Source organism: Salmo trutta, chromosome 3 (assembly GCF_901001165.1).
Source record: "Salmo trutta chromosome 3, fSalTru1.1, whole genome shotgun sequence".
NCBI lineage: Eukaryota > Metazoa > Chordata > Actinopteri > Salmoniformes > Salmonidae > Salmo > Salmo trutta.
The window spans coordinates 56,588,036-56,659,575 of record NC_042959.1 but is presented as its reverse complement, the minus strand read 5'-3'; the positions used below and the strand labels follow the sequence as shown (position 1 = coordinate 56,659,575).

At 43.4% G+C, this 71,540-nt stretch overlaps 3 protein-coding genes, 2 long non-coding RNA genes and 2 pseudogenes across 9 annotated transcripts in view; 4 read left to right on the top strand and 3 right to left on the bottom strand.

Annotated features, from left to right (window-relative positions):
* LOC115180101 (disintegrin and metalloproteinase domain-containing protein 15) overlaps nt 1-4,765 on the bottom strand; it is a 35,872-nt gene extending 31,107 nt beyond the window's left edge. For all 3 annotated transcript variants that reach the window (XM_029742007.1, XM_029742009.1, XM_029742016.1), the window contains exon 1: nt 3,995-4,765. In XM_029742007.1, the coding sequence (XP_029597867.1) occupies nt 3,995-4,259 (265 nt within the window). In that variant the 5' untranslated portion in view covers nt 4,260-4,765. The remainder of the gene's footprint in view (nt 1-3,994) is intronic.
* A 9,173-nt stretch (nt 4,766-13,938) lies between these two features.
* Nucleotides 13,939-15,555, bottom strand: LOC115165000 (uncharacterized). The gene is made up of 3 exons (XR_003870043.1): nt 15,446-15,555; nt 15,190-15,319; nt 13,939-14,061 (listed from the first exon to the last, which is right to left on the bottom strand). It is a non-coding gene; the product is annotated as an uncharacterized LOC115165000 (long non-coding RNA).
* Nucleotides 15,556-16,339: 784 nt separating this feature from the next.
* Nucleotides 16,340-33,619, top strand: LOC115165632 (DC-STAMP domain-containing protein 2-like; annotated as a pseudogene).
* Nucleotides 33,620-33,625: 6 nt separating this feature from the next.
* LOC115180092 (uncharacterized) lies at nt 33,626-35,529 on the top strand. The gene is made up of 2 exons (XR_003873034.1): nt 33,626-34,493; nt 34,610-35,529. It is a non-coding gene; the product is annotated as an uncharacterized LOC115180092 (long non-coding RNA).
* A 5,078-nt stretch (nt 35,530-40,607) lies between these two features.
* Nucleotides 40,608-50,520, top strand: LOC115180068 (transcription intermediary factor 1-alpha). Of its 3 annotated transcripts, XM_029741986.1 has the most exons (16): nt 40,608-40,867; nt 40,973-41,162; nt 42,263-42,378; nt 42,490-42,625; nt 42,997-43,117; nt 43,360-43,476; nt 45,641-45,755; nt 45,906-46,052; nt 46,935-47,046; nt 47,339-48,582; nt 48,622-48,918; nt 49,055-49,254; nt 49,387-49,489; nt 49,630-49,698; nt 49,869-50,003; nt 50,148-50,520. In XM_029741986.1, exons 2-16 carry the CDS (start codon nt 40,973-40,975, stop codon nt 50,424-50,426), a joined length of 3,381 nt encoding a protein of 1,126 aa, XP_029597846.1. In that variant the 5' UTR covers nt 40,608-40,867; the 3' UTR covers nt 50,427-50,520. The 3 variants fall into 3 exon arrangements, with proteins under 3 accessions (XP_029597846.1, XP_029597836.1, XP_029597830.1); XM_029741976.1 differs by having other exon boundaries at nt 40,608-40,804; nt 47,339-48,918; XM_029741970.1 differs by having other exon boundaries at nt 47,339-48,918.
* A 769-nt stretch (nt 50,521-51,289) lies between these two features.
* LOC115180061 (ras-related and estrogen-regulated growth inhibitor-like protein) lies at nt 51,290-53,567 on the top strand (annotated as a pseudogene).
* Nucleotides 53,568-53,654: 87 nt separating this feature from the next.
* Nucleotides 53,655-64,219, bottom strand: LOC115180052 (uncharacterized). Its single transcript, XM_029741948.1, has 8 exons — nt 64,064-64,219; nt 63,260-63,305; nt 62,980-63,178; nt 62,712-62,794; nt 61,986-62,223; nt 60,856-61,037; nt 56,371-56,637; nt 53,655-56,113 (listed from the first exon to the last, which is right to left on the bottom strand). The coding sequence occupies exons 2-8, from the start codon at nt 63,287-63,289 to the stop codon at nt 54,302-54,304; spliced, it is 2,811 nt and encodes a 936-aa protein (XP_029597808.1). The 5' UTR covers nt 63,290-63,305; nt 64,064-64,219; the 3' UTR covers nt 53,655-54,301.
* Nucleotides 64,220-71,540: the final 7,321 nt, after the last annotated feature.

Here is a 71,540-nt window from a genome sequence, read left to right as displayed (position 1 = left end):
AGGTTATGTCAATATAGGACTCGTTTTACTGTGGATATAGATACTTTTGTACCTGTGTCCTCCAGCATCTTCACAAGGTCCTTTGCTGTTGTTCTGGGATTGATTTGCACTTTTCGCACCAAAGTACGTTCATCTCTAGGAGACAGAACGCGTTTCCTGCCTGAGCGGTATGACGGCTGCGTGGTCCCATGGTGTTTATATTTGTGTACTATTGTTTGTACAGATGAACGTGGTACCTTCAGGCGTTTGGAAATTGCTCCCAAGGATGAACCAGACTTGTGGAGGTCTACAATTTCTTTTCTGAGGTCTTGGCTGATATATTTTGATTTTCACCTGATGTCAAGCACAGAGGCACTGAGTTTGAAGGTAGGCCTTGAAATACATCCACAGGTACACCTTCAACTGACTCAAATGATGTCAATTAGCATATCAGAAGCTTCTAAAGCCATGACATAATTTTCTGGAATTTTTCAAGCAGTTTCAAGGCACAGCCAACTTAATGTATGTAAACTTCTGACCCACTGGAATTGTGATAGAGTGAAATATAAATGAAATAATCTGTCTGTAAACAATTGTTGGAAAAATTACTTGTGCCTTGCACAAAGTAGATGTCCTAACAAGACTTGCCCAAACTGTAGTTTGTTAACTTCTTATGGATGGTGGCAGTATTGAGTAGCTTGGATGACTGACGTGCCCAGAGTAAACTGCCTGCTACTCACGCCCAGAAGCTAAGATATGCATATTATTAGTAGATTTGGATAGAAAACACTCTGAAGTTTCTAAAACTGTTTGAATTATGTCTGTGAGTATACCAGAACTCATATGGCAGGCAAAAACCTGAGACAAAATCCAAACAGGAAGTGGTTTGTAGTTTTTCAAGTGATTGCCTATCCAAACTACAGTGTCATTTTGCACTTCCTAAGGCTTCCACTAGATGTCAACAGTCTTTGGAACCTTGTTTGAGGCTTCTACTGTGAAGTGGGGGAGAATAAGAGCTCATTGATTGAGAGGACTGCCAGCAGGGCATGAGCCTCAGCCATGCGTGCTCACATGAAAGGTAGCTCAGTTCCATTGCATTTCTGAAGACAAAGGATTTCTCCGGTTGAAACTTTATTGCAGATTTATGATAAAAACATCCTAAAGATTGATTCTATACATCGTTTGACATGTTTCTACGAACTGTAATGGAATTTTTTGAGTTTTCGTCTGACCTGCGCGTTGTGAATTTGGATTTGTGAACTGAAGGCGCGAACAAAAAGGAGGTATTTGGACATAAAGGATGGACTTTATCGAACAAAACAAACATTTATTGTGGAACTGGGATTCCTGGGAGTGCATTCTGATGAAGATCATCAAAGGTAAGTGAATATTTATAATGCTATTTCTGACTATTGTTGACTCCAACATGGCGGATATATTGTATGGCATGTTTTTGTGTCTGAGCGCCGTACTCAGATTATTGCATGGTGTGCTTTTTCGGTAAAGCTTTTATGAAATCTGACACAGCGGTTGCATTAAGGAGAAGTTTATCTAAAGTTCCATGCATAATACTTGTATTTTCATCAACATTTATGATGACTATTTCTGTAAATTGATGTGGCTCTCTGCAAAATCATCAGGAGTTTTGGAGGCAAAACATTACTGAACATAACACGTCAATGTAAACTGAGATTTTTGGATATAAATATGAACTTTATCGAACAAAACATACATGTATTGTGTAACATGAAGTCCTATGAGTGTCATCTGATGAAGATCATCAAAGGTTAGTGATTAATTTTCTCTCTATTTCTGCTTTTTGTGACTCCTCTCTTTGGCTGGAAAATGGCTGTGCTTTTTTTGTGTATAGGCGCTGACCTAACATAATCATATGGTTTGCTTTCGCCATAAAGCCTTTTTGAAATCAGACACTGTGGCTGGATTAACAAGAAGTAAAGCTTTAAAATGGTGTATAATACTTGTATGTTTGAGAAATTGTAATTGAGATCTTGTTGTTTTGAATTTGGGGTCCTGCACTTTCACTGGCTGTTGTCATATCGATCCCGCTAACGGGATTCCAGCCATAAGAAATTTGTGGAGTGATTGAAAAACAAGTTTTAATGAGTCCAACCTAAGTGTATGTAAACCTCCGACTTCAACTGTACACTGAACAAAAATATAAACGCAACATGTTTTCATGAGCTGAACTAAAAGACTGCAGACATTTTCCATATGTACAAAAAGCTTATTTCTCTAAAATGATGTGCACAAATTTGTTTACATCCTTGTTAGTGAGCATTTCTCCTTTGCCAAGACATGATACAGTCTTATACGCTGGCCCCTCCCCGGATTTTGTGTTAAATGCTCTACAACAAAGATTTCTTAGTGTCCAACAAGATTTCTCTACCCTTAACCTTGATCTGAACACCTCCAAAACAAAGGTCATGTGGTTTGGTAAGAAGAATGCCCCTCTTCCCACAGGTGTGATTACTACCTCTGAGGGTTTAGAGCTTGAGGTAGCCACCTCATACAAGTACTTGGGAGTATGGCTCAGCACATTTCAAAGCTGCAGGCTAAAGTTAAATCTAGACTTGGTTTCCTCTATCGTAATCGCTCCCCTTTCACCCCAGCTGCCAAACTAACCCTGATTCAGATGGCCATCCTACCCATGCTAGATTACGGAGACATAATTTATAGATCAGCAGGTAAGGGTGCTCTCGAGCAGCTAGATGTTCTTTACCATTCGGCCATCAGATTTGCCACCAATGCCCCTTATAGGACACATCACTGCACTCTATACTCCTCTGTAAACTGGGCATCTCTGTATACCCATCGCAAGACCCACTGGTTGATGCTTATTTATAAAACCCTCAGACCTCACTCCCCCCTATCTGAGATATCTACTGCAGCCCTCATCCTCCACATACAACACCCTTTCTGCCAGTCACATTCTGTTAAAGGTCCCCAAAGCACACACATCCCTGGGTCGCTCTCTTTTCAGTTCGCTGCAGCTAGCGACTTGAACGAGCTGCAACAAACACTCAAACTGGACAGTTTTATCTCAATCTCTTCATTCAAAGACTCAATCATGGACACTCTTACTGACAGTTGTGGCTGCTTTGCGTGATGTATTGTTGTCTCTACCTTCTTGCCCTTTGTGCTGTTGTCTGTGCCCAATAATGTTTGTACCATGTTGTTTTGCTACCATGTTGTTTTGCTACCATGCTATGTTGTTGTCTTAGGTCTCTCTTATATATATATATATATATATATATGACACACACACACTTTTTTTTAATCCCTGCTCCCATCCTCACAGGAGGTATTTGGCCTTTTGGTAGGCCGTCATAGTAAATTAGAATTTGTTCTTAACTGACTTGCCAAGTTAAATAAATAAAATAATATCAAGAAGCTGATTTAAACAGCATGATCATTACACAGGTGCACCTTGTGCTGGGGACAATAAAAGGCCACGCTAAAATGTGCTGGTTTGTCACACAACACAATGCAACAGAGGTCTCAAGTTGAGGGAGCGTGCAATTGGCATGCTGACTGCAGGAATGTCCACCAGAGCTGTTGCCAGAGAATTTCATGTTTATTTCTCTACCATAAACCACCTCCAACATATTTTTGGAGAATTTGCCCCAACTGGGATTTGAATGCGTGTCCAGCGACTGTCAAGCCAATATCTTAACAATTAAGTGAAAAGGTCTGAACCTCTTCACCAGGTCGCTAGGTGTTGGGCTTGACAGTCACTGGGCCAGGGTCAGAGTCCGGCCAACTAGAAACGTGTTATTATAAGTGTTTAGAAAGTAAAGGTATCAGATAAATATTAATTGTAATTAGCATGTATGCTAGGCTCCAGTATAGAGGTTTAACTGACTGTAGGATAGGCCTAAAATGTAATGTCATTTTGGGTGAATTTGAGAGTGCCCAGGCAAGGACTGCAATTAAATTTTAATGACAGTTCCTTTGAAGTTGCCTAGGCTAAACTAGGGTTAATACAAATACCTACTTGTAAGTGAGGAGTGAGACGATACTGTTGTTGCGTTCAAAGGAGACAGCTTCTCTTGTGGCTTCTCCATCTCTGTTTTATTTGAGTTCATATGACTTTCCGCAAGCAGATATTCCTGCAAATCGGCATCGTCCGGTAATCCTAAACGGTTACTAGGTAACGTATTTGATTCAGTGCCGCGAAATGTTACAGTCTCGAGTAGCACCAACGTTACCAGAGCTCGAGATAGAAACATTGTTGCGCAGTGACATTGGCTCGTGTCCATCAACTAATCCATGTAAAAGGTGTAAAACAAGGCATTCAGAAACGGAGAAAGGTCACAGATTCTATTGGAGGCAACTATACGGCTACCTCAATTTGCCTACAGGGGCAAATGTCAAGCGAAAGTCCATGATAGCCATCCACAAATGCACGCGCAGAGCAGAAGTGTTGCATATGCCAGTCAATCGAACGCGTAACTTTATTTCAAGAGGCTTCATTCACCTGCGCCATTAGCCCACACCATAAAGTCCTGTAACAAACCTCTAACCAAGCCCGGCCCGCTGTCCGTAGCCTCTGGCTGCAGTTATCGCAGGGGGATATTTCCAGTACCGTTACCTTCACTCACAGAGCTACCCCAACATGTCCATTCCGTAGCGGAGATGAGCCCACTGATCTCGTTAAACTCCCAAAGTATTATTCAGAATATCTTAATTCCTGAAAGACAGACAGCTTCGCACATGCAAGACATTCGGGCACAAGACTGAGTGTGTGTATACAGCGATGGTGTAATCGCATTTCAACCCCCGTACAGGGCGGGATTTTCTCTTGTGCTTTAACTCTTTACTGCCCGAATCTTTCTGCGGTCTCATTCTAGACAGCAGCGTATTCTAACCTTACAACATTTCTATATAGAAAATTCTAAAAATACAAAATCGATTTATAAAGTCCTGCATTTTTAAGGTAATTAGGTGTGACTAAATTATGCAATTGTTTACCTTACACACAGACATAGGCTATTTAATCTGATAATATCAAGTTAAAGTATTGTCTGAACATCCCAAAGAATTAGCTGGATCTACAGTTTTGTAAATTGTCAGCATTGTTAAATAACAACTGCAATCTGCTGAAACCTCTGGTGAAACAGATGCTATTGTTGTGTCTAGTTGATTTAACGATTAATTAGTCACAGGAAATACAACTTTGGACAGGGATTCAAGGAATGAAACAATTTCCTTCAGAACAAAACTTGAAAGAAATGAGCCAAGATAAACAATTAACAGTGTGTAATGATCAACTGTTCATTCGGCAAGTTTGTTTTATTGCTATTGAAAAAGACTGAGGACCAAAACCTGTAATGGGCTTAATATGCTAAATATCTTTACTGTGTTTGCATGTGATTTAGGTGGTCGCCCTAACATAGTACATGTCTGAATAGCTCTCTACTGGGTCCCAGTTACGGGTGGGGTCCCAGTTACGGGTGGGGTCCCAGTTACTAGTGGGGACACAGGTGTAACAGATCCTGCCCAGGTCCCTCCAGTACTGGGGCCAGTAGGTCACCTGGGACTGTGCACTTCACGGCCCGGTCACCCCTCTGCCTCTCCCCACACACACAGCACCACCGCAGCCTGCAGCCCAGTCTGGACAACACCTAGGCAGGAGAGAGTGGAGGTGAAGGGGAGGAATAGAGAGTGGGATGGGGAGAGTACCGTAGGTAGAAAGGGCAGTGTTAAATAACAGTACAATTCAATGAAAGGAACATATTTGCCCTAATTAGATTATAGGGGGTCACAGGGCATGGAATGAAAAGCATTAGTGAAGACAGAATAGAGGATAATACAACAGCATGTAAGACCGGATGGAGAGAGAAGGGCCCAGGAAGGAGAGTGTGAGGGAGGCTGCATCCCAAAGAGTTTGTCTGTGTTTGTTTAGATTTGTCTTGGAGATCATTCCCGGAAAAGAGTAAGCCCATTTGACTTCAAAATTAAAGGCACTGTCATTCTGTCATGAGTTCTCAGAGTTCATCCAAGAGCCATTCCATCAACTAAATCAGGAAATAGAAGGGTTCAAAGATCTTTAGGAAAAAAATATGTTTAAACTCTGTTTAATGAGAGAGTAGTTAAATACACACAGTACGCACTGTTTTCTCTCCTGTTCCTAGCTGCATGAGTCGTGTCCGTTGCCTTTTGGTGTATGAGATGCGCCTCTGGATCTGCAGGTTATAAAGGAACAGAGCACGCCTCTTCTCCCGCTAACAGGCAGGCAGCCACAGCAGAGGGTGGACAGACACAGAGAGAAATGGGGCAGTCAGATAAATGACAATGAGCTAATATATAGTGTGTAGAACAGTAGGGCACAGACAGGCAAGATATAGAAAGGTTTCTGTTGAATGAGATATTTGAATCACCCTGAACATGGGTACTAGACTTCACCACTGCTGTATGAACACTTAATACTGCCCACCATGAGGATGCTTCTGGAGCGCTGAACTCCTGAGGCCAGTTGGATTAATCTGTGGGCTGCACACTTTCACCATGTTGCACTTCTCTCCCACATGCTGAATGTGCAGCAGCTTAATTTTGCTTGATTTGTGAAACTAATCCCCTTCAGAGAGCATAAGGGGAGGACTAATAACAGTAATGACACTTCAGCTGATTTAGTGCCAAGTGAAAACACATAGAGGGCAATCCTTCACTCTATCTACTACTAATTCTTAGTTTCTCTGCATACAGTATACACTCCTTCTTCGCCCCTTTGCCCCTCTCTGTGCAGTACTGTAGGTAGGGCTTCAGTATGAGCAGAATACGTAGTGTCTAATGCTATTACAATAAGCTGCTCTCGGGGAAGCACTGCTTTACTCGACACACACGAGCCAGTGCATTTCTTACAGGATTGGGGAAAAAGGGCCACATTCACTCTGTGTACACATTGTGCTAAAGCCTATTGAATACATTGAATTATAAACTGGGTGGTTCGAGCCCTGAATGCTGATTGGCTGACAAACTCGTATACCACGGGTATGACAAAACATTTATTTTTACTGCTCCAATTACGTTGGTAACCGGTTTATAATAGCAATAAGGCACCTCAGGCGTTTGTGATATATTGCCAAAATACCATGGCTAAGGGTTGTGCCTAAGAACAGCCCTTAGCCGTGGTATATTGGCCATATACCACACCCTCTCATGCGTTATTGCTTAAATATACCTCAACCAGCAATGGTGCACAAGTTTGCATGAACAGTTATATCCATTACGTCTGGATTAGGCTAGGTTTCTTCTTTTAGTCACGTTCCTATATGCATGTTATGGAGAACGTGCATTTTATAAGCCTAGAGATTCCTGGACTTAATTTTGGTGTTCATCTGGAACAATTAAGGGATATTAGAACCAAATAAAATGTGCACAACTGGCCTTAATGAGGTAGCTCAGCTTAGCTGTTGAATTTCACACAAATACTGTATGATGTAAATGAAGGCCAAGCTTTCTCCTGAACAATATTTTTTTTATTTCCATTTATACTCAGCAGTCGACCCAGTAGCTGCTCCAATTTCCGGGGAGATATCCGTAAAACATCTATAAGAACTCTGGGGAAATCCACCCTTTGTAATATCCAGATCGACTGCAAATACTAACACTATAAGGAGCACTTTTACTTTGTGCGACATTGTATTCTTTGTTTATTTGCAGGTCAACCGGCAGGACCCTACTGTTTGTTCAAACCTTCCCTGTGCCAATTCCACAAGGGATAAAAAAGGAGAGGAATAATAAATGTTAGTCTGCCTATTTAAAACGTTACATAGGCTGGGCCCAATGTCACCATGTCTATGTACATGTTGTGTAGAGGCTCCCAGAGTTTTAATATAGCTACTACTGATGTTTTGATCATAGTTGGTGTCGTCACTGTGATCAAATGTCTTGATACATTATAATGATAATGTCTTGATACATATATTTTTTATTACTATACCGAACAAAAATATAAATGCAACATGTAAAGTGTTGGTCCCATGTTTCATGAGCTGAAATAAAAGATCCCTGACATTTTCCATACACACTAAAAGGTGATTTCTCTCAAATTAAGCACAAATTTGTTTACATCCCTGTTAGTGAGCATTTCTCCTTTGCCAAGATAATATGCCAGACCTGTCAGGTGGATGGATTAAGAAGCTGATTGAACAGCATGATCATTACACATGTGCACCTTGTGCTGGGGACAATAAAAGGCCACTCTAAAATATGCAGCTTTGTCACAATACAATACCTCAGATGTCTCAGGTTGAGGAAGCGTACAATTGAAATGGTAACTGCACGAATGTCCCCCAGAGCTGTTGCTAGAAAATTTAATGTTTATTTCTCTACCATAAGCCGTCTCCAACGTCGTTTTAGAGAATTTGACAGTACGTCCAACTGGCCTCACAACCGCAGACCACATGTAACCACGCCAGCCCAGGACAACCACATCCAGCGTTATCCGGGTTAGGGGAGGGTTTGTCCCATCGCGCACTAGCGACTCCTGTGGCAGGCCGGGCGCAGTGCACGCTGACACGGTTGCCAGGTGCACAGTGGTGCGACTGGCTTCCGGGTTAAGTGGGCATTGTGTAAAGAAGCAGTGCGGTTGGGTTGTGTTTCGGAGGACGCGCGGCTCTCGACCTTCGCCTCTCCTGAGTCCGGCCAAAGAAGAGCCCGGATCTCAATCCCATTGAGCACGTCGGGGACCTGTTGGATCGGAGGGTGAGAGCTAGGACCATTCCCCCCAGAAATGTCTGGGAACTTGCAGGTGCCTTGGTGGAAGAGCGGGGTAACATCTCACAGCAAGAACTGGCAAATCTGGGGCAGTCCATGAGGAGGAGATGCACTGCAGTACTTAATGCAGCTGGTGGCCACACCAGATACTGACTGTTACTTTTGATTTTGACCCCCCCCCCTGTCCAGGGACACATTTTTCCATTTCTATTAGTCACATGTCTGTGGACCTTATTCAGTTCACATCTCAGTTGTTGAATCTTGTTATGTTCATACAAAAATTCACACATGTTAAGTTTGCTTAAAATAAACGCAGTTGACAGTGAGAATATGTTGGTTTTTTTTTTGCAAAGTTTTATATATATAATATATATTTATATATATAATTGCCTACAGTCTTGTGTGTGTATATATATATATATATATAGTTGAAGTCGGAAGTTTACATACACTTAGGTTGGAGTCATTAAAACTCGTTTTTCAACCACTCCACAAATGTCTTGTTAACAAACTATAGTTTTGGCAAGTCGGTTAGAACATCTACTTCGTGCATGACACAAGTAATTTTTCCAACAACTGTTAACAGACAGATTATTTCACTTATAATTCACTGTATCACAATTCCAGTGGTCAGACGTTTACATGCACTAATTTGACTGTGCCTTTAAACAACTTGGAATATACAGAGAAAATATATATACAGAGAAAAGAGTCAGGCCGAGAAATGAACCCTGTGGAACCCCCACAGAGACTGCAAGAGGTCCGGACAACAGACCCTTCGATTTGACACACTGAACTCTATCTGAGAAGTAGTTGTCATTGGCAGTCATTTGAGAAGCCAAGGCTATTGAGTCTGCCGATAAGAATGCGGTTATTGACAGAGTCGAAAGCCTTGGCCAGGTAGATGAAGACGGCTGCACAGTACTGCCTCTTATCGATGGCGGTTATGATATCGTTTAGGACCTTGAGAGTGGCTGAGGTGCACCCGTGACCAGCTCGGAAACCAGATTGCATAGTGGAGAAGGTACGGTGGGATTCGAAATGGTCGGTGATCTGCTTATTAACTTGGCTTTTGAAGATTTTAGAAAGGCATGGCAGGATGGATATAGGTCTATAACAGTTTGGGTCTAGAGTGTCTCCCCCTTTGAATAGGGGGATGACCGAGGCAGCTTTCCAATCTTTGGGGATCTGAGACGATACGAAAGAGAGGATAGTAATAGGGGTTGCAACAATTTCGGCGGATCATTTTAAAAAGCCCGGCTGATTTGTAGGGATCCAAATTTTGCAGTTCTTTCAGAACATACATTTACATTTACATTTTAGTCATTTAGCAGACGCTCTTATCCAGAACGACTTACAGTAGTGAATGCATACATTTCATTTCATGCATTTTTTTTTTTTTTTTTTTTTTTTTGTACTGGCCCCCGTGGGAATCGAACATGAGTGATAAAGTTAGACGCACAAATATCACATGTTTTGGGGGGCATGATCTTTGTGCAACTTACTCACAATTCATTCATGATTACCCATAATCATGGTAGCATCCACATTAATGTAAAATTGTTAAGAAACGTATTTTATAGTTAAAAGTGACTCCAAAAATGACAATACATTATTTACCTATACTCCAAAATGCTGGAGTATAGAGCCAAATTAAACATTTTAGCGTCACTGACCAAATGAATACGTTAAATTTTGATTGCTTACTGCTCTCTTTCTCCTGGCATCAATCTGTCTGAAGTAGGTGGTGATGTAGATGTTGTCAAAGCAAATGTCTTGGGTATACTGCCTCGCATATCCAAACACCCTTCACATGAAGGCAGAGAGTGAAGAGAGGCACACATGCGCTGATTACATTAGAAACTGTATAAACACTTTATAGAAATAAACGACATCATGGTACTGCAGTGAGTCTAATGCAGGGGTGCATGACTTTAGTCCTCGAGGCCTGCAGTAGGCTGGCTTTCAACCTTGACTGATTCAGATCTGGGAAACTGGATGTAGGGACTCTGCCCAATCACTGACAAAAGAAAAGAAAAGGACACTGCCACTTTGGAGAACTAAAATAGCTAGCTTCTCAAAAAGCAGAACATCTGACACACCCCTACATTAGATAACATAAAGACACATGTCATTCCATCATATCTAACTGAGTTGCTGTGTAGTTGAGTATGCTCACGAGGTGAAGATGGTGATGTATGTGCAGGAGGAGGAGGAGCTGGATGAGGCCCAGAAACTGGTCCAGGATGACCTTGGTCTCCTCGAAGGCTTTACACAGAGCCTCTGTGAAATCCTCCTGTAGGACTGACACACCAAACAGACTGCTGCTGCTCCTCCTCCTCCTCCTCCTCCTCCTCCTCCTACACTCTCTCGCACACACACACACACACACACACACACACACACACACACACACACACACACACACACACACACACACACACACACACACACACACACACACACACACACACACACACACACACACGAGAGGGAAAAGTGCAAGCTTAGGAACTGTAAATAACATCCAATTAAAGTATTGTGCAAGGTGTACCTTCGAAAGAGTAAGGCATCATACATGTATTTCGAGTAGAGAAAACCTCCAAATGACCCAATTATGTGTAAACTACTGTCTTGTATTTCTTTCATTATTTAACTGCCTTGGTTTTAGTGAGAGCAGACAGAGGAGTTGGGCTGTACCTGCAGCACCACATATTAGTACCGAATTCTCTGGACAGTGCGTCAATGGAGAAGTTGAGCTTGTCGAATGTTTGCCCAAAGTTTTGTGGAGGAAGAATCAGAATTAGTTGGTTAACATAGATAATTAAGATGTCTTATCTGCATAATATGCTTATGTGATGTACTTGTTATTAGAATGTATCCCTTCAGACTCTGGTGTTGGAAGTTGCACTTCTTCCCTCAGCTGGGGCTCAGTCACCTGGGGCCCAGAGAGGGGAGAGGTTAGGCTTCTCTTTCACATGTCCCTGGTGCTATGCAGAATATCAGAAAGAGAAGAGGACAGGAGAGAACATTGTCTTCATATGTGAATGTGTCTACCTATTCTTAAACCATGTGAAGGGATGGCGTGATTAATGGGGAATCAATTACTTGTCTCCACAATGTCTGTGCGCCAGTCACTCCCTCCTTTGGCATTGGGGGATGTGTGTGGTAGTGTCTGGAACCATTGCATGTCATCTCTGATGTCGCACTTATCCTGGGTTAGTGTCTGACCTTGAGGCTCACTACCCTCAGTGAGCTTGTCCATGAGTGGGGTCAGGAAGGGGTTTTACTTGAGATGGGAGTATCTGGAGTTGATTTATGCCATTGGATGAGTTGGTGTTTTTGTGCTATGAAGTACCAGGAACGAGATTGGAACCTCGTCTTAGGGTCCAAACTGAAGAATAATTTATAGCGAATACTATTTGGCTACGGGATACTCCTTTCTCATTTAAAAACTCTCACTTTGTGACCCATTCAAAACATCTGTGGTTTGTTATGTCAACTAGGGGGTGGATCTTGGCTATAAAATACCTTTGTACTTTTGTCTCCCGGCTTTTCAACAAATCATCAGAGACGGTGATTTGTCGACCAGCCATTGCTATTGCAAAGCTCTCACTATTAAAGATTTAGTTTAAGTATAACTCTGACTTGTGTGATAAGTTTGTCTCCCCTCATTTGATAATAAAGAAATGAACCACCAGAGTTCCCTTCCACTGGGATCTCCTCTCTGCACCAGGACTTCATGACTGACTTGAAAAGCAACCAAGCAAACATCATTGTAATCAGAAAAGTACAGTCGTGGCCAAAAGTTTTGAGAATGACACAAATATTAATTTTCAAAGTCTGCTGCCTCAGTTTGTATGATGGCAATTTGCATATACTCCACAATGTTATGAAGAGTGATCAGATGAATTACAATTAATTGCAAAGTCCCTCTTTGCCATGCAAATGAACTGAATCCCCCCAAAAAATTTCCACCGCATTTCAGCCCTGCCACAAAAGGACCAGCTGACATCATGTCAGTGATTCTCTCGTTAACACAGGTGTGACACAGGTTGACGAGGACAAGGCTGGAGATCACTCTGTCATGCTGATTGAGTTCGAATAACAGACTGGAAGCTTCAAAAGGAGGGTGGTGCTTGGAATCATTGTTCTTCCTCTGTCAATCATGGTTAACTGCAAGGAAACACGTGCCGTCATCATTGCTTTGCACGAAAAGGGCTTCACAGGCAAGGATATTGCTGCCAGTAAGATTGCACCTAAATCAACCATTTATCGGATCATCAAGAACTTCAAGGAGAGTGGTTCAATTGTTGTGAAGAAGACTTCAGGGGGCCCAAGAAAGTCCAGCAAGCGCCAGGACCGTCTCCTAAAGTTGATTCAGCTGCAGGATCGGGGCACCACCAGTACAGAGCTTGCTCAGGAATGGCAGCAGGCAGGTGTGAGTGCATCTGCAGGCGAAGACTTTTGGAGGATGGCCTGGTGTCAAGAAGGGCAGCAAAGAAGCCCCTTCTCTCCAGGAAAAACATCACGGGCAGACTGATATTCTGCAAAAGGTACAGGGATTGGACTGCTGAGGACTGGGGTAAAGTCATTTTCTCTGATGAATCCCCTTTCCGATTGTTTGGGGCATCTGGAAAAAAAGCTTGTCCGAAGAAGAAAAGGTGAGCGCTACCATCAGTCCTGTGTCATGCCAACAGTAAAGCATCCTGAGACCATTCATGTGTGGGGTTGCTTCTCAGACAAGGGAGTGGGCTCACTCACAATTTTGCCTAAGAACACAGCCATGAATAAAGAATGGTACCAACACATCCTCCGAGAGCAACTTCTCCCAACCATCCAGAAACAGTTTGGTGACGAAAAATGCCTTTTCCAGCATGATGGAGCACCTTGCCATAAGGCAAAAGTGATAACTAAGTGGCTCGGGGAACAAAACATAGATATTTTGGGTCCACGGCCAGGAAACTCCCCAGACCTTAATCCCATTGAGAATTGTGGTCAATCCTCAAGAGGCGGGTAGACAAACAAAAACCCCAAAATTCTGACAAACTCCAAGCATTGATTATGCAAGAATGGGCTGCCATCAGTCAGGATGTGGCCCAGAAGTTAATTGACAGCATGCCAGGGCGTCATTCTCAAAACTTTTGGCCACGACTGTATATCATCCCACTTGACTAAAACACCTGGACTACCAATGAAGTTGAACCCCTACCTCTGATGATGTCACAGAGGAAGTGGAATTTCATGGACACACACAGGATGGGGCTTTGATGGCATCCATGCAGTCCTGCCACTTGACCTCAAACCACTCCCGACAGCACTCTATCCCCTGTTCCACCACATCTGTCCCACAACGCAGAAAAACAGACGGTGAGTAATGTCAGTACATTCACAACTAATTATCGACCAATAACAATAACAACCAACTTCAATCTGCTGAATAGGTTTTTAAACGCAAACCAATACTCAGTCACATCGCATCATCGTCTTTGCTGCATACAAATCCTGGGTGCTGTTGCCGGCAGCAACAGGGTCCTGTTCCATGAAGTCATAGCCATACCTCCCCATGACCTCATATCTGATGTTCTGAAACTTCCTGCTCACACTCTTAGCCTCCTCCTGGAACTCCCCATTATCCTCCTGACCCAGTAATGACATGAAGGAAACATTGGGGCATATCCTTGAAATATCAGTCGATAATGTGAAACAAACCTACTGAACCGATACAATAGTGAACTGTATCGCACTAGTGGATCCTCAGACTGTGTCACGACACCGACGGATGGTGGCGCCCCTCCTCGACCGGGCGGCGCTCGGCGGTCGTCGTCGCCGGCCTACTAGCTGCCATCGATCCTTTGTTTCACTTTCTGTTGGTTAGGTCTAGGTAGACACGCACCTGTTTTGGTTTAGTTATTAGTAGGGGGGCTTATTTAGTCTAGCAAGTTATGTCTGTGTTTGTGCGTGATTATTTTCGTCAGGTTGTACGTCTGGGGAACAGGTGTTTTTTTCCATCTGCCTGTGGGTTTTGTGGCAGTGTGTTTTTGGGCTGCGTCCCTACGCTGTGTTTGGGCTGTTAAATGGGTATTTGTTTTACCTTGCCCTGCCCTACCTGTTTTTGGCAAGTTTGGATTATTTATTAAAGACGAGTGTTCACGGACTTGTGTCTCCTGCGCCTGACTTCAACCCTCCTGCTTCCTTGAGCACTCTGACAGGCTGCTCTCAGGGCAGGTCTGCCGGTTATGACTAGCATTAGTGACCTTTCGTAGCAGGTTTGGAGAACTTACGCAGCAGGCTAGGATAATTAACGTGGCAGGTTAGGATAATTAGGTTTAGGAAAAGGGTTAGGGTTAGCCAAAATTCACACCGCAAATATATCTAGCTAGAACCAGGCCTGCCCTGAGAACAGTCTTGGTTTCCACTAATGCTATTCTGGCAATAGTGATCCACTGAACATGATAATGTGCAACTTACCACAATACCCTGCACCACCTCCATGAAGGGCTCCATCACCACCCTCCACATGACCTTGCTGTGTTTGATCTGGAGTTCGATGTTGCACCCCATAGAGAAGGCCACATCCTGTACATTACGGTGGATGGGCCTGACAGGATGAGAGAACAGGGTATCAGAGGATTGCCGGTTTGCACCACAGCGATGCCATACTGCAAGCAAGCTATTTGGCAAGTATCAAGGCAATACATTTTTTCCAGAGCTATTTTCAGTTTACCTCTATACAGGCCGTAGAGGACAAACAGCATGATGTACGCCCTGCCACGGTAGCTGAGCATGCTGGGAAAGATCAGAGGGACCGAGCAGCGAAAGTAGGAGGAAAATGCCCCACCCAGAATACATACAGCTGAAAAAATACACACAGAGCATGACTAATATGTTTTCAATTTGTTTACTTTACTGATTGACTCCAAACAGTGTTCAATTGCAGTACCACAATCTACTCACCAGCAAAAGCATATCCTGCTAAGAGCCTGTTTACAGTGGTCATTGTGACATTGTGGAAGAGACCCAGAAATAAACCTGGAGGGGAGAATTCACATTGAGTTGGCCAAATTATAAACCGAAACATTGTAGCATTGTGAAATCAATCAACCCTACCTGCACCATATAATGCTCCCAGGAAGAAATGAGCAACTGGGAACTCCTGTGACTGACTAAAGGGAAACCGGTGGGCAAAATCTGGCAGAACCCACCTAATGAACCTCTCCACGGCTGTGACAAAACACACACACACGGTAAGTATAGTACATTGAAGTTGTCTATCAAATTGATCCTCAGTGGCACAAACACCAACTCATTATCTGGAATCTACTAACTGGAATGTGGTGCTTTTTTTTGTCTTCTGAGTTCACTCAATTTAACCATCGTCACTGCCATTAAATCATTTTGAATCCACTCGTTTATAAGCAGGAAAAGGGAATAATTCCAGAAGAAAGAAGAATAACTCCATCTTGGTGACCTCATAATGCAACTTAGTTCTGTGGAGGCCTGAAACAATAACAATTCCCTAGTGACAGAATTAGAAATAAGAAAACAAATCTTATGTCTACGGGGACAGCATAGCATACATGGTCTTCGGCAAAGGTTCGTGCAAAGTGGGCAAGCCGCGATGGAGCGTGGGCTCGTGCATAGTTTGGGTGGGTTTTTGTTTGGCCTATTCCTCGCCCCTGTGTACGGAATGACTGCACTATTCGTACAGAACCAAGGACTGTGGTATTGCGTGTATACCACGATCGCCATAGCTTTCCTCTCAGCATTTGGCACGGGCCTCTCCATCCGCGTGCGAGCGAATGTTGTGCTCATGATGCCAATGCTGTGTTCAAGTGAGTAGCCTACATATGAAGATTGTTTTAACCATACCACAAAAAATTTTATATGTGCTGTGTGTTGAAATGCACCCAGTTACACAGTCAAATCAACACTTTGGCAACATTTAGACAGTCCAATTCTGATCTTTGTACACCCACTATTTTGTCTTTTTACCAATCACATTAGCTCTGGAAAATATCTAATGTGATTTGTCAAAATACCAATTAGTGTGAAAAAATATCAGAATTGGGCTGCCTGTCTAAACGCAGCCTTTCAAACAGAGAGAGACTGTTTCCCAGGCTGGTGTAGGCACTTACAGTAGAAAGGAAAGACCACCATTTTGTACAAAACAGGTGGAGGTGCGTCCTTGTCATAGCCTACTTGCAATCAATTAGAGCACACAAACAATTCATTCAAGTGGACCAATAAGCTCACAGTTCCAAAATCACATGGTTACCATGGTGTTATGCTACTGATGATTTGTCTTCCACAGATTGTTTGTTTACATTTCTTCCATTGTGGCTAGATGGAGTAGGCCTACTGCTCAATCTAGTGGTAGGGACGGGGACAACAATTGTTGACAACTTGCATTGTAGCTAAGCCTAACCCTAATCCTTTTCCTAACCTTTACCTCATTCTCCTAACCTGTTACATTAATTCACCTAACCTGCCATGTTAGTTATCTTAGCCTGCTATGTAAACATACCATCTGTGGCGACAAATCATCAGTATTACCACACCGGGAATGAACCTTTGTTTGGTTGTTGTCCGCCAGAATACCCCACAGAATACCCCTCCAACCTGTTAACATTTTTCCCTGCTTTGAAAAGAAACATTTACTAAAAATAAAACACTATGTATGCTATCTTTCATATAGGAGTCGTGAGCAAGTGGCGATGCCTCCACGTTTACAAGTAGCTCACCCACTGGCTCAATCTCTTTAGGACAGTCAGTTTGGAGATGCCAGAAGGGCTAGTCCATATTCTTTCTAGTGGGCCTGTCTAACTTTTTTTGTGCAAAATTATCATGATCTGGCTTATAATGAGAGCCTCAAAGGGAAAAAATGGGCCGTTGTGGGGGCCTCGAGGGGGGAAAAATGGGCTAGTGTGTTAGAAATGCCAGGACCGATTTCAGGTCCCAGTCCGCCCCTGAGTTGACAAAAGCAGTGCAGAGGTAGAAGATGTGTAGGTAACTGCTGTTTGACTTGACAGGAAAATAAACTCAAGTTTTTAATCTTGGTGCTGAGCTAGTGTGTTAATTAGTGCTATCTAACTGCTGTAGGCTATGGCATGTGTTTGTTCTAGAATGTTATGTATGTCCCTTATCGATGGGTGAATAAAGCTAAAGCAGCCAAGGTGATAATGGAGTTGTTTTTGCTTAGCCAAAGAACCCGACCAGACGTTCATTCAGTGGTTAAAGTTTTCCATTACGTCTAAGAGGTCGTTTTTTGAGATCAGTGTAGATCCTCAAACTTGAATATGGATTCATATGGATCATTTCAAATTCATTTATTTTAATAAATTAGGGCAGATACAAATTAACAGTTGAAACAGTTATTCAATGCAATGCATCGTAGTTAAGCCAATTTTCAATGCTATTTGTGATCCAGTTTGCTGATTTCCCATGGCAAGCCATCATTATTGGTTCTTGGCCCCCCCTTGGCCACCCGAGGAAAAAAAAATCGGAGAAACGCCCCTGAGTGGAAGGAATGACCTACAATGCATTACTCAGTAGACCAACTTGTTCTGGGTACCACTAATAAACCTTCTTATGAATTTCCTCACAGTGAAGGGCAAGAACTTCCTCCTGTTCTTCATCTTCTCCATGTTGGTCCAGGGCCCCATGACCAACACCCTGGAAAACTTTGACCGTGCAGCGGACAGCGTGGTGTGTGGGGCCGAACTTGCCATGAACCAGACCCAGCAGGTACGTCTGTGGGCCATGCTTATTCTAGCGCTGTCATTATTTGAAGACACTGTTAGTACAGTTACTGTATCTAACAATTTAACTCACCAAATGAAGCCTTTCATTGATTTCTGTTCCCTTTGCCCCGTTACAGCTCGTTCCCTGAGAAACTTGTTACACTTCCTGGTCGGCATTGGCGAGGTGTGTAATGACAAACTTGGCACCCCCTGTAAGAAGTGTAACAAGCTGTTTGATGATGCCCGTGATGACTACATGGAGCTCCTGTCTGCGTTCAACTTCCTTTGTCACATTGTGGATGGGTTCCGCCCCCTCTGTGGTCTCGCTCGAGGTTGGTTGACATGTTGTTCCATCATACAGTAGAATCACTATCCTCACTCACCCTTACTTCCATCAGCTGTCAGTAGTAGAGGAAGGGTAGCTGTTTGTCATAGTGTCAGATGAATAAATTATTGTCCACAGAGAAGCAGGTTCAAATCGCAAGAGTAGGAACCTGAGAAGCTTTAGCACATATACAGCTGTATCAATAGAGCAAAGGAAATGTGAAAAGGACATCAATCACGGTGGAAGGTGTCTGTTGTTTAAAAATAAGAAAATCTATGGTAGTGTTATAATTAGGTTGTCATATCTGTATTGTCATTGTCGCAGTCTTCGCTCAATGTTTGTCTTATAGAGCCATTATGAAGGACAACTTTGTTAGGGCCTTGCCTCCTAACCATTACATATTTTATCTGAGATGTTTGTTCTCTGTTTTTAAGTCATTCTCAGTTAGCACATTTGGTTCCTTAGCAGTTCTGGGAATGTACTTTTTTGGTTTCCCATTGGTTGTGGAAATGAAGCCATAAGTTTCCTTACCGTTACGGCTTTTGAAAAAGTTCTGAGAACAGAAGTGAAAATTTCACCTGTTCTGGGAACGTACATTTTCAGGTTGCAGGGAGGTTCTGAGAAAGTTTTCCTATCGTTTCCTGGAAGTTTTCCTGGGAGGTTTTATTTACGAACGGAAATTATAGTTTATTTTAAGGTCATTAAATAACGTTCTGAGAACATGTTTCAATAAGACTTTTAATAACACTGCTAGCTTAGGTTTACTGTTTTGAACTCCAAGCATAGATAGGACACATGGAAATGAATTTGCTTAGGCATTAATCATGCAAACACATTTGTTTTTTATTGTGGCATGGTGTCAGTGAGATTCAAACCTATGATCTTCTGCTCTCTCGGAATTAGTCCACTGCTCCATGAGGATGGAGCTAGCATGCCATGTTTGTACATTTTTGTCAATTCAAAGAGATTCTATTTCAAAGGAAACAAGCACTCATTAAGATCAGGTGTGGCCAACACACCTGAAAACACTTAACAAGATAGAGGATAGAGATAGCTTTGTTGATGCTGAGAATGGAAAGTTTATGTTCTTTAAACTTTGTTTTCTTGTGGTTTTTATGGAAAGTTTTATTAATGTTCTGAGAACATTACTTTAAATAGAACCACGAGGAAACCTGCAAAAAATGTTATGCTGAAGTACTGGAATTCACATAGTAGAACCTCATTTCCTAACATTCTCTGAACAGTCTGAGAAAATGATTTTAAATAGAACCATGAGGAAACCTGCAGAAAACATTATGCTGAAGTTCTTGAATTCACATAGAAGAACGTTGTTTCTTAATGTTCTCTGAACATTCGGAGAACATGACTTTAACTAGAAACATTAGGAAACCTGTAGAAAACCTTATGCTGAGGTATTGGAATTCCCACAGAAGAACATTGTTTCTTAACGTTCTGAGAACATTACTTTAAATAGAACCATGAGGAAAGCTGTAGAAAACATTATACTGAAATTACCACTGAAGAACATTGTTTCTTAACGTTCTCTGAACAATTTGAGAACATTACTTTAAATAGAACCATGAAGAAACCTATAGGAAATGTTATGGGAAGGTTGCACGCAAAATAACCATAGGACAACCACGCTCTCACCAAGCTCTTAACAACATATGGTTCTCAGAACATTATGTGCTAGCTGGGTGGTCAGTAGTTTAAAATCTTTTGAAACTCAGTTAAACTGTTCCCTTTTTTTTCACCCGAGCATGTTTTTTCCAATTTTGTTGAAGAATTGCTGACTACAAATATGTTAGCTCATGGAAAAATAGATCACCCATTGTTGTGAGGTTGACATCAGTGTGGAGGTACAGCACCGCCCTCCTCTCTAGCTCTCTGGTAGCTCTGCGGTACTCTGTGTTATTCTTTAGCCTAGGAGGGCAGGGTAACTTAGGAGCCAAGGCCTAGTTAAAACCCTCCAGCCCCACACCGCCCTCAGGTTTCCTCTCACATTTCCCAGGAGGAGCGCAGCCGTGAGTCACCCTCCATCCATCTGCCTCCCCCTTCCATCCATCTGCCTGCCCTGTTTTCTTTTCAAATGAATTATTGTTTCATATCCACCGCTGCTCTCGGGCCAGCCAGGAGCCAGCCGGGCACTGGTGACTTTTTAATCCAAACATGACCCGAGGGCCAGAGACAGGAGGAAAAGAAAGAAGAGAAAGAAAAGATGAAACACACTTCCTGGTCCTTGGGAGATCTAGAATGCTGCTCTCAGCATAAATTGAATGGTGGCATTTCACTTTCTAAACTATGGGTCATAAATCCTATATAATGCTGTCTTATAAACCTGACATGACACTTGGGTTTACTTTTAATGACCATTCACAATGGTTTTATGAGACAATGAATAGAGCCTGTCATGCAGAGATGCATTTGTCACGCAAATTAGCTAGAGGTTATGTCATTTGTAGGTATGAGGACAGTAATTATCAATACATTCCTCTCATGTCAGTTGGTCAGCTGTTTTGCATCATCCCTTCTTACATTGTTGGCCACATAAAGACAAAGATTGCTGCCCGTAAGTAAAGTGCAGAGGTACAAAAACCTTGCCCTTATAATAGTTTCTACTACTTCTCTATTCCAAGGTAGAACATTCTTCAATTCCATAATTCTACTGTAACTCCTTTTTGATGGCCATTCTAAACAGTCACAAATGCACAGTGGCACATTCTTGAAGTGCCTCTTTGCTCTCTTTTAGCAACCATAGCAGCTTTCGAGAAGATGAAGAAGGAGTTTGAGTTCAACATATCGGCCTCTATGCACTTTGACATGAATGTGAACAGCAGTCAGTCGCTCTAACAGGTGTCACAGGATATGATGGAGGAAGTGTCGGTGGAGCTGGGATGTTTCCAGGAAGTGATGGGGCTAATAGCCTACATAGGCCTCTTCCTTCTGCTGCTAATATACCTACGGTGAGTCTATATTCATTCACATGGGTCATGCAAACAAGGTTTGACAAGGAGCGGTATACTCTATAGCAGGGTTTCCCCTGATTTTGGGAAACCCTGCTCTATTGTGTGTGTGTGTGTGTGTGTGTGTGTGTGTGTGTGTGTGTGTGTGTGTGTGTGTGTGTGTGTGTGTGTGTGTGTGTGTGTGTGTGTGTGTGTGTGTGTGTGTGTGTGTGTGTGTTTGTTTAAAGGGCTGTCCTGTACAAACACAAGTACCTGCACCAGAATGACTTTGACAACACTTACATCACAGAGCAGTTTGAGGAGCCCAACGAGAGATTGGCTAGAGGGAAAACCCCCTGTCTAACCGCTCAGCCAGAGAGAGGCCCGCACCTACATCAGACCATGTGAGTGGAGCAGGAAGAATGCACAGGAAAGAGGAGAAGAAAAGATAAATGGATTGTAGGGGGGGAGCAGTGTGGGTGTTGATAGAAAAGGTAGAAAAGGATATAGAGAAATTCGAAAATGAGAGAGAACAACAACAAAAACATCTAGAAAGGTGAAAAGAGAAAGTCAGTGTAACATTGATGTCATGGCAGTGAAAACACCCACCTAACCTCCCCTCCCACACACCCATCTCTGTCCTCTAATCTCAGTGTACCTGACGGCCAGGGAGCGGTGGACAGCTGCCCTCAGCGCAGTGTCCATTCTCAGGCACATAGCCATGGGATGCCTGGGGTGGCGCTGGACCTGGTGGTCTTCTGGATGTTTGACCTGGTTCACCACCAAGCCCAGGGGGACATCGTGGCCAGAGGTGAGACAGTTGGGCTACAGGGAAATAGATTATGTCCAGTTCAGTTCAGTTCAAGGTTATTTACTGTAATAAATACATTTAAATCTTACTAGCCACCCCACCCATCAGTGTACTCACAGGTGCATGGTTAAAAGCAGGAATAGATGAGCGGTATAATATCTGCATTCGTTATTGCTTCCAAAAAGTATATTTACCTGAATGAAACCAGAAACACTGGTAACAAACCGAGTCTCAAAACATGTTTGTACAGCTATTTTGTTTGTACACATTTTGTTTGGGCTGTTATTTTGGACTTAGTTATTTTAGACATAACAGTTTATTTTATGAGAGAAAGTGGTTGTTCGGTGTGATGAATAACCTTGCCTGAAACCTGAAGTCTATCAGTTTACTCCATTCTATTCAGTCCAATAAAGGAATTAAACTGGACATCAGTTTCCAATTAAATACTATAGTACAGATTATTCTAATGAACTTGTACATCAAACCATATTTGGAACAAACAACATCATCCAAGACATTGTGTTCTCTCTTTGTGCTCTCTTTAGCACCCATCATATTGGCAGTGGAAGTAAATAGCACAGGCAATGCCTCGGACATCTTCAAGGACATAGTAGCTGCCTTTGCCATTCTGCAGAAGGGCAGCATCACTGTTCTCAGCAAGAAGTGTCTGATGAAGCCTTCAGACCCAGACCACTCAGGATACATGCTCATACATAGGTAACACCTAGACTAGTAGTATTTAGTATTTACTAGGATCCCCAAGGCCAAGGCAGCAGCTACTCTACCTGGGGTCCAAACAGGAATAAAACAATTACTTGAAAACAAAACAACAGCCTACATTATAAATACAATAATACAATACATTATTACATTATTACTCGTATTACAAATGTAGAATATAACATTTACAATACTGCATTAAGTAAGGGATAATCAACGAGGGGCTATGCATTCTATGGAAAATAATGAACGACGTGAAAGGTGTGTTCCACCAAGCGTTGGTGGAGTGGAACTGACCGTCCATGGAGTTACATTATTTTCCAGAGAATGCATAGAGCCACAAGTTGACTTCTATACCATGGCTATAATTTAACACATTTGTCTCTAGAAATATGTTCATTTGTTTGTATAAATGTGTTCAACATCCATTAAAGTACCTAGCAAGTTTACTACATAGTGTCCATGGTAACCAAACAAACAGACTTGCTAGTTTATCTAACCAAATCATCAGTCCTAGTTTGCTGTTATGAAAATCAAATTCAACAACACCAATACTGTGTTCAATTCGACTTTTGCTTTTAAAAGCAGCTCAAACAAAACATGTAAAAATTAAATATAGCCAACAGTATGGCTGTCAAATTAAAACCATTCTAACAATATTTCTGATTGTCTTCTCAACTCACCATCACATACTTTTAATGTGGGACAGTCAATTGCAAATTAGTCTGACAATATTGTCTCTTATCTCACCACCACTAATGAGATGGGTGAGTTTGATGCATGTCGCATCGGAGCTTCTCAAAGTCAGGGGGCGTGGTCGACCTGGATCGATATTTAGTTTTAATGCAGAAGAGAGTACTGAATCCAGCTTCACACAGATATAAACTGGCGAAGGGCAGCCTACCATAATTTTTATGGTGCTTTCAAGACAACTGGGAACTCTGAAGATCAAATCATGACAACAGTGATCTTTAGGACGCAAAGTCAAAGCTCTAGAACGAGGCCCGACTTCCTGAGTTGGAATTCCGTGTTGGATGACCGTTCAAAACTATTTTTCCCAGTTGTAGCTAATTTCTTTCCGAGTTTCCAGTTGCCGTGAGCGCACGGAAGTCGGAGATTTCCGAGGTCCCAGTTCCAAGTTCCCAGTTGTTTTGAATGCGGCATTAATGCTCAGAGAGAGACAGCAGGGTATTGCCTTTGAGTTTAAGGACCAAAACTCCTCCGTAGTGACCCGTGAATGCATTGTCTGCAGTATTCGGTCACATGACAGCTAGATCAGCTGTTCAATTTCACTTACCGGCATGTCAACTGAGCCAGGATCACAGTCAAACGGATTGGGAAGTAGGTCCGTCCCAAAGTGCTCATCCAAGCGTTGGAGGTGAGCAGTTATCACTCGTGTGGGACACTTCTGTTATTTACTTTTCATTACACAAAAAGTCAACCAAGTAGGTTTTTTTTTTAGCATCCATTGTGAATGACAACAGTTCCTCTCTCAATGCATTTTTTTTCTCCAACACTCCCCCTTGATAACCACCAATCCTCAATGTGAAACATTGCCATGTTCTGATCACATATCTCCACATAGTTTTGCGAACAGGTGTGTGCGCAGTGGATGTGGTTTGATGTAGTTAACAGTCGAAGTTACCTGCTGCAGTATATCTCAGAATTCTGTGCTCAGCTCTTTTGCCGCCAGTTGTTCTCAGTGTACCATACAATGCGTCCATATTGCAGAGGGAGACACATTCATAACTAGAGTACAGAGGCCTGCCCCCCATCCCGTGATAGATGGAGCCATATCTGTGCAAATGTCCAACATTCGATCCCACATGGAATCTGTTTGTCGTCAATATAGCCACGCAGCACACTCAACATTCCATATGCCGTTTCATACTTGGAAATCGTGAGACAGAACAATATGTCCTTATGAATAGCATCCCCCGACATGTATAGCAAACAAAAATCAATGCATAGGCATCTCGGCCATAACAGCTGTCGTCCATTTGGATAGCATAAGCTTGGAAGTTTTTGAGTCAGTCAGAGTTTCCTCTTGATTGTGAGCAATAGCATAAATTATTTGTTTAACAGTGTTATCTGACAAAGGTATGTGAGTTTCTGTGCCTCTGCCTCCCAACACATTGTTTTCACCATATTAATTGCAGCCGGTAATATCAAAGTCTCTGCAATAGTGTATGGTTTCATAGCGTAGTGGGCCTAGCCATTCACCGTGGGAATGATTCAAGTGCAACGGTCAAGTGTTGCCTTTTCCCATGATCTAAGAGCGCTCTCTGGTTTAATAATTTATATATAAAGGTATATATTTAGATTTTGGGGGGATTTTGGAAATTCTCCCGCAACCCCATTTTCATATCAGGCGACCTCCCACATGGGGTCGCGAACCCTAGTTTGGGAACCACTGGTTTGGCGATGTAACGGCTGTCTTCAGAAATGAACCAAGGCACAGCAGGTATGTGAATACTCATATTTAATTAAAAAAAAAGAGTAAAGCATCCACAGGAAACAATAACACGACAGCAACAGTTTGCAGGCTAACAAACGCAGTGCAAAACAACCACCCACAACCCCAAAGAAAAACACACACCTATATAGGACTTCCAATCAAAGGCAACTCAACACACCTGCCTTCAATTGGAAGTTCCAATCAACAATACAAACATTCCCATACACAAAACTGTCACGTCCTGACCCCAAAACTAAAACAATAGCTCCATCTGCTGGTCAGGACGTGACAGTACCCCCCCCTCAAGGTGCAGACCCCGGAATGCACCTACCAACAGAAAACACCAACAAAAAACCCATAAACAATAACCCCTAAACAATAAGGGAGGGTGGCTGCCGTCACCGACGGCACTGTTCTACACCCTCCCTCCCCAACCCACCTATCCTGGAGGTGGCTCCGGTGCAGGACGTGGACCTCGCTCCACCTTCGGCGTCGCCCACTTTGGTGGCGCCGATAGCTGCGCCGGGCAGACGGGCCACTCGGGCTGACCCTGGCAGACGGACCACTCGGGCTGGGTCGGAAGACATGCGGGCCACTCGGGCTGGGCCGGAGGGCAGGAGGGCCACTCGGGCTGGGCCGGAGGGCAGGAGGGCCACTCGGGCTGGGCAGGAGGGCCACTCGGGCTGGGCCGGCGGGCAGGAGGGCCACTCGGGCTGGGCCGGAGGGCAGGAGGGCCACTCGGGCTGGGCCGGAGGGCAGGAGGGCCACTCGGGCTGGGCCGGAGGGCAGGAGGGCCACTCGGGTTGGGCCGGAGGACAGGAGGGCCACTCGGGCTGGGCCGGAGGGCAGGAGGGCCACTCGGGCCGGAGGGCAGGAGGGCCACTCGGGCTGGGCCGGAGGGCAGGAGGGCCACTCGGGCTGGGCAGGAGGGCCACTCGGGTTGGGCCGGAGGACAGGAGGGCCACTCGGGCTGGGCCGGAGGGTAGGAGGGCCACTCGGGCTGGGCCGGAGGGCAGGAGGGCCACTCGGGCTGGGCCGGAGGGCAGGAGGGCCACTCGGGCTGGGCCGGAGGGCAGGAGGGCCACTCGGGCTGGACCGGAGGACAGGCGGACCACTCTGGCAGATCCTGACAGGCAGGGCACCCTGGCAGATCAGGGCAGGCGGGCACCTCTGGCAGAACCGGGCAGTCTGGCCACCCTGGCAGAACCGGGCAGTCGGGCCACTCTGGCAGAACCGGGAAGTCGGGCCACTCTGGCAGAACCGGGCAGTCGGGCCACTCTGGCAGAACCGGGCAGTCGGGCCACTCTGGCAGAACCGGGCAGTCGGGCCACTCTGGCAGAACCGGGCAGTCGGGCCACTCTGGCAGAACCGGGCAGTCGGGCCACTCTGGCAGTTCCGGGCAGTCGGGCCAATCTGGCAGCTTCTGACTAGCGGGCGGCTCTGGTCGGCTCCTGACTAGCGGGCGGCTCTGGCGACTCCTGACTGGCGGGCGGCTCTGGCGACTCCTGACTGGCGGGCGGCTCTGGCGACTCCTGACTGGCGGGCGGCTCTGGCGACTGTTGACTGGCGGGCGGCTCTGGCGACTGTTGACTGGCGGGCGGCTCTGGCGACTGTTGACTGGCGGGCAGCTCTGGCGACTGTTGACTGGCGGGCAGCTCTGGTGACTGTTGACTGGCGGCCAGCTCTGGTGACTGTTGACTGGCGGGCAGCTCTGGTGACTGTTGACTGGCGGGCAGCTCTGGCGACTTACGCCTGGTGAGGCTCGGCTGACGCACTAGACTCCTGATGCGTGGGGCTGGTACTGGACATGCCAGCCTGGAGACACGCACCTCCATGCTAGTGCGTCTAGCGGGAAACACCGGACCGAAAGGGCGCACTGGCGGTCTTGAGTGCAGGGTTGGCTTCACCCCTTCCGGCTCGATGCTCACCTTGCCCTGGCACCTGCGGGGCGCTGGTACCGGGCGGACTGGGCTGTGCGTCCGTATAGGCGAGATGGTGCGTACCTCAGCGTAACATGGCGCCCTCCACCTCATACGCACCTCCCTGTAGTCACGGGTAGCTGGCTTACGGCTCTTCCCTGGCCTGGCCAAGCTACCCGTGTGCCCCCCCCAAAAAAAATCTTGGGGCTGCCTCTCGGGTTTCCTACCGTGTTCCAGCATAACATTCCCGATGGTTCCTCTGTCCAGCTGCCTCCACTCTCCTGAGTGCCTCCACAAGTTCCCATGGGAGGCGATCCCTTCCGGCCAGGATCTCTTCCCAGGTGTAGGCTCCCTTGCCGTCCAGGACGTCCTCCCATGTCCATTCCTCCCTTTTTTCTCCTGTGGCTTCCTCCTCTTCTGCTGCTTGGTCCTTTGGTGGGTGGTTCTGTAACGGCTGTCTTCAGAAATGAACCAAGGCGCAGCAGGTATGTGAATACTCATATTTAATTCAAAAAAAGAGTAAAGCATCCACAGGAAACGACAGCAACAGTTTGCAGGCTAACAAACGCAGTGCAAAACAACCACCCACAACCCCAAAGAAAAACACACACCTATATAGGACTTCCAATCAAAGGCAACTCAACACACCTGCCTTCAATTGGAAGTCCCAATCAACAATACAAACATTCCCATACACAAAACTGCCACGTCCTGACCCCAAAACTAAAACAATAGCTCCATCTGCTGGTCAGGACGTGACAGGCGAATGATTTGTTCCAAGTACAATGCATTTAGGTTTTGATATATTTAGGACTAGCTTATTACTAGCCACCAATTCTAAAACTAACTTCAGATCTTTATGTGTTGCAGTGATTTCACTTGCTGTGGTAGTTGACGTGTATAATGTTGAGTCATCAGCGTACATGGACGCACTGGCTTTACTAAGGCTAGAGGTAGGATATTAGTAAAAATAGAAAAAAGTAAGGGGCCAAGACAGCTACCTTGAGGTATGCCTAAATCTACTTGGTTTAAGTTAGAGAGGCATCCATTAAATAACACCCTCTGCATTCTGCTAGACAGGTAACTCTCGATCTACAATATGGCAGAGGATGTAAACCCATAAAACATAGTTTTTTTCAGAAGCAGACTATGATCGATAATGTCAATAGCTGCACTGAAGTCTAACAAAACATCTCCCACAATCTTCTTATTATCGATTTCTTTCAGCCAATCATCAGCCATTTGTGTCAGTGGTTGTTGAGTGCCCTTCCCTATAAGCGTGCTGAACGTCAGCTGTTAATTTGTTTACTGTGAAATAGCATTGTATCTGATCAAACACAATTTTTTCCCCAAAGGTTTACTAAGGGTCGGTAGCAGGATTGGTTGGCTGTTTGAAATAGTAAAGGGTGCTTTGCTATTCTTAGGTAGCGGAATGACTTTTGCTTCCCTCCAGGTCTGAGTACACACACTTTCCTGTAGGCTTAGACTGAAGAGATGGCAAATAGGAGTGGCAATATAGTCCACAACCATTTTACTGAGTTACAGTTCATATAAGGAAATCAGTCAATTGAAATAAATTCATTAGGCCCTAATCTATGGATTTCACATGACTGGGCAGGGGTGCAGCCATGGATGGGTCTGGGAGGGCATAGGCCCACCTATTTGGGAGCCAGGCCCACCCACTAGGGATCCAAGCCCAGCCAATCAAAATACGTTTTTCCCCACAAAGGGGATTTATTACAGGCAGAAATACTCCTCAGTTTCATCAGCTGTCCGGGTGACTGATCTCAGAAAATTCCGCAGGTGAAGAAGTCGGATGTGGAAGTCTTAGACTGGCGTGGTTACATGTGGTCTGCGGTTGTGAGGCCGGTTGGATGTACTGCCAAATTCACTAAAACAACGTTGGAGGTGGCTTATGGTAGAGAAATGAACATTAAATTCTCTGGCAACAGCTCTGGGGAACATTCCTGCAGTCAGCATTTCAATTGAATGCTCCCTCAAAACTTGAGACATCTGTGGCATTGTGTTGTGTGACAAAACTGCACATTTTAGAGTGGCCTGTTATTGTGCCCAGCACAAGATGCACCTGTGTAATGATCATGCTGTTTAATCAGCTTCTTGATATGCCACACCTGTCAGGATGGTGGATTATCTTGCAGGAGGAGAAATGCTCACTAGCTGGGATGTAAACACATTTGTGCATAAAATGTGAGAGAAAAAAGCTTTTTGTGTGTGTGGAAAATTTCTGAGATCTTTTGTTTCAGCTCATTAAACATGGCACAAACACTTTACGTATTGCGTTTTTATTTTTGTTCAGTAAATATATTTTGAGTGGACTTTTAACATTAAAATATCTGGTAGAACTTGCCCCTAAGATTAACATACAGGTAACTGCCAAAATAATGGAAACACTTGAGTAAATGGGGGATACAAAGTATATTGAAAGCAGATGCTTCCACACAGGTGTGGTTCCTGAGTTAATTAAGCAATTAACATCCCATCATGCTTAGGGTGATGTATAAAATTATTTGGGCCATTATTTTTGCTACCATGGCTATGCTCCCATAGGATGACAATGCTCCTATCCACAGGGCAATAGTGGTCACTGAATGTTTTGATGATAATGAAAACAATGTTAACCATATGCCATGGACTTCTCAGTCACCAGATCTCAACCCAATTGAACACCTATGGGAGATTCTGGAGCGGTGCCTGAGACCGTGTTTTCTATCATGAACAAAACACCAAATTATGGAATTTCTCGTGGAAGAATGGTGTCTCATCCCTCTGATAGAGCTCCAGACACAACAGTCAATGCCTGGGTGCATTGAAGCTGTTCTGGCTCGTGGTGGCCCAACTCCATATTAAGATGCTTTATGTTGGTGTTTCTTTTATTTTGGCAGTTATCTGTATCTATGCCTTGGCCTAGGGATATGGAGTACATTCTACAGGGCCTCTGTATTTTTTGCTGTTTAACACTGACACCCAGTGGCCAAAATAAGCTGTTTGCTTTGCTTCATCTCTCTTAACACAGGATTCCTCTATGGACTCTCCTTGTTCATTGTGTTCGCTGGAAGCTATGTCGAGCGCTTAAGGAGGCTCGTGTGTGCCAGGTACCACCCGAAACGAGAACGGGTACGTTATGACCCCGTCACAACTCTCTCCTTATCTGTCCAGTTCCAAACCCCCTCCTCTAGCCCTTACCACTTCTGTGTTTGCTGATCTGAGGGAACCAGGTAGGTGTAGTAATAGATAGATACCTTCCCAGTGGACTTAGCTGTTGCTTACACCTATCCATTTCGTTTAGGTCCCGTGTGGCTCAGTTGGTAGAGCATGGTGTTTGCAATATCAGGGTTGTGGGTTCGATTCCCACGGGAGACCAGTACGGAGAAAAAATGTATGAAATGTATGCATTCACTACTGTAAGTCGCTCTGGATAAGAGCGTCTGCTAAATGACGTAAATGTAGATCTGCAAACACTGACGAGTTAGGGGCTGTCAGTTACATAAAAACTACACTGAAATAAAAAGATCCACAGATAGATTTGTTCACAATAGCCACTTCAGGTTGTGGTTTTGGGCAGGCACAATAGAACTTGTTCTGCAGTAGTCTGCTGGTCTGGGAGTCTAGGAGAAAGAGGAATGTGAACCATGCATAGAATTGAAACAATGTCAAGACTTCAGGGGAACAGGCAGGTCAGCACTGCACAGCAATACAGATGTGCTTATCTTGATTCCAGGACAAAAGAACAGACTGAAATGTTGTGCTTAAAAAGTTAATACAGTTTGATCACGTTCTCTTCTTGTCGTGCCAAAGGTAGATAAACTATTAAACCAGATAAAAAAACTATATCCATTTTGTTGTCGATTCTGGTCTTATGTAGTGGCGGTCTTTGTCATTGTTTGTATACTAGTAGTGGCACGGTTAGCATCACACTCAGCCATTATCTATTACAAACTGGTGTGACAGGAAAGGTATTGCATCATTCTAATGGCAGTGTTCATACATGTTGCCAGCAGCTTCAGGTTTAGTGTCACTACATTTTATACTAGACTGTTGGATCAGATGGAATTCCATCCATGTACAGAATGTTGAGCATCAGCACCGGGTCTGTGTACCGTAACGTAGTCTATGTGCACACATAACTCTATGTACAGGTAACTGCCAAAATAAAGGAAACACAAACATAAAGTGTCTTAATAGGGCGTGGGGCCACCACAAGCCACCAGAACAGCTTCAATGCACCTTGGCATAGATTCTACAAGTGTCTGGAACTCTATTGGAGGGATGCAACACCATTCTTCCACGAGAAATTCCATAATTTGGGTTTTTGTTAATGGTGGTGGAAAATGTTGTCTCAAGCCTCGTTCACATTACCCATAAGCACTCCGTTGCGTTGCGCCGGATGTCATGCATTTCAATGGGGACGTCCATAACGGAGTGCAAATGCAATGCCCTCTTGCAGTTGAAGGCTCCGTTGCAGGACGGACGCTGAAAACTTTGACATTTTTCAAACTTTCCGTCATCTTCAGTCCAGCCAGAGTCTGTCGAAGAACAGGAAGTTGCCAGACCACAGAGATAATGTGGTTTTCGGTAATGGCTTTATGGGATAGCTAGCAACTTCCTATAAGTGAATACTATTTTAATAGCAATGTTAAATAATTATATTATATGACTGTTGCCTCCTGTTTTAAGTTTATTGTGATGATAATAACATTTGTTTTTGATGATAATTATTAGGTGGAGGTCGCTAGCCACAATGGTATCTTCAACCTAGCCTAGCTTTTAGCTAGCTGCTCTGCAGTGCCAGCTAGCTTGACTTGCTATAAAGTTGTAGAAACAAGTTGAGGAAAAAGTAACTAAACAAAACATGTTTAATTATCACCTGTAACAATATATTTAACCTGTCTTGAATGAAAAGGTCACATTTGGTAATCTCACAAAATAAATGCAATCTCTGACGAGAAACAAGCTCTCCTCCATCTTGCATTACAAACACTACATTTGTCCGTTCAGTAGTGGGGCAAGACTCCGTGAAGATGACGTACGGTGTAATAAAGTACGTAACAATGTAAACGGGGGGGCGCCGTAACCATGCGCCACTACAGAATCACCCATAAGTGTTCAATTGGTTTGAGAATTGAGATCTGGTGACTGAGACACACACACCCTTTAAACCCCCTATACGGCTTTGAGACCCCTCTTTCATAGTCACTGAGAACTCTTCTTCTAGCCATGGTAGCCAAAATAATGGGCAACTGGGCCTTTTTATACATAACCCTTAGCATGATGGGATGTTAATTGCTTAATTAACTCAGGAACCACACCTGTGTGGAAGCATCTGCTTTCAATATACTTTGTATCCCTAATTTACTCAAGTGTTTCCTTTATTTTGGCAATTACCTGTATATGTCTATTGTCTGCAGATAGGTATTTATTGTCTTGCCCTGGTGACAATCTAATTTCTTTTCTGAGATTGACAATGCATGTTCAGGAAATTCTATAGATTATCTACTGGGCCAGGCTGCAGATGCATTCTATTTGTCCCGCACCTTTTCCATATCCAGACACTTTTAACATAACATAGAGCAGGTAATGGTGTTTCTCGTTCCTCTGTGGGGCAGGAGCGGGTGCAGCTCCTCCACAGGAGGATCCAGTCTCTAGGTAAAGCCCTGATGAGGTCTGTAGCCAGGAATAGGGCAGAAGGAGAGGGACCCAGATTCCTCCAGACACTCACAACCTGGTAAAATGAATGTCAATTTCACCTAAATCTCCCATTCTTGAAGCCATTTCGCATCTTTTCACCATGTTAGTATTTTAACTAGTGCATTTTTTTTGCCCGTGCAAATCCAGAATAGTACATAAAATCTTTCCTTTTTCCTTGTAAAATGAAATGGAGTTTGACCTTACTGTGTGTACAGTGAGGGAGTTGGCCCTGTTAAACTGTTGACTCAGCCTAGAAGGATAAGAATTCAGCTAACACCTTTGGTGAAGCACCACGAGGGGTGTTTCTCAAAGCCAGATTTGCAACTCTTTGAAACCACTTATTACTTGTTACTTGTTGTTTCAGAATGTTAACCCATGTTTGCAGGCCATATCTTTGATACTATTTTGTGAAATAGCCCCTGGTCTTGATGAGTTTTATGTTCCTCTTGGCAATCTGACTTTTCTGTTCCGTTCAACTGCTCCACTGTGGTTTGTTGCACTCTAACCTGTGTGCTGTTCTAACATTACACAGGGGTATACTGTAAGCAGTGCTTCCAGAGTATGGGCCAGGTGTGTGCAGTTTGCATGGGACCCCTGACCTTTCAGGAGGACTGTGAGGAAGAGCTGGGAGTCTTCCACAGGGACACATTACTCATGATGACCACCTGTTAGACTGTTAAACCTGTTAGACTCTAGCTGACCGTTTAACTATCATGTTACACTTTGTTTGGTTACACTTAAAATACAGTAAGTTACTCACTTGCCCCAATTGCATTTTGTCACTAGAAACCACTTGTCACGTAGTAACTAAACATATACCTAATGTGGAATAAAAATAAATGAATGAACTAGAATTTGTCCCTTAGTCATACAGAAAAGCCGTTGTGTGTTGTAACAGTGGTATAACCTGTATGTTCCAGAGACTCCAGTAATGATGAGCAGCTGGGCCTGTGGACCGCCGCGCTAACCTCCCCCCACATCACCCAGAGGGGCACCAGGAGACTGATGAAGAGGAGGATCTCCATGGCAATGTGGCGGCGGCCCTCAGAGAGCAGGGTGCAGCGTGGGGCCTGCAGCAGTATAGGCCTGGTGGAAGGAGACAGTGGGGACAGTAGTGGTCATATCAGTCCCCCCAGTGACTCTGAACACAGGTAATGGAGATGTGACTCTTCATATTTATGATTATGATCACTACTATCATTACCATCAGAATTAACATGATCTGACATTTAATTGAGCATTCATTATCTCTGCCTGTCATCCCCAGTGAGCCAGATATGACTTACCAAGACTACTCACAACAGGACCACTCTGAGCCTAGTGACCATGACTATAACCACAACCCCAACCCAACATTGTCCCTCTCGGCCGTCTGTGTGAGCGGGGGGGCTGGAGACCCAAGGGTGCAAGAGTGACACTTCATACAGTGACGCCTCGTTTCACTCTATCACCTCTGGCCAGATTGACCACTCTCAGTCCCTGAGAACGGTCACAGTCCACAGCCTTGACCACAACTCACAACCGCAACTTTCTCAGGGATGACCACCTTAAAACCAACCAGCTCCACTTACATTCAGAAGGAACTAATTGTGCTCAGCTCAGAACACTGCGGTTTGTGATAAAGAGGCTACAGATGCTAATAGGGATGAGCAAATGACTTTCTAAGTTATATACATTTCATTTAGTATTAAAATACATGTTTTCCATGTTATCAAAGCATTAGCCCATTTATTTTCCATATGTAAGTGCGATAAAAATAGGGGAACTTCATAGTGAAGTATTAGATGCATTTGAAGTGTTCTCCAAATCTAGAATATAAATGAGCTTTGGTTTTGGTTAAATTCCCCCATTTATGATTTGGAACATTGGAACGCACTGTGTGAATCACCTGCACTCCAGCGGTTCATTTATAATCAAACTGATGATAACCTTAGATGCTATAGGGCCAATGACCTTAGAGTTATTTAAAAGATGAATAGTACAAGCTGATGTCATGGATTGTGGATTAACCATTTTAGGACCATTTTAAGAGAATAAATACATGATTTAAGATTTACATTTATAATGTTGGTCAAAGACTGTTTTGTGATATTCATATTTGTGTGTCTCTGTGGAAAGTTGGAAACAGATAAGGCCCACAAAGTTTGAATTAAAAAGTACAATAAATTAGTAAACTGAATAACAACACACACGCACACGTCTCATGTTTCCACCCTCAGTTCATTATACAGTCCCAGTGTTCAATTTCGGTGTTTCTCCTCCCCATTCCTTGTCTGATGACGGGTTGGGGGGGGGGGGGATGCCAGGATGGCAATGGAACGCTGACAAGAAAAGTTTCCTCTTGACTGGACAGACCAAAACGGACTCAATGGCGACCAAGGTATGATATATCACCTTGTAAGAGTTGTTTTCTTGCCATTAATAATCTTTAAGTCATTAATTATCTGTTTATTATTTTGATATTTAGAATTTGTGATTCAAACGCACAGGACACTGTAATCAAGTTATTAGCTAGGGCGCCGGCTCTCACCTATAGGACTTTCGTGCAAACTGACATCAGCGCATGATGTACGATAAAGCGCTAACATGTTAGAGCGTAACAAATCGAAACCAATTTTTCTATTTTACCAGAGTATATCATTAGACTACATTATGCTCACTGGTTTTGTGGATTTCATTTTGAGACGGAATGCGCAATCTGGGTGCCAGTTATTTTGGAGCAGTTGAGTGCCCTGTGCCTCGACAGTCGGCGCAGAGTAATAGAAAGCACGGGGAATCAATTAGGCTCACGCATCCCTTTCTACGGAAACGTTGGAATGGGATCCATTGCATGCACAGTTTCGATACGCTTTTTTGTTAAGGAGGATCGTCTATCAGTTTGCGTGGCAATTTGAATGATATCTGAATTTATTGCATTGAAAATTGGTTTCTAGCCACCATTGATAGTAAACGTTGACGCCTCACACATATAATAGGTGCAGTACAGTGGGATTTAATGAGCCCAAAGTTCAGCTATGGATATGCAATATATTACAAAAGGCTACCCGAGATGAATAGGAATAACGTTCTACAGCTTTGGCCAACACCCAGAAGGTAAATCTGTGAGAGCTGCCAGTGCAGACTGACAGGGGGTGCTACAACGCATGAGTGGGATTGTTAAATGAATGACTGACTGATTCATTCAATCATTAGTTTAATACAATTCTGCTTAAATATACACTAGGTGTACAAAACATTAGGAGCACCCCCTTTTGCCCTCAGAACAGCCACAATTCATCCGGACATGGGCTCTACATGGTGTCGAAATAATTCCACATTGATGCTGGCCCATATTGACTCCAATTCTTCCCTGAGTTGTGTCAAGTTGGCTGGATGTCCTTTTGGGTGGTGGACCATTCTTGATGCACACGGAAACTGTTGAGTGTGAAAAACCCAGCAGCATTGTTGTTCTTGACACACTCAAACCGGTATGCCTGGCACCTACTACATACACTTAAATAATTTGAATTGCCAATTCACCCTCTCAATGGCACACATACACAATCCATGTCTCAATTGTCCCAAGGCTTTAAAATCCTTCTTTAACCTGTCTCCTCCCCTTCATATACACTAATTAAAGTAGATTTAACCTCCGCGGGACAGTTGAGCTAATGTGCTCTAATGTGACTAGCATAAGGTTGTAAGTAACAAGAACATTTCCCAGGGCATAGACATATCTGATATGGGCAGAAAGCTTAAATTCCTGTTAATCTAACTGCACTGTCCAATTTACAGTGGATAAGAGCGTCTGCTAAATGACTTAAATGTAAATTACAGTGAAATAATACCATGCTATTGTTTGAGGAGAGTGCACAGTTGTGAACTTGAAAATGTATTAATAAACCAATTAGGCACATTTGGGCAGACTTGATGCAACATTTTTAACAGAAATGCAATGGTTCATTGGATCAGTCTAAAACTTTGTACATACACTGCTGCCATCTAATGGCCAAAATCTAAATTACGCCTAAACTGGAGTAATACATTGTGGCTTTTCTTTTGCATTTCAAAGATGATGGAAAAAAATAGAAAAAAAATGCATGTTTTTTTCTTTGTATTATCTTTGACCAGATCTAATGTGTTATATTCTCCTACATTAATTTCACATTTCCACAAACTTAAAGGGTTTCCTTTCAAATGGTATCAAGAATATGCATATCCTTGCTATAGGCAGTTAGATTTGGGTATGTCATTTTAGGCGGAAATTGAAAAAAGAGTCCGATCCTTAAGAGGTTTTAACAGGTGACATCAATAACGGACCATAGCTTTCACCTGGTCAGTCTCATGGAAAGAGCATGTGTTCCTAATGTTTTAAACACTCAGTGTATATGTAAACAAATTAAACACTTCAGAATCCTATACAATCCACCCTCAATTGAATTTTGGAATTGTACCAATTCTTTCTGAATCTGAGATTCTGCCATTCATTTTTTCCACATGATGATGCAGATATTGTGGCAGATAAATCAACATTTGCTGAAATATCAAATAAATTAGGAAATGTCACAATCTGTCTGCTCTGTAATAGCGGTTTAACTAATTACAACTGGGGAACTCCATTCAAATGCTTCAAAGTACAGGTCATTTTATCATAAGGGTGTGTCAAGCAACAAGCCCTCAACAATGTTCATGACTAGCCCTGAGGCTTAACACATCGTGGTATTGTTCTTGGGTAAACATTGTCCTAACAGTAGTGTGTGTGACGCATATATGTTTTACTACCAGGTTCCTGATCATAATGTGATTGCAAATGAGTAACTTACACTCATGATTATGTTGTGTTATGCATAGTACAATTTATCTGTCATACACTATTAAAGTGTATTCTTCCTTCAGATCTGCTCTTAATCTTTATGTGTTATTCTCTCTCACACACCACAAGTACTCAGATCTGGAGTTGGCGTTGAACACCCTGGTAAGTCAGTTCCATGGTGCTGCAGCCAACAATGCCCCCACACTAACCACAGAGGAGTTCCAGACCCTGGTCTCCACACAGCTACCCACCCTTGACAAGGTAATATGAACCCACACAGTAAAGTATGACTCCGTTCCAATATGTTCCTTCCTTCCTTGCGGTAATCACTGATCTGACATCACTGAATTCAGGAAATCTGTGTAGTTTAACCCTGGCTTAAACCTATCCAGCCATGTTATATACATTTTTATCCCAAGGAAAGGATGAAGGAAGAATGCATTTGAAGTATTGGGCCAGGGAGAGGTCCCTCATTTTGATTGATAAATTCTTCCCTTCCATGGCAACCTCTGAACAAATAGAAGTGCAATCCCAAAATGATCCCTTAGCAGTCTAATCTCTCCCATCAGGCTGTGTGTTGCCTCCGCCTTGTGGATCTGAGAGGATTGGAATTAGGTTGTGGCTCCACCTAGTTCAACTGGATATATTGCGTAATTACATGCTTACATCAATCCAGCCATTACTAATTCATGGAGGGTGGATTGATGGGGTGTTTGGATGGCTTTATTTAAATATGGACCGTAAATTGTTATATTTTTCAACCCTTTTTTTCAATATATATATATTTTTAAACAAAACATACAAACGACAATATCACACAAACGTCAACTACATCACACCTGCCCAGACCGACATGCTCATGCCCCCATCTCCAGCGCTCGCATCACTCTCTGCCACATGGCCTGAAACTTTACCATTTTATTTCTCTGTCGCCCACACACTTTCAACATTGTGTTAACGATGAAGGATTGGTTGATTTCCAGTTTTTAAGTGTACATTTTTTCAAGATGATTGACAAGAAAAGTATCGTCCAACCCATCCTCATATGCCAAGTCTTGAAATATGCTGCCTGACAGATTAAAAGGACATTTACATTGTAATACTTCTGACAGACGACTTTGTAACTCCACCCATAACTTTTGGACTTTATACCCTTTCTAATAGACAGCAGGAGATGAACAAGGCTTGAGCCAGCTGCTCCAGCAGATTGGAGTGAAGGATGGAAGGGGGGTCTCGTTTGAGAACTTTTGGAGCTTAGTCCAGACACTGGCCACCATTCAATACGGACAGAGGAGCCAGGAGAAGACAATCAAGTGTAACTGTGTTCTACAGTGAGGAGCTGGTCAAACATTATCTTGGGAAACCTACCACTTAAGGGAACAGTTTACATCACCCAGAAAATCACACTTTAACCTGGGCCCCTCCACCCACCCCATCCTAGTATTCTAACTCCCTAACTCCTCCTCCCTGGCTGTTCACACCTGGTTGTTATGTGTCTGCCGCAGAGAGGGTTAATAAAGTTGTAGGCCTATTGTATGGTTAAATGAAAGGTTTACATTATAGTCTTCTATTCCATCGGCAATTACCCAACATTATTATTTCAACTTCATTGTTATGTCCGTTCTTATGGATAATAGCATGCTATTTATGTTTTCATTATTTACATTGTTGTCAGACTTATTAAAACCAACATGTCAAATACAAAAATGACTAGAAATGAAACATAGTATGTGTGTTATGTTCATGATAATTGTATTACTTGTTGAATAAAACTGAATTTTGTTACCGGTTTTGTGTTATTCATGCTTTTTTTCTATCATAAGTATAGGCTATAGGCTAGGCCTATATCATGGAAGCTACCAACTCTAGAATACACAACAACACTATACAGTCTACTCCTTTATGTAGATCTGACTCCACCTACTGACTCTGGATCTGATAATATGTCATTCCTAGAGCTAATGTCAGAATTAGAGGTAGAGTAATCTGATCCTAGATCTGTGGTTATGCAGCAACGTCTCGCTCAAAGCAACCGAACCAGAGAGTTTCTAAACCCAGAGGTGCAACATTGCGAAACTTCCGGGAAGGCTTGCTAAACAGACCAAGCAGACCAGGCCTGGACTTTGGGTTTGAGAAGTCAATGGGCCGTGCTCGATAGGATCAACACTGTAATGTATTTGTGGCTAAATGGACTGATCTAAAAATAAGAAAGAGTAGTTATTTATGATGGAAGGTGATTTGTAGATCAGTCAGTCGGCGGTCGCCTGCACAGTCTGCTGAAACTTCGAACAAGTCCAATGAGAGTAAAACATCCTTCCTTAGTTGTTCATTTTCTCTGAAGGCACACCTAAATTGGAGCCAATGACTTAACCTCGTGAAAGTGACAAACTCACATTTTCGTCAAAAACGAATTTCTATGGAAGCAGTGCCTTTGACGGCCTGCACATGCGCAGTTCGGCGCAATACCAACGTTTACGTGATTCTGCGCATGAGTTTAGCTAGCCAACGTCGCCATGGATCTTGCCTAATGCAACCGTCGTGATCGGGAAAAGCAGTTTCTGCCCAGCTGGAATATCTTTGACCAAACTATGCTCAAACTTCTTCCGTTACAATGTTTTTTTAGTCAAAGAATATCCGGAGTAGCCTGCCCTGGTTTAGAACCTGCGCAAGGTAAATACAAAAACAGTTTAACGGTTTTTATTCTCATTTGCGTGCGAACAATCACCAATAGAGGTAAGTCTCGCCTTAAATATGCATACATTATGTTATGAATAGTAATGCAAGTCTCGTTTTTCTGTCATTAAAAGCTATTTATCCCGGAATGACTCTTCCACACAGATGAACCATGGCGGGCAAAGCGGCGGTGACTCTCCGTTTGGGCCGAACGTAGTAAAAGAATCAGGAACCTATGGAAATTGTGTCCTCTGTGGGTTAACTTTAAACCATGAGCGATATCCCCAACTTCTTCCCTGTTTACACTCTATTTGTCAAGCATGCCTGCCCCCAGACAATCCAGGGTTGCAGAAAGGTATGAAGAACTTTTGTTGAACACATGGGTTTGGTGAATTTACTGTATCGAGCCCTTGGAATAAGGACTGTTCTATCTGACATTTTGGTCAAAAATGAGTTATTCACATAGCTAGTTAGTTGTTCTTGACTTTAGTTGGTGTCCATGCGAGACCTCAGGTTATTGGAAAAAGTACATTTACGACGGAAAAAAATAGGAAGTTTTATTTGCACAAACAGCTTTGCTTTGAACTTGGTTTTATAAGGTTATATTTGCAATTCAATTATACAATGCCGGGTTTCCAATAAAATATATTGTAAAGTGATGTCATGAAAGGGGAAGACGTCACAAAACAGTTATGACATCTGGGACTCTCCATATCTTAAAACTATACATTTTGATAAAATCAATAGTTCCATGTATTTGATTATTCATATCATGGGTTCTGACGCACTTTTGCAATTATTTCGATTTGTTTCACCACTTTTGTAGAATAATGCCTGGCCACAACTTCTGCTCTTTATGGCAAAAATAAGTAAATACAGGTACCTTGGAGCATGTTAAAGGCCCATTGGCGGGGCATCCCTGTTTTTTTAAAATCTTGTTCTATATTGATATTGAAAGAGTATTTCACTGAAAATACAAACTTACCAGATTGCATGGATAACAAGAACAATATACCAGTTTACTCATCCAGAGCTAAGCTTTAGCCAGGTTGCTAGTTATCCATGGTGTATTTGTCATTTTAGTGAACTATTGCTTTAACAAATATATGGTGAACATGAATGAATATATTTATGTGGTTTGAAGGATGGAGGGGATACTCTTTATTTAACGATTACATGGCTTTACTTTTCTTTTGAAATTAAATTAATCTTATAGTTCAGTGCCAGATAGAACCGTTTTACTCAACCCAGATCCACATACGAGAATGCTCAATATCTCATAACTAGACTTTTGGCAGATAGAACCTTATAATTCCAAGGTCACCGTATCATTATCTAGGGGAGAGGCCAAAGACTATTCAGAGAAACCCACAAGACAATCACACAGTGTTTTAGACAGGAAACACTGAGAAGGGAAACATTACAACAATAGTCTATTTCTCTCTCTCTCTCCAGATCTCTCCATCTCTCCAGCATGTCCGTCCTGTGACCTGCCTTTTAATATTCTGGAAGTCAAAGATAATCTCTTAATTAAGAACTCTTCCAACGAACTCTGGACTGGTAATGTCCAGGTGAGACACTTTGTGGGTTAATATGAATAACTTAATAATATTAACTCAGTCAATGATAGTCCTGTTCCCATAGCCTATGAATGCCTTTACAAATTCTGTCTGTGACTGCAGTGTACCTGTTGTGAGGGGTTCGTGGCGAGTGGCTGGTGTGTGGAGTGTGGAGAGGCGCTGTGTTCGGAGTGTGTATCTGCACACAGGAGAGTGAAGGTGACGAAGGACCACACTATCCGGCTCCAACCCCCAACAGGTCTGCCCTAGAAAATCATCATCCGGAATTATATACCCTCAATACCATGCTATTGCGCACTATGGCTCTTCTTTTCAGAGACTTCTACTCATGTAGAATTTGATGAAATTATCCACAGACGTATCTTAACTGCTCAAATAATTTTACAACCATCATACCATCTTATGCAAACACTTTGTAATATTCAAGTTATATTTTATTATCTGGTCACTACACGCACACACACACACACAAAAGACCTGGGCCTCCCAAACATTGACTTAGAGGTCAGACTGAGCCAGACACAGCCATCAAACACTTGTTGATAATACCAGGACACTAAAATAGCATGTTCATATACTAGAATGTATCATCATTGTATTTCCCTGCAGGAGTCTCCGCCCCCACAGTGTTTTGTTCCACACACAAACATGAGCCAATCAAGCTCTTCTGTTTGACCTGCGATCAGCTGACCTGTCGAGACTGCCAACTAATGGATCACAGGAACCACAGGTAAGTTTCCTGGCATATTGTAAATACAGTCACAGTATCATGGAATGTGAGGTTAGTTCAAATACTGTAGAAGAAGCATCCTTACCTACCTTTTAAGTAATCACTAAAACACAATTCGATAGGTAAAAAATAAGTCACGTGATTACTTCAAGGAAGAGAGGAGGACAAGATGGATTCTTTAAGCATTTCAACAGGGCCGAAGTCCCTTCTGTTCTTCTTGTTCCTCTTCCATTCCCATGCAGTTTCCAGTTCCTCCATGAGGCGATGGTCAGCCAGAAAGAGCAGCTTCAGTCCCTGGTGCAGAGAGTGAGACAGCAGAGAGTTGCAGTGAAGCAGAGCCTCCTAGACATGGATGGCAGGTAATAACTAGTCAATTACACTGGAATGAAATTACAATATTGGTAGCCATGCTGGTTAAGTGTGCCTTGAATTCAAGTATGCCTTGAATTATTTTCTTATTTGAGCTGTTCTTGACATACTTTGGACTTGATCGCCCTATTTGGTAAAAGACCTTCTGTATACCACCCCTACCTTGTCACAACACAACCTATTGGCTCAAACGCACTAATAAGGAAAGAAATTCCACAAATGAACTTTTTTAACAAGGCACACCGTTTAATTGAAATGCATTCCAGGTGACTACCTCTTGAAGCTGGTTCAGAGAATGCTAAGAGTGTGCAAAGCTGTTGTCGTGTCTTTACTATGATTAAATTATATGACATGCAATTTTATCAAATCGATTACCTAACGTTTAATTGATTACGGGATTGAATTAAACCATGCAACAATTAAAAGATTAATAACCTGGGGCACCACGGAAGCATTAATTTATATAGAGTGATTATCTCCCAAATACACTCTCTTAAAGATTTGAAGATCTTTTATATCAATAGCAGTCAATTATTAATCATTATTAATTGTTACCTTCTATCAGTCTCATCTGAACGTTGTAAAATTCTTGGTTATCTGCACGAACCCTAGCTTATATTATGAATAAGCGATATACAAATTGGCTTAATTATTTATTTACTGACTAATCAAGTCACAGAAATACATGAAAACAAACAGTAGATATTATACATTGGGTTGCTAACAATGATACAAAGAAAAAGCCCCTAGAGGGCAAAGCCGATATGACGGCTTGGTAGACAAAAGAAAGGGTTGTGCAGTTCAAGAGCGGGGAACTCATAGAGGATTACTACACTCATAGAAATTGCTAATACTTTACATGAACGACCGCTCATTCCAAAATAAATTGCAATTCATATTTACGCCCGTATGTCGTTGTTGTCTTCTCTGTTGGAATCCTCGATCGTCCTGTAGGGTTCATCAGAGTCTCTGGTTAACTTTCATTGAAGTCACAGTCTTTCGTGGTTGTAGGTGGTTAGAATGGATACTTCAGAGTACCATCCAGAAATGTTCTTATAGAATAGCTGCTTCGGCGGGTGTCTGTATTCTCGTCCTAGGTTTACGTAATTTCTAGCTGCAGACTAGTAATTTGAGTCTAAGATTTGCTCTTATTCTGTAGGGATCGATAGTCTCAGAGTTGAACCATTTCCAGCCATGTAGCCAATGCTCCACGTGGTATAGTCTTGTCCTTTGGTAGAGTTGTAGTTTAAACCACTTCACACACCAGCGTCACCCGGCATGTTTTGGTCTTAGAAATTCAACCATTTGCAACCTTGGCTTACACTGGGGTTTGAATTTCATCAGGAGTGGGTTTTATGTGTTTCAGTATAAAAGGGCGGTCCATGACCCTGACGTAATGTCTATGCTCACGTGGGCGTGGCCACTGACTAGTTCATCTCTATATGAAAATCCATACGCTCATTTAGAAGGTTAACATTACATTTCATCTTTTCACAAATAGTTTCATGTTTAATCACATACGTTTCACAATATTTAGATGTAAACCTGACAGCTGGGAAATGTACACTTTAAGAGATACATTTGCTGTCCTTCACGAGATCACCAAATAAAACACGCTCGTCATAACTGTCCCTTAAGTGTCCACGGACCCTTCCCACATTCTCAAAAGTAGAGATATTGTTTAATTCTCCCATTTTGGGGATTTAGGAGTTTGGCCAAGTGAAGTCCTTTGTTCTCTCTCTGTGCTCTCTCCCTCTCTTTCTGCATGACCAGGGGGAGAGAGTCTCTGCCAGGAATTTATGACCTGAGATAACAAAACCTGGGTTCAGGAGAGAGAGAGAGAGAGAGAGGGTGGGGTGGGGGGGGCACGATCTACACCCAGAAAGGGCCACGTCATGACACTGTCCTCAAGGCAATGGGTGGCTACTTTGAAGAATCTCAAATATATTTTGATTTGTTAAACACTTTTTTGGTTACTACATGATTCCATGATGTCTTCACTATTATTCTACAATGTATAAAATACTCATTCAAAGGTTTCTTTATTTGTACTATCTGTGTCCAAACTTTTGACTGGTACTGTATATATATATCAAAGGGACGCAAAAGCCATTAATTTCATGGAAAGACCCACATGTTCTCTCCCACTCGCAGATTGCTAGACATAACACAACTCAAGTCAAAGCTGAGGGAGAGCCTGAAGAGAATGCTTCTTGCCACTGTTCAACTCTTGAAATCGAGAGCCATGTCGCTCTACAGCAACATAGAGGTATTTCAGCTATACAAGACTAACACAATGCATGAAAGCTAAAGAAGGTGTGCGTGCGTGCGTGCGTGTGTGCGTGCGTGTATTCATGCGTGCATGCGTGTATGTGATTTTACTCTTGAGTTGATAAAATGCTTGCTCGTGTCCACCCAGACAATGTGTAATGCCGAGGTGGCAGGGATCGAGACGAGACGGAGTGCACTAAACAGACTGGGGCAGAGGCAGGAGTATGTTGCTGACTTTGCTGAGAAAGCCCTGAATGTGGAGGACTTCTTTGCCCTGCTCTCCTGCAAAGGGCAGGTAGGAACCCACTTGTTCTGCGTGTACAAAGCTGCTCACACATTTCTTTGTTTTTCTTTTGGCTTATATGAGAGTGCCTTATCCCCCATCTCCCCCAAAGACACTTCATTCTGAATTGAGTTGCGAATTTCTCTTTTAATTTAAATTCTTGAAATTGTATTGAACTTGGATTGGCCACACCACACATGAAGCAGAATTTGAATAGAATTTGAATGAAAGGAAGTAGAATTGAATTCTATAAAATTCAATGAAATTCAAATGGCTTATTTTTTCAACAAATCACCATAGAAATGTTTATTTTGAGATAATGCACGGTTATCAATACCATGTAGCATAAGGTTGAACATTTTCATTTTTAAAACTCATTCTCCTAAAACCATTTAAAATTATTACTGTGGTCTGGAAATATTCTAAGATCATGTTGTGGGTTTTCTATAATAATTCATCATTCACTTAATGTTTTTAAATATCAGAATGCATTTCCCAGAATGCATTAGGTCAAACACTGCAGTATGGAAGGGAATAATCTAACATCTCATGACAAAGAAAATGACATATTTGAGTTATAATCAAACTAATATTTGAAATGGTATGTGTGTATTCTTTGCATACATAAGTGGCATATACTTTTTGATAAAATATTTGTCAAATGAATGATACTTTTCATGTTTTATGTCTTAGTTCAATTGGTTTGAATTAAATGTTACTTCCTTCAATTCAAATTCAAATGTTGCTTTCTGTGGCGTGTGGCAAATTCAATTGTATTGTTCGAAATTGAATTAAATTCAGAAATTCCAAATTGCCCCCAATTCTGCGTCACAAACATTACCACATCAACACACATGCACAACCCTATCCACACATGCTCCTCTCACTCCACAGATTGGATCCCAGTTACAGCATCTCTTGACTCAGAGTACTGAGCCCCCGGGGACCATGCTTAAGTTGCAGCTGGTGATTACTGATGACTTCAAGAAACAAATAGCTTCCTTTGGTAAGTCAAGATACTCAATCTCATATTCATGTAGGCTTTGCTGGCTTGGATCTTAACAAAATCCTTAGATTAAATCAGGAAAAAAAATGTTTTAGCATTGATTACCAGATAACGATGTGGTAGTCCAGTATTGCCCATTTTAGTGTTGTTAAAATAACATGCCAAAATCGACCCAAGGATTTTTTTCATTGGGAATGGGACCCCAGGACGCAAGCTTGAGACAGTTTGGTCTTGACCATCGCATTTATATCATCGCTCCTACAATAGTATTATTTTTCTTCCTTTTTTCCAGGTAAACTTTTGGGTGATATTGTTCCCTTTGCCCAATCACATGTTAGTCAAGACAACAACCCCCTGGAAAACCAAGAAAGACCCAATGCTCCCTCTGGCCAGACTTCTTCCAGTGCTCCTAACATGCCCATCCATTCTGTTCCCCCTCTACATAACCCTGTCTTCCAGCCCCCACGCCCCTCTTACACTGCCCCATCCAACCCCCTCAGTCAGCCCTCAACTTCCCAGCCCTCCACCTCCCGTGAGCCTCCTCCTTATCGCTCCCTGCCTGTCCACACCCCTTCAAACCTTCCATTGAGCCATCCTGTGACACCCCAGCCCTGCCCATCTACACTAGCACCACCTCACCCCTCCCTGAATATACATAATCCACCATTCTGTCTTCCATCAAACCCTGCCCAGCCATCACTTGTCCCTGCACTTCATGTCCAATCAGCGTTGGTCCCCACAAACCATGCCCAGCTATCCCCTGTTCAGCCTCCAACCTCCCCATCTCTCCAACCACTGTTCGAAGCCACACCTAGACTTTATGGTATGTTCAAGGCAACTCCTCCACCTGGACCTGGACGATCTCGGAGAGGTAAGGATGGAAAGTCCTGGACGTTCCACTCATACTCACCTGTAGAAATCTGCCTCCCACCTTCTGGCTCCTCCTCTCCTGCAGCCGTAGCTCAGCATCAGAATAGGAACTTTCCAGAATCGCAGCTACTGTGGATCCTCCATCAGCCTCCCTCTGTAAACCCCATCCCTGTTCTCCCGGTTAAAGCCCTAGCAGACTCACCCTGTGATAGAAGCCTGCCTCCTACTGGTCTGGCAGACCCTAACCCAAACTCTCAGACCAGGGAGAATGAGCCTACCTCTACTGTCACTGAATTGGAGACTGACACAGAGGCAGACAGTGCTATGGAGTTGGAGGTCCTGTCAGCCTGGGGTGATGGAAAGGCAGCTGCCTGCTCGGACAGTACTTCTTTTGATCTGCCGTTCACAGGGACTTTGTCTACTGAGAGGACCTCTAATCATCTCTCTCACAGTGTCTTAACCCACAACCACCACCCCAAAGAAGAAACTGACATGGACCCTAACAGTAAACCCTATTCTGTGGGTAGGTCCCATACTGCCCCCCACAACAATAAAAAGATAGCTTATGACCAACAACATGAGGACGCTAAGGCTATCAGGTCACTTCATCGGCATGTGAATAACTGGAGAACTGAGCTGCCAACACGCATTAGAGTGCTACTGGAGGGCCCCTCTCCAAACCCCACCAGGACAGGTTCGGTGGAGGGCCCCTCTCTAAACCCCACCAGGACAGGTTCGGTGGAGGGCCCCTCTCCAAACCCCACCACGACAGGTTCGGGGGTGGCCACTGAAATGCCAACCAGGCAACCCAATACCACCGAGCCACCGAGCTTGACCAATGGCAACAATGTTAACAACTCAAGGTACTGGCAACCCAGGGTCTTGATGTTTCGGCTACCCATCTCCACCCCCACTGCTGGATGCGCTCTTCCTCAGTTCCTGCTCGTCCAAGGGGCCAGCAAAGATGAGATTATTCTGCAAGAGATTGCCGAAGACCAACAGGTAAGCACATTGCTGCACTACATGTTTTGTTCTTGATTTAAAGTCTGGGTTAAGGTTAGTGATAATGCACTTCACATTGTCCTTTTTAGCTTAGTAAGATAGTGATGATGATCTATCCCCTCCGCTGTTGTTGCAGTCCCATGGCGATGACATCACACCACCAGAGTCAGACAGCCTCCTCTGGACCAAGGCCCTGTCCTCCCCAGAGAGTCCCCCACTGCTCCAGTATGTGACCTGTGCGGCCTGCCACACTGTTGGCGGTTCGCTATTCTGTGTGGAGTGTGGGAGGGGCTACCACCAAGATTGTCATATCCCACCCATTGGTCCTTCCTTCTGGTAATCTCCCTAAAGATTTACAGTAGTAGTTTCTGTGTAAAGTTCCAGTTTGGTGGAGTTGATATGGAGGGAATACTCTAGTCTGAGTTCCTTGTGTTAAAGCTGTGTGCTGTCTGTTTCCCTCTCTGGTAGGGAGGAATGGAAGTGTTCACTTTGTCAGGACCTGGCCGACACCACAGACCCCTACAGTGATGACAGGCACAGGACTATGTGCCTCAGCCTAGCAGACCAGAGGGTAAGATTCACCCCGTTGTGGATTTGAATTTGGATCCTCCTGCTGAGTTGGATAGCATTTTTAAATTGAACTTTTGGACCTGTAACTTCTTAGATTCAATGCTGGCATTAACCAGATCTTGTTACTTTCTTTGCTAACAGAAATGTGAGCATCTCCTACTCTTTCTAAGGTGTGAGAATGACAGAAACATCCTTTGCAGCATGGCTGAGGTGTGTATGAAAATATATATTAAAAACATGTTATTTTTTTATGATTACTCTGTCCTGACCAAAATGGCATATTGTAACTCAATGGCATCAGTGATATTTGAAAATAATCATATCTGTTGCTATTATTTAGCACATTTCTAATGAGAGCTCTCATACTTTTGTCTCTTCAGCCCCCCTCAGATTCAATATGTCTTGACTCCATACATGGAAGGCTGCTACAACATCGATCACCCCCTTACCGTACCCCCTCCGAATTTGTCTCTGACGTCTGGGTCCTATTCGACACCATGTTGATGAACTCAAAGGTTGTCACATCTTTTCAAATGTAATTTATATAGTAAAAATGTCATTACTGAAAGCATTTTCTACACTTACCAAATTACCTGAGAATTTACAGACAAAAATACCAGACAAATTACATTGAATGTGCATTTTTTATAATCTCAAAGGACCAGGAGTTGGTTGTCAAGCTACGGGGCAGCTTTCAGAGGAAGTTAGGTGAAGTGTTTGGGACAGGTCTCCACCCCTCCCTCCTCAGCCACCCTAACAGCAGCTGGACTGAGACGGGGGAACATGAGGAACCAACAGCTGCAGAGTCTCTGAAGAGGATGCAGGAGTTGCTGAATATGACCAAAGTACCAAAAGCTAAGAAACATCACTCCCAGGTCAGAGTTGAAACAGATGAAAATGAAACTAATTTGAAAAAAATGAAAAAAGATGCAGACTGAATAATGGCCATTGAAGTGGAGTCTCAGAAATGCTGTTAGTCAATTATATACAACTGACATTGTACTTTGTTTCATTAAATTAAATACAAAGGGATTGTGTGTGTGACTTTGTTTTTGCACATTTGTAACAACTATGCAATACTGTAGCCTTTTGTACTGTACACTAGTATATAAAATATTATATGTATGCCTGTGTTTCAGACGTACTAAATAACGTTGGCCTAGATGAAAGGTGCACTGCATGAGCATAAGGCAGCCAAAGATTCAACCAGTGTTCTTGGCGATGCTGATACAACGCCACCAGATGGCGCCTGAGTAAAAGCACACTGATCAGGGGTCAACAAGTTCTGACTGTCCTTAAGGGGTGCATTCCTGGTTGTTTTTGATTTTCCCCTAACTGATCAATTAGTACACACCCTGGGGAATCAGTGATATTAACTGTCAATGGTGTGTGCAATGCACACATTTATCCTCCCAGAGTTAAAGCAGTTTAAATGATCAAAATGTTTATAAAATGATTTGGTTAGTGATTCACATTTCTCTGATATGTTCATATTTTCAGTAGTTTTGTGTAGAGGGGATTTACCAATTGATCAAAGTAATGAAAAATGTTGAATGTAAGATTTTAACTAACCTGAAACACTTAATTAAATTATCACAAAACTAGCCATCATGACTGTTCATACAGTTATGCAGTCAGCCTTATCAAATGAATCAGAGTTGTGACCCAGCACACTTAACTACATTTTGCATTTTAGTCATTTAGCAGACGCTCTTATTAAGTGCGACCTACAGTAATGAATTCATACATTTCATTTCATGTATTTTTTTTTTTGTACTGGCCCCCCCGTGGGAATCGAACCCACAACCCTGGCGTTGCAAACACCATGCTCTACCAACTGAGCCACAGGGAAGACTATAACTAAACAGGCTATCTTCTCATTGGTTTATAAATGGCTCCAACTATCCTCCAGCTCTTGCAAACTATATATTTCTAGTCACTGTACAGTACCCTATATAAAAATAGGTTAATGAAAAGAGCATTTTGAAGCATAATCCAGTCCAAATGGTTGTCCGGGTCAAACCCAGCTCACACCACTGCAGCAAGACAATTGAGGAAACTCAGCAAAAAGTGGAAGCTAATATCTTATTACTTGGGGCTGAAAATGTAGGGAAATCAGGTAAGAATGTGAACTTGTCTTTGTGTTTAATATGCACCTTGCAATGTTCCCAGAGAGGTGTTTTCAACAGTTAACGAGTTATGTGCTCTGCCATCCTTCACTCAAAGGGCATTCAAGTATCTGCCATCTGACAATACTGTTGATCTGACGTAAGGTCTACGAATTGCATATTGTTAGGGAATTTATTTTCAGTGACGATGTACACTCAAAGTTTGTACAAGCCATTAAAATGCATGTTGATTAAACTGTACACAACTTTTTGTCTTTTCCAGCGCTCACCGTCCGATTTATTACCAGAAGATTTATAGGAGAGTACGGTGAAATAGGTAAGCTTGCCAAATGAGTGCATACATATTGTGCGTAATGCCGACCATTTAATACATTATGATGTTTTTGATTTAATTAATATGTTTCTCCGTCAGAATCAATTTACAGTCATATTGACACAATTGACGGGAGGGAAATATCCTTCAACATATGGGACTCGCTCTACCCACAGGTAAACACTCTTGGACTACCCAAATGTCGCCATTCATCATTACACGCATTTGCCAATTTGTCATCAAACCATAGTGACAACTCATTGTAATATTCATATGTGTAAATATACTGAATTATAATTGGATGCATTTTACCGCCGTATCATATGATAGGTTAAGACCACCCAGATGGTTAGGTCATGGTCAGTTGATCATGGTTGGAGATAAGTGAACATGCCAGTTGTAGCTAGCTAATAAAGAGCTACATTAAGAAATATCCTGTAGTACTGCATTTTATTATTTTGTACAAAGTGTGGGAAACAAGACACTTTTGTGTTTTTAAGACAGTGCAATAACTCAGTCGATAAGTGAGAAACAGCTTTAATGGTCAGACGACGTGATACTTGTATACAGCATATGCGACCGCTCCAGTTTTGAGGTAGTGCGCCAACAAGTGCAGCGCATCCGCCACGCCAGTAGGAAGATGTCTGCAAAAGCGCCTATCATTATTGTTGGAAACAAACGCGATTTGCAGCACCGACGGACAGTCTCAAGTGAGGAGGGCCGACTCCTTGCTCTCTCGGAAGACTGCGTATTTTTCGGGATATCCGCAGATGAAACATACCACGGTGTTTTGCTGGTGTTCCATGGACTGATAGATCTTATCGAAGAGTCAAGAGCTCTGCGGAAAGGTGCTGCGGGTATTAAAAGTATAGTGAGAAGCATGTCAGCTGTATTCGGGAAGAAACCTGCAGAGTAATCTACCACAGGATAGGCTACATTATGCGCAATGGGATTTGGATAGTCAGAACATGTAGGTATCTACACCGTTGGCAATTGAGAAAAATTGTCTATGGCAGGTTGTAGTGCAACAGCAGGTGCGTTCTAACAACTTCAACAGGTTTTGAGAGGGAACTTAATTGGGACGGTTTTCAGAAAGGAGAAATTGGTTATCTTGTAGAGTTACACGAAAGATTGAATTGCAGATGGAAGCAGTCATTCAATAATTTCTTCTACTTTTTGAAGTTGAAAAGTAGGTTTACAGTACTGTAGATAAACTGTATGAGAAATCATGTGCACTTCCATCCATCACTCAATATGTATTCAATGTGAAGCATGAACAGGAATCTGGAGTAGCTGACATCTGACAATACTGTTGATCTGATGGAAGTCCTACCCATTGCCAATTATTAGGGAATTTCTTTTCAGTGACAATGTACATTCAGTTTGTAAAATGTTGAAGGCTTGATGTGTGTATAATCTGCAATGCAAAACAGCAAACAATTACATTTCAGTATTATACTTTATCTGAAAACGGACAACTTTAAACTTTGTAATATAACTATTCTACAAGTTCTAGCAGACTTGATGCTTATATGTCCTGTGCACACGTTTGTTTGAGAATTGTAAATAAATAAATGAATATATTAATGTGGATAAAACTATTTCATTTTTGTGTAATAAATCTTGTGGAAAAGTTATATGTTGTAATGTTCACCTTTATGCAATGCATGAAACCGGAATGGGTTAATCTGGGAAAGTACATGTATGAGCTGAATACTGTACTGTAGATGGGGAAATTACACTTTATTTCACTCTTCATAACCTCAATACATTTCACCGCAGCAATACAAATGTTATTTATTTCTTGAATACAACCAATATTATGTTGATGCATACTATAGGACAATCTAAACGTGTCTTGTATTATATGTTATGAAATATTAAATGTTATGACATTGTAATAAAGACTTACACATTTTCTACTGTCTATTCAATGCTCATTCCTCAATCAACACATTCAACATCCATCCATCATCCATATTTAGGCCAATCAATCCAGACTTTACCTTTAATCATTACAAGCTTTGTTTCGCACGGCTACTTAGGGTAACAGGAAACAGAATGCGACATCAGGTTAGCACATCATTTAAGAATAGTTAGGTCTAATATATAATGAGGTACAAGGTGTATAATGTCACATGATGCTCAGTTAGGAAACCAAAACAAATGTTGGTTGGCGTCTGTACATGAAGTAGAGCGGCTGAATCTTTCAGAGACATACATTGACACATTTTGTATTCCAATGGACCTATCACAGATTATGTCTGCTGAACTATGGCCCCCCTATGTGTACCCACAAACTAAAATCAACTAATAAGTCTTACTGCTGGGCCCTGCAAAGGGGGGCCATTTCTAGGACACTGGTGACTTCTTAGTGCTCTGTGGCCTCCACCACGGGTATTTCGGCCTCTTCTATATCGTCCTTTTCTGAGTGCCCAGGGTTCAGGTACTGCAGGATGGGGTCTAGGAGGACCTCGACAGCCCAGGAGCGGCGACGCATGGCACTGGTAGAAGGGAGGGCCTGGGTGTCCAACTCCTCCAGGCTGTCTTGCATCTGGGTGCCCTGGCGGTCATTGTGTGGGTTGTCCGGGGTTAGCCCAGGGACTGGGGCATTGCCTCCACTGGATGAGCTCCTGCGGGAGTGGATTGACAGGCTCTTGCGTCTGAGTGGGCTGCCGTTTCCTTCGTCAAAGTAGTACTCAGTGGTCTCCACCTCGGGCACAACAGCACTGGACGAGCTCCTGCAGGAGCGGGGAGACAGGCTCTGGTGTCTGGGTGGTCTCTCGTCTTTTGCGTGTGCGTTATTCTCTGCGGTCTCCACCTCAGGTATAACGGTCTCGTTTGAGAATGGTTCAGAGCTCAAGTACTGGAGGATGGGTCCAAGGAGGACCTCGGCAGCCAAGGATCGGCGGCGCAAAGCACTGGTAGAAGAGACCTCCAGGATGTCAAACTCCACAGAGAGAGGCTTGTCATTCCACATCTGGCTGCCCTGGTGGATGTTTGATGGGTTGCCAGCACTTGATGAGCTTCTGCGGGAGCGAACAGACATGCTCTTGCATCTGGGTGGGCTCTCGTCTCTGGCTTCTGTGTGGTTCTTGGTGATCTCCACCTCGGGTACAACAGGCTCGTCTGAGGGTGGCTCAGAGCTAATGTACTGGAGGATGGAACCTGGAAGGACCTCGGCAGCCAAGGAGGGGTGACGCACAGTGCTGGTAGAATGAAGCTCTAGGGGGTCCAGCTCCAGAGAAAGAGGCTGGTTGTCTGGCTTCTGGCTGCCCCGGCAAGAGAGAGGTTGGTCGTCTGGCTTCTGGCTGCCCCTGCGAGAGAGAGGCTGGTCGTCCGGGTTACCAGCACTTGATGAGCTTCTGTGGGAGCGGGCAGACAGGCTGTGGCGTCTGGATGGGCTCACGTCTCTTGCATCTGAGTAGTACTCAGTGCTCTCCACCTCGAGTGTCATGGCCTCATCTGAGACTTTCTCAGGGCTCAGGTCCTCAATGGTCTCCACCTCGGGTGCAACGGCACTGGACGAGCTCCAGCGGGAGTGAGCAGACAGGCTCTTGCGTCTTGGTGAGCTATCGTCTCTGGCTTCGGTGTGTTTCTCGGTGGTCTCCACCTCGGGTATAATGGTCTCGTCTGAGGGTGGCTCAGAGCTCAGGTACTGGAGGATGGAGCCAAGGAGGACTTCGGCAGCCGAGGAGGGGCGAAGCACGGTGCTTGTAGAAGGGAGCTCCTGGGTGTCTAGCTCCAGAAAGAGAGGCTGATCGTCTGGCTTCTGGCTGCCCTGGCGAGAGAGAGGCTGGTCATCGTCGTTGGCTGGGTTAGCCGGGGCTGGGTCGGGGACTGGGCTGGGGTCTGGGGGATTGATGCCGCTGGATGAGCCCCTGCGTATTGAAGAGCGATGACACACAGCGATGGTGGAAGGGAGATCCAGGTTCTTGAGCTCCAGAGATAGAGTCTGGTCATCCTGCTTCTGGCTGCCGTTGGGCAATTTGGCTGAGGCTGGACTGGGGGCACTGGTTGAGCCCCTTTGGGAGCGGGCATACGAGCTTGTGCGTTTGTGTGGGCGGCCGTCCATGGCCTTGAGAAAGAGGCTATTGGCAGAACTGCGGCGAGTGGTGTCGGAGGACATGGATTCCTGCTGGTTGAGGAAGTCCTCCACATCCTGATCACTTGGCTGCTGGAGCTGAGACAGAAACAGTGATAGAGAGAGAAAGAGAGATAGAGGCAGACAGAGAGAGAGACAGAGAGAGAAAGAGACAGAGAGAGAAAGCGGCCAAGATAAAAGGTGGGGGTACACAGGGGATTAAGACTGTGGGGAATATACATACAGAGAGACATATGAGGGCAAATAAAGGAGATATTAGATGAGGGGAGATGATACAAAGAGCAAGGTTAAGTAACCTAGTAAGGAAGGGTGCAACTATAATCTAGAATGCTCACCATGTTGTAGAGAGGGGTGCTGTTGACCAGCAGCTGTAGTAGGATCTTGCCCAGCTCCTGCAGGTCGGCCACCACAAGCTGCACCTGAGCAGGCATTCCCAGCAGCTGCTTGATGGGCCCCAGTTCAGCCAGGACCCGTACCTGGGCCTTCAGCTGGTCCAGGGCCAGCCTCCTCACGGCCTCTAGGCGCAACATCTGGGACACGTAGAGCAGCTGCAGCCTCTGGAGCACAGAGCCCACCACCTCCAGCAGCCTGCTCAGGCCCATCTGATGATAAGGCACTTAGCTGAAGACTTACAGACTTATAATGGCAGTTACAGTTGAAGTCAGAAGTTTACATACACCTTAGCCAAATACATTTAAACTTAGTTTTTCACAATTCCTGACATTTAATCCTAGTAAAAATTCCCTGTCTTAGGTCAGTTAGGATCACCACTTTATTTTAAGAATGTGAAATGTCTGAATAATAGTAGAGAGAATGATTTATTTCAGTTTTTATTTCATTCATCACATTCCCAGTTGGTCAGAAGTTTACATACACTCAATTAGTATTTGGTAGCATTGCCTTTAAATTGTTTAACTTGGGTCAAACGTGTTGGGTAGCCTTCCACAACCTTCCCACAATAAGTTGGGTGGGTGGATTTTGGTACATTCCTCCTGACAGAGCAGGTGTAACTGAGTCAGGTTTGTAGGCCTCCTTGCTCGCACACACGTTTTCAGTTCTGCCAACAAATTTTCTATAGGATTGATGTCAGGGCTTTGTGATGGCCGCTCCAATGCCTTGACTTTGTTGTCCTTTTGCAACCAAGCTTTAACTTCCTGACTGATGTCTTGAGATGTGCTTCAATATATCCACATAATTTTCTCTCCTCATGATGTAATCTATTTTGTGAAGTGCACCAGTCACTCCTGCAGCAAAGCCCCCCCACAACATGATGCTGCCACCCCCGTGCTTCACGGTTGGGATGGTGTTCTTCGGCTTGCAAGCCTCCCCCTTTTTCCTCCAAACATAACGATGGTCATTATGGCCAAACAGTTATATTTTTGTTTCATCAGACCAGAGGACATTTCTCCAAAAAGTACGATATTTGTCCCCATGTGCAGTTGCAAACTGTAGTCTGGCTTTTTTATGGCGGTTTTGGAGCAGTGGCTTTTTCCATGCTGAGCTGCCTTTCAGGTTATGTCGATATAGGACTCGTTTTACTGTGGATATAGATACTTTTGTACCTGTTTCCTCCAGCATCTTCACAAGGTCCTTTGCTGTTTTTCTGGGATTGCACTTTTCACACCAAAGTACGTTAATCTCTAGGAGACAGAACGCGTCTCCTTCCTGAGCAGTATGACGGCTGCGTGGTCCCATGGTGTTTATACTTGCGTACTATTGTTTGTACAGATGAAGGTGGTACCTTCAGGCGTTTGGAAATTGCTCCCAAGGATGAACCAGACTTGTGGAGGTCTACCATTTCTTTTCTGAGGTCTTGACTGATTTCTTTTGATTTTCCCATGATGTCAAGCAAAGAGGCACTGAGTTTGAAGGTAGGCCTTGAAATACATCCACAGGTACACCTCCAATTGACTCAAATGATGTCAATTAGCCTATCAGAAGCTTCTAAAGCCATGACATAATTTTCTGGAAATTTCCAAGCTGTTTAAAGGCACAGTCAATTTAGTGTATGTAAACCTCTGACCCACTGGAATTGTGATACTGTGAGTTATAAATGAAATAATCTGTCTGTAAACAATTGTTGGAAAAATTACTTGTGTCATGCACAAAGTAGATGTCCTAATCGACTTGCCAAAACTATAGTTTGTTAACAAGAAATGTGTGGAGTGGTTAAAAAACGAGTTTTAATGACTCCAACCTAAGGGTATGTAAACTTCCGACTTCCAACTGTATATGAATTTCATCAGTCTTTGGAGAAATTGTTGAAGGACCCTTTAAAGCGATTTCACACCACTATTTGTGAAGTTGAAAAAACAAACATGACAAACTGACAGCCACTGTAAAACTAGTCATTTACCCATAAAAAACAACCAATGTCCATCCACTGCCAAGAGGATGTCATCTGACCTGGAGGACACTTGAATATGACCATTGATGAAATGCGTCATACTTTTTAGGTCTGTTCTCTTCTGCATTATAAGATCTGACATATCACATCACTTGGCTCAATGTGGCCGTAAAAAAATGCCTTGCAGCGTATATTGTTTACCGCAGATGTAACGTGGAACTAGAAGCAGATCAAATCACACATCCTCCAGGCTTTTACATGTGAGCTTGTAGTGTGGATCAACAGCTCCAGATAGGCAAACATGTTTTACCTAGTCTCTAGAACTAGGCCAAGTCCCACAGTTTTGGTGGGGAAGACAAAAAAGGTGGGAGAGGTATTTGGGTCAGCTAAGTTCCTGATGTGTGAAACCAAACCAAGGATTCTGGTGAGGGGACAGGACACTGGCCCAAAGTAGCCTGGGGACAGACTCAGGACAAACGTAACAATGCAGCATGGTACCCACTGCCAAATTTTATCGATGTAGGACATCTGAGGACACCACACACACACATGCAAACGCTGTCTCACACAGACACGTTTCTGTCCCAGCGCCTCAGTCTCCATGGGAGAGTGTACAGGAGCATTAAAGAGGGTGTTTGTCTGATGAGGCCGACCCTCATTGGTGGGCTTTCAGCACCAGCCTATTCTCCTCTCTCTCCAGCCAGCAGCCTGCAGCAGCAGTTAGGGTCATTTAGCACCAATTACCCCTGGGAAAAATGTGGACTCAGGTCGTTCCTTCACAGCACATTACAAGAGGTTCAAGCAAAGAGGCTGCTGGAAACCCTATAGTTGTAAGGAAAAATATATAATATCTCTACGAAAGTTCATTAAACATTTCCTAGTGGTACTGTTTATTTTTATATTCAGTAACTACTTTGACAGTTTCACTATAAACCCAATTTGAGTTCATAGAACCGTAAATTTAAAAATGAATGTATTATAAAACAATCCATTGAAAATCTAGTAGTTATTCTTCTCAATGTTCATCCTCTTTCCTAAAAACCTCCTTGAGGTGACCCATATAGTGACCCTGTTATTGAAAATATCCCTCAATTTCAACTGACCTAAACCCAGTTTGAGCTTCATAACTTTTTAGTGACAGTATTCGGAAATTCGGATGAATGACGTGCCCAAATTAAACTGCCTACTACTCAGGCTCAGAACGTAGGATATGCATATTATTAGTAGATTTGGATAGAAAACACTGAAGTTTCAAAAAAAAATTGAATGATGTCTGTGAGTATAACAGAACTCATATGGCAGGCAAAAACCTGAGAAAAAATCCAACCAGGAAGTGACTTGTAGTTCTTCTATCTAATCCCTATTCAAACTACAGTGTCTGTGGGGTCATTTTGCACTTCCTACGGCTTCTATTGGCTGTCAACAGCCTTTTTTAACTTGTTTCATCCGTCTACTGTTACTGGGCAGAGAATAGGAGCTCAGTCAATCAGTGGACTGCCTGGGACCAGTGAGTTGTTTACTGCGGGGGCACATTGGCGCACCTCTCCTTCTTTTACCTCTGTAATGAATACGCTATTGTCCGGTTGGAATATTATCGACGTTTTATGTTAAAAATACCCTAAGGATTGATTGTAAACATCGTTTGACATGTTTCTATGAACGGTAATGGAACTATTTGACTTTTTGTCGCTGGTTCTGCGCTCTCGCGTTATGCCTTTGGATTAGTGACCTGAACACACAAACAAAACGCGCGTTCAGGGAGTAGGGAGTGCAGGGAGTGCCCTAGAGCCCTCACAGAGAGCACTGATCATGTCTCTGGGCACGTAGCCTGCTTCTATTTAACCCAAACCCAATAAAGGCAGACAGAGACAGCAGAGGATGTTGTGGTGGTTAGAGAACCTCCCGAGGGACCTAGCATCAATTGATTACAGAGGAGGTCAACAAAGAGTAGCTGAGGTGCTGCCTGAAAATGCTCTGTTTTATTCATCCATTTAAAGTTATTCTGTTGTGTCGTTATTTTATTATTACATTGTTATTATCATTATGTTACACTTTTAGTATAAATTATTATATTGTCTGAATGTTAGACTATTTTAACTGTACATCTAAATGTCTTTAATACCTTGTTTGAATTTGTGCTGTACCCTGATTGAGTAAAGAGGAGGCGGTATAGTTTATCATGATGGATGCGAGGTCTGACAGCAATGAGGAACAGATTGGTGTGTGGAGGAAAACGAGAAGGAAGAGAAAGGTGTAAAAAACACAGGGGAGTGAGACACGGAGGGTGGCAAAGGATGGGTGGTTCAGATGAATGTGTAGTGTGAGAAAGGACGAAGAGGAGAGAGCAGATTGACCTGGGCTAGGACGTGATACGTGTAAAGCAAGAGGCCTGTAGTTGAGACTACAGGGGACGAAGCAGACGAAGGTTCGTTTTAGGGACACAGCCATAGAGAGGGTTCTAGGTGTTTCTCACCCTGTCTGTAGCATCCTGCAGCATCCCCATGGCCCGCTCCAGCCTGTTTCTGAGCTTCAGCAGGCGGTGGTACAGCTGCAGGCTCAGAGAGAGCAGGAGGCCTCGGAACCGCGTCCACAACCCAGGCTCATCCTCCCCGTCTTCGTCCTCATACTGCTGTACCCTCCTCTCCCACTCTAGGCCTGGGGAACACACAGAGGCAAGTCAAAAGACAAATATGGCGTGGTCAACTCAACAGAAAGATGTAGATGTGTCTTTGTTGCCAGAACTTGCCCTCGTAACTGTAGTGTCCAATATTTGAAGCAGACTGGACACAGCCATATTGACAGAGCGAGGTGTTAGGGTCATATACTTCACAACGGGCACACACTGGTTAAATTAACGTTGTTTCCACGTCATTTCAATGAAATGGCATTGAACCAATGTGGAGTAGACGTTGAATTGACGTCTGTGCCCAGTGGGTTACTAGTAGTTGGTTGTATTTGCACGGTAGGCTATGTGTCATTTCTTTCACACAGGCATCACAACTCCTTTCACCCCTTCCAAACACCTCTTCCCCAACACACAGAGCGTCATCAGTGTGACACACTGTCTGATCAACACAGTCTATGCACTCCACAATTACATTTACATTTTGATTTGATAATGTACTGCAATGTTACCAAGACAACAGTGCATCACATCAATCTGATTTTCATGTCGATTTGATCTGCTTTACAGAAAGCAGGATATCAATTATACTCTATTTTAATGAGTTATTTATTATATTTTTTCCTATGATTAAAATATTTACAAAACAACACAATAGAAAGATTTGAAAATAAGTTTTTATTCTCAAATCTGTTATTATGGATGTCATTGTGTATTAGAACAGCCTCAAAGCAAATTAGTAGGGACATTATCAAACACATGAAGAGCATTTACGCCCCCTGTGGTAAAGCTCAGAAAGCAGCAATAGGATGACCATGCAGATTGTGGTGTACACTGTATACTGTTACCTGACTTTAGACCAAAGACCTCATAAAGCATTCATGAATACACTTCAGCAGAAAGACAGCCTCCCAATCCACCATTCGGCAAAGACTGTGTAAATTGCACTAGCCCCTCCACTACCCTCCACCAAAACTCACGCAGTGTAGCTGTCAGGGGCATGTACTTGGCCATGGCCTCCTCTGAGCGTGTGAGGATGTCGTCCAGGCCCGAGGTGGCCATCTGACCCAGCTGTGACTCCTGCAGAGCCAGGAGGTAGTACCAGGTGGCATCGGTCAGCTTGTCCCAGCGCCCCTGCATCCCGTCCAGCTCATCATTCACACGCAGTTGCACGTCATCCAGGGTCAGAAAGAAGGCATCCTTCAGGTGACCCAATACCTGTGTGGAGGATGGGGGTTGGAGGAGAGGAGGGTTGTAGGGAATAGGGTGATAAAGAAGTAGCAGGGTGTTGAGATAATGAAAGAAGTGAAAGATGGCGAGTGAAGAAAAAGGGGGAGGTGGGAGTGGTAGAATAGTTGTAGATGATAAGGCAGAAAGAAAGGGAGAGAGGCAGTTTGGAATTTAGAAAAAGGGAGAAATAATCAGTCAGAGCAATAGTAGGATTCTATAAATGGAATCCATCCAACATGACTGATGGTCAGTAGCAGTAACCTTCCACATAGTCTAACGCCATTAAAACGTAATGTCAATGTCAACTATTGAAACTCTGGTAATGCATCTAATAGACTATAAAGTGGTGTGAAAGGTCAGTTAATGCTGGAACAATCAGAATGTGTCTACGATAACAGACCAGTCAGTCAGGCTCACACACTGAATCATCACCCACTGGGCCAGGCAGAACAGAAACAGAGAGAGAAGACACCCACCTCCTCTGTAGACTGGTGCAGGACGGGAAAGTTATCTTCCAGCTGGTCCAAGCCCATACAAGCATAGTTATTGACGACCTCAACTGCAAAATGGAGGAGTGAACCAATGGTGAGACATGGAAACCAAAAGTTAGAGTTATTTGGTGGTAGCGGTGCCATCCATGTTAAAGTTATTCACATTTTACATTTTATATTTGATGGCAGATGAGAGTTATAAGGCAATAGGCTAGAATCAATCAGTAGAGTTTTCAGTATTCAGTGGACTCACTCTGGGGCTCCAGACTAAGTAGGAGGGGGGTGGCACGGAGAATGACAGCCTGGGACACATTACGCACCCCAATCTCAGCCACGCCCCCCACCACACCCAGGAGCGGGTAACGGCCCTTTACGTCCGTGTAAACTGAAACAACAGATTTCAGGGCGGAGTCGAAGAGCGGCAGACTAGCCACCCGTTGCACGGCGTTGGCCTGGAGAAAGAAGAACAATTTACTCCCTTGGAATCAAACGTTTAACCCCTGGTTATTGTTTTTATATATTTTCCAGCTCACCTCAATGTAATGATTATTTGTGTAAGACATATCCTTTTCACCAATCCTGTAAAACAGAATATGTAGAAAGAGTGAATTACCTTAGTGACTGTCAGGCAAACATCTCATAGGGACACAGGGGGCAAAGCAGAATGCCCCAAGCGCTCTTTCCCACATCTGTTTCATAATGACTTCCTTATCTTGAATCTAACATCCTGTTTACATGGTAATGTCAGCTGCTAGGGTGCCACAGTGATAACAGTTGTTCTATGCTCCTAGCATGGAAATCTAGTTATCCCTTCAATGGGCGCTGACCATACCCAAGGAGGATGACAGTGAACAATGGGAGTCATGAAAGGGAATGAACTGTTCAGCAGTGCCGCAATGAAGAAACCATTTCAAACAATTCTGTAATTAATTTAAGCAACAGTAAGGAACTCAATAAATATTTACATAAACCAGAGGTCATCCATCCTTACATCAAGGTTTTAGTATGATCAAATATTACGCCACAGCCTAGTGGTATTGACCAGAAACATAAACACAGAAAGCAATTCTGCTCACACTATCAAATTTAAAGGAAAATATTGAAAGACAAGAGAATTAAATGCTTGGAATAAGATCAAGTAAGCAGAGCTTTGAATAGAATTACTGTCAATGATATATATAAAAACTATATGCCAACATAGGCTACCACTAACACCTTGTTGTAGCCCAGGCTAATGACTCCATCTGCCTCAAGATTGACCAACTAGGTAGCCTCGCCTAGGCAAATAAGGAAACATTTCTTGAAGGCTGATAAAAACGATGGAATAACATTCTTACCTCAGAAAATTGTAGTTTTAAAGATTTGAAGTATAATACAAAATTTAACAAACTCTTCTCCAAGTGTTTATGCAGGTCTGGCTTGCACAACTTTCAATTCAGCCTATCAACTCCTGAGCTTCCAGAGCCGTTCAGCACTAAATAAGTATAGCTGCTGAAGTGCGCGGGTTATGACATCTTTGCAATTTGGAAAGGACACACATGTGATCGAACTGCGAATCACAGTTTTGCTCTCAGCAATTAGAGGAGCATAGCAAATTGACGGATATGTTGCTTCTGCATTGATATTTCATGCATATTATTAGGCTTTACGCCACCAGAAAAGCAGCCTCTGGATGTATTTTTTGTTGTTGCTTGTTTATAGCCTTGTACAGTTTGCAAAGAGCAAGGTTGTTATTTTTCTTGTTCTGTGGTGGAATGTCTACAACAGTCACGATAACAGCTGAAAACACCCTCTGGAGGTAGAAGGGTCAGCATTTGAACATCAGATATTCCAATTCCAATTCTGAAGCCTGAGCGCTCAGTCTAAATGAAAGCCTAGGCCTACTACTTAGCCCTTCAAAAACTGTACTAGAAACTTAATGTTGAAGTAGGGGCTTTTAATGTCCTATCCCTTCCAACAGTCACTGAATAAATAAATGAAACATGCATAAGTGATTTGATTTCCAAAGCATCATTGGAAACACCATACACCGATTCAATCAGAAAACATGAATAGGCTTACATGCACAAGATTGAGTCAACTTTCTGTGACTACTGAAATTAGTCAGAGATTAAGTTTCTCAAGGTCTTAAGAGGGATTGACCTTGACATAGTAGATGATGTTACAACTTTTGAAAATATTTTAAAAGTATCTGAAAGCTTACTACAACCCTATTAGTCATCTAGGTAGACTAATACATTGATTAGTGTCTAGCTAAACATGGCCAACTATAGCTGTGCCACTTAACTCCATGACTTAGGGGTCCTGGTTGGTAGGCTAATATAACATGGGCTCCTGAGTGGCGCAGTGGTCTAAGGTGCTCCATCTCAGTGCTTGAAGCGTCACTACAGAAACCCTGGTTCGATTCCAACTGGCCGTGATTGGGAGTCGCATAGGGCAGTGCACAATCGGCCCGGGTTTGGCCGGTGTAGGCCGCCATTGTAAATAAGAATTTGTTCTTAACTGACTTGCCAATTTAAATAAAAAACAGCACCATCAATGTTCACAGAGCCCCACTTGACGAGGCTATTAAAGTTTGTCAGCTCTAATGACTCAATTATGTGAACCAGTTTAGAAGTGACGTGTGATGATATGGGAAAAACAACCCAATAAACTTTCAAATGAACTAATCTGGGCATTTCCAAAATTTAACAGAGGATACACTATGTTCTTAGTTGACCGAAGCTCATTTCAATGAAATGCCACAGATGTCGTTAAACAGAGTTTCACTGACATTAACAGCTCCTACCCACAAGCCATAAGACTACTGAACAGTTCATCAAAAGGGTACCTGGACTATTTGCATTGACCTCCTTGTTTTCTTATCTATTATTATTTATTGCAATGATACAGGATTTTGTCCTCTTGCACAGGATCAATGTACACTCACTGGACTCTAACCACACACCCCCCCCCCCCCCCCCCCCCCACACACACACACACACACACACACACACACACACACACACACACACACACACACACACACACACACACACACACACACACACACATTATCTATGCATAGTCACTTTATCCCTACCTACATGTACATATTATCTTAATTACCTTGACTACACCGTAACCCTGCACATTGACTAGGTACCGGTACCTCTTGTACATAGCCCTGTTATTGTTATTTTTATTGTGTTACTAATTTTCCTTTAGTTTATTTAACAAGTTTTTCTTACTTATTTTTAAATAGTCTGCATTGTTGGTTAAGGACTCGTAAGTAAGCATTTCAGGGGTATTGTATTCGGCGCATGTGACAAATAAAATTAGAATTGATTAGGCCTAACTACTTGACCTGAACAAAGGCCAACTGTGGTAAAACTTTTTTTATTTTCTACACTATTACTGCCATTTTCCCGGATCTCATCCATCATAGAGCAAAGGAAGCATCTTTATTGAACTTCATTCCTACATTCAAGAACATTTTCTTTCTAACATTTTCTTTCTAATGAAACAATCCTTCTATCACAGTTGAAGGCTGATTCTTCATTTAGAGGGAAAGATGCTAGCTTAAGGTAAAGGTTATTCACATAATACACTGTCTCTTATTTCAAGCCAAATCTGAAATTTAGCCAATTTCAATTTCCAAGGAGTGGAATGCACTTGACATGAATGGACTTCTGTATAGTGGAAGTTCCCAGAAGCCCTGCTGAATTTCACAGATGACTCCATGTCAAATCTGACCATAATTCTATCCTCCTGACTCCTGCTTACAAGCAGGAAAGCAGGAAGCACCAGTGACTCGGTCTATAAAAAAGTGGTCAGATGAAGCAGATGCTAAGCTACAGGACTGTTTTGCATGCACAGACTGGAATAGGTTCTGGGATTCTTCTGATGGCATTGAGGAGTACACCACATCAGTCACTGGCTTCATCAATAAGTGCATTGATGGCGTCGTCCACACAGTGACTGTACGTACACACCACAACCACAGGCAACATTCGCACTGAGCTAAAGGGTAGAGCTGCCGCTTCCAAGGAGCGAGACACTAAACCGGAAGCTTATACAAAATCCCGCTATGCCCTCCGATGAACCATCAAACAGGCAAAGTGTCAATACATGACTAAGATCGAATCGTACTACACCGGCTCTGATGCTCGTCGGATGTGGCAGGGCTTGCAAACTATTACAGACTACAAAGGGAAGCACAGCTGAGAGCTGGCCAGTGACATGAGCCTACTAAACGAGCTAAATTACTTCTATGCTCGCTTCGAGGCAACACTGAAACATGCCAACATTCACAAGGCCGCAGGGCCAGACGGATTACCAGGACGTGTACTCCGAGCATGCACTGACCAACTGGCAAGTGTCTTCACTGACATTTTCAACCTCTCCCTGTCTAAGTCTGTAATACCAACATGTTTCAAGCAGACCACCATAGTCCCTGTGCCCAAGAACACTAAGGTAACCTGCCTAAATGACTACCAACCTGTAGCACTCACGTCTGTAGCCATGAAGTGCTTTGAAAGGCTGGTCATGGCTCACATAAACACCATTATCCCAGAAACTCTAGACCCACTCCAATTTGCATACCACCCCAACAGATCCACAGATGATGCAATCACTATTGCACTCCACACTGCCCTTTCACACCTGGACAAAAGGAACACCTATGTGAGAATGCTATTCATTGACTACAGCTCAGCGTTCAACACCATAGTGCCCTCAAAGCTCATCACTAAGCTTAGGACCCTGGGACTAAACACCTCCCTCTGCAACTGGATCCTGTACTTCCTGACGGGCCGCCCCCAAGTTGTAAGGGTAGGTAACAACATATCCGCCACGCTGATCCTCAACACGGGGTCCCCTCAGGGGTGCGTGCTCAGTCCTCTCCTGTACTCCCTGTTCACTCATGACTGCACGGCCAGGCATGACTCCAACACCATCATTAAGTTTGCCGATACACAACAGTGGTAGGCCTGATCACCAACAAAAACGAGACAGCCAATAGGGAGGAGGTCAGAGACCTGACCGTGTGGTGCAAGGACAACAACCTATCCCTCAATGTGATCAGACAAAGGAGATGATTGTGGACTACAGGAAAAGGAGGACAGAGCACGCCCCCATTCTCATCGACTGGGGCCAAACTTCCTGCCATCCAGGACCTCTATACCAGAGGAAGGCCCTAAAAATTGTCAAATAGTCCAGCCACCCGAGTCATAGACTGTTCTCTTTGCTATCACACGGCAAGAGGTACCGGAGCACCAAGTCGAGATCCAAGAGGCTTCTAAACAGCTTCTACCCCCAAGCCATAAGACTCCTGAACAGCTAATCAAAGGGCTACCCAGATCCTATTTTACACTGCTGCAACTCTCTGTTATTATCTATGCATACCGTCATTTCCGGACTACTAAGCGCACCTGAATATAAGCCGCACCCACTGAATTTAAAAAGTATATATATTTTGAACATAAATAAGCCGCACATGTCTATAAGCCGCAGGTGCCTACCGGTACATTGAAAGAAAGGAACTTTACACAGGCTTTAACGAAACACGGCTTGTAACAAAAATAAATAGGCTTTAACGAAACACGGCTTGTAACAAAAATAAATAGGCTTTAACGAAACACGGCTTGTAACAAAAAATAAAAAATTAGCAGTAAGCTTTAGTTGTCTTTTTGCACTGAGTCAATTCCTCACGCTGCTGTTTCCAACGTCTTATCATCGACTCATTAAGACCAAGCTCCCGTGCAGCAGCTCTATTTCCTTTTCCAACAGCCAGATCAATCGCCTTCAACTTGAAAGCTGCATCATATGCATTTCTCCGTGTCTTTGCCATGATGAGGGTGACAAAATGACTACCGTAATCAGAACGATGGGAAGTTTGAGAGCGGTCGATTTAATCTAAACAGTAAACAAAAAAGTTGTTTGACCTTAACCCGTTCGGCAATTTCATTGGTCTAATGAAAGCTTCATGCCGCCAAAAAACTGAGCACGTCACAGAATGTGTTATTTATTTATTTATTTTAATTGAAAGCGGGAAAAATCCATATATTAGCCGTGCCATTGTTTAAGCCGCGAGGTTCAAAGCCTGGGAAAAAAGTTGCAGCTTATAGTCTGGAATTTACGGTAGTCACTTTGATAATTCTACCTACAGTACTGTTCAAAAGTTTGGGGTCACTTAGAAATGTCCTTGTTTTTGAAAGAAAAGCACATTTTTGGTTCATTAAAATAACATCAAATTGATCAGAAATACAGTGTAGACATTGTTAATGTTGTAAATGACTATTATAGCTGGAAACTGCAGATTTTTTTATAGAATATCTACATAGACGTACAGAGGCCCGTTATCAGCAACCATCACTCCTGTGTTCCAATGGCACGTTGTGTTAACTAATCCAAGTTTATAATTTTAAAAGTCTAATTGATCATTAGAAAACCCTTTTGCGATTATGTTAGCACAGCTGAAAACTGTTGTGCTAACAAAAGAAGCAATAAAACGGGCCTTCTTTGGTCTAGTTGAGTATCTGGAGCATCAGCATTTGTGGGTTCGATTACAGGCTCAAAATGGCCAGAAACAAAGAACTTTCTTCTGAAACTTGTCAGTCTATTCTTGTTCTGAGAAATGAAGGCTATTCCATGCGAGAAATTGCCAAGAAACTGAAGATCTCGTACAACGCTGTGTACTACTCCCTTCACAGAACAGCGCAAACTGTCTCTAATCAGAATAGAAAGAGGAGTGAGAGGCCCCGGTGCACAACTGAGCAAAAGTACATTAGAGTGTCTAGTTTGAGAATAGATAAATAGTACCCGCATAATACCAGTCTTATTGTCAACAGTGAAGAGGCGACTCTGGGATGCTGGCTTTCTAGGCAGAGTTCCTCTGTCCAGTGTCTGGGTTCTTTTGTCCATCTTAATCTTTTCTTTTTATTGGCCAGTCTGAGATATTGCTTTTTCTTTGCTGCTCTACCTAGAAGTCCAGCTGTTGTATTCAACGCATGTGACAAATAAAATTTGATTTTATCCCCCCAAAAAGCACGGAAGATGTCCTTGATGCAGCACATGGGTAACCTCAAGCATTTCCACAGGCCACATAATAGCTTCTTCCTTAAAAGTAATGAAGATTAAATAAAGTCCATGTGACATGACTGTAAAAAGTGGTGTAAACGCATTAACCCAGAAATGATTGATTTGTGTGCTTTGATGGGATAAATAGAGTCATAAGACCAATGGTCTTTATGAGCTCAAATAAAAAGAGGAACTGTACACTAAAGATTCATATTGGCAGGTGTCTTATCCTAATTTCATTTTCTTCAAACAATACAAAACAAAACATACTGTCACGACTTCCGCCGAAGTCGGTCCCTCTTCTTGTTCTTCTCACCCCAGGTGAGTCGGCACCAGGCTCACTCAGAGCCCCCTGTTGCTCACATGTTTTTGTTTATACATTTTCCTGAGTTTTCCCCGCATTCCCAGCATAAGGGGCTCGTAGATTCAGGCGCAGCTGGGAATTTTATTGACAGAGCATTTGCCCATAGTTTAGGGATCCCCATTGTTCCTGTGGATATGCCCTTCCCTGTGCACGCCCTAGATAGTCGACCATTAGGGTCAGGGCTAATTAGGGAGGCCACAGCTCCACTGGACATGGTTATGCAGGAGGGTCACAAGGAGAGAATGAGTCTTTTCCTTATTGATTCTCCTGCGTTTCCTGTGGTGCTGGGCCTACTCTGGTTGGCCTGTCATGACCCCACTATTTCGTGGCAACAGAGGGCTCTCAAGGGGTGGTCACGAAAGTGCTCGGGGAGGTGTTTAGGGGTTTTCATGGGTGCTACTACGGTGGAAAGTCCAGACCAGCTCTCCACCGTGCGCATCCCCTCTGAATATGCCGATTTGGCTCTCGCCTTCTGTAAGAAGAAGGCGACTCAATTACCACATCGACGTGGGGATTGTGCGATAAATCTCCTGGTAGACGCAGCACTTCCCAGGAGTCACGTGTATCCCCTGTCACAAGAGGAGAGGGCGACTATGGAAACATATGTCTCCAAATCCCTGGGGCAGGGGTACATTCGGCCCTCCACTTCACCTGCCTCCTCGAGTTTCATTTTTGGGAAGAAGAAGGATGGAGGTCTGCGCCCGTGCATTGACTATCGAGGTATCAACCAAATCACTGTGAGGTACAGCTACCCGCTGCCTCTCATAGCCAGTGCGATAGAGTCAATGCACGGGGCGCGCTTCTTCACAAAATTGGATCTCAGGAGCTCTTACAACCTGGTGCGTATCCGGGAGGGGGACAAGTGGAATATGGCATTTAGTACCACCTCAGGGCACTATGAGTACGTCGTCATGCCGTACGGGTTGATGAATGCTCCATCAGTCTTCCAGGCATTTGTAGACGAGATTTTCCGGAACCTGCACGGGCAGGGTGTAGCGGTGTATATCAACGACATTCTGATATACTTCGCTACACACGCCAAGCATGTGTCCCTGGTGCGCAGGGTGCTTGGTCAACTGTTGGAGCATGACCTGTACGTCAAGGCTGAGAAATGTCTGTTCTTCCAACAGTCCGCCTCCTTCCTAGGGTACCGCATTTCCACTTCAGGGGTGGAGATGGAGAGTGACCGCATTTTAGCCATGCGTAATTGGCAGACTCCCACCATGGTAAAGGAAGTGCAGCGGTTTCTAGGGTTTGCCAACTACTACCGGAGGTTTATCCGGGGCTTTGGTCAGGTAGCGGCTCCCATTACCTCACTGCTGAAGGGGGGACCGGTGTGACTGCAGTGGTCGGCTGAGGCGGACAGGGCTTTTGGTCACCTGAAGGCTCTG

What these genes read in the sequence shown, in the direction of transcription:
- LOC115180068 (XM_029741976.1), top strand. Translation starts at nt 40,973, where the DNA reads ATGAACCATGGCGGGCAAAGCGGCGGTGACTCTCCGTTTGGGCCGAAC. An exon ending in ATGGATCACAGGAACCACAG is followed by an intron (nt 43,118 to 43,359) that starts GTAAGTTTCCTG and finishes ATTCCCATGCAG; the next exon opens with TTTCCAGTTCCTCCATGAGG. An exon ending in CGCTCTACAGCAACATAGAG is followed by an intron (nt 45,756 to 45,905) that starts GTATTTCAGCTA and finishes GTGTCCACCCAG; the next exon opens with ACAATGTGTAATGCCGAGGT.
- LOC115180052 (XM_029741948.1), bottom strand. Translation starts at nt 63,289, where the DNA reads ATGTCTTACACAAATAATCATTACATTGAG. An exon ending in CAAATAATCATTACATTGAG is followed by an intron (nt 63,179 to 63,259) that starts GTGAGCTGGAAA and finishes TTCTTTCTCCAG; the next exon opens with GCCAACGCCGTGCAACGGGT. An exon ending in TGCACCAGTCTACAGAGGAG is followed by an intron (nt 62,224 to 62,711) that starts GTGGGTGTCTTC and finishes TCCTCCACACAG; the next exon opens with GTATTGGGTCACCTGAAGGA.